Source organism: Myxine glutinosa, chromosome 8, assembly GCF_964187855.1.
Source record: "Myxine glutinosa chromosome 8, kmMyxGlut1.1, whole genome shotgun sequence".
Lineage (NCBI taxonomy): Eukaryota > Metazoa > Chordata > Myxini > Myxiniformes > Myxinidae > Myxine > Myxine glutinosa.
This window is the reverse complement of record NC_136268.1, coordinates 52,575,698-52,645,300: the sequence shown is the minus strand read 5'-3', so window position 1 is coordinate 52,645,300 and position 69,603 is coordinate 52,575,698. Positions and strand designations below refer to the sequence as shown.

Here is a 69,603-nt window from a genome sequence, read left to right as displayed (position 1 = left end):
AGGATTTTTGGACCAGTGGGCTGATGCCGTCTGGCCCAGTTGCAGAATCAGAGTCGAGGGTTGACAGAAACTTTTCCACCTTGTCAGGTGGAAAGGACACGGAGTCCAGGAGCAGCGGGGTACGACTGGGTATGGTGGGTACAGAGAGGGATGGGTTTGGGACACAAGATTTAGAGGCAAACACAGAGTTGAGGCATTCAGCTTTTTCACGTGCGGAGTCAGCTGTGTAGCCGTTTGAGGTAAGGGAGGGGATGGAGGGGGAACAAACACCAGAAACGGATTTGACCAGACGCCACCAGGATTTGGAAGAGGGAGACAGATAAGAGAGTTCGGTCTTGAGAACGGAGAGATATTGTTTCCTGGCTCTCCTGAGGGTGGACACACACTTGTTTCGGGCTTTGTGAAAGGAAATGAGATTTCCTTCCGTTGGATTTGCTTTCCAGGAGACGAAGGCAAGTTGTTTCTGGGCAACAGCCTCACCACAAGATTCCGTGTACCATGGACGGGAGGAAGGGTATGACAACTGAAGACGAGATGGGATAAATCTGTGCATGAGAGAGAGCAATTTACTTTGGAAGAATTCCCAGGATGAGTTGATGTCAGAGGTGGTAGAGATGGGAGACCAGTCCAGATGATTGATGGCTGCTTGAAGACCGTGCCAGTTGGCCTGAGTGAAATGCCAGACTCGTCGACGCTGAGCAGGCTCCCTGAGGATGGTCAGAGAGATGTCCACTTTAACAAGGACATGATCAGATGATCCGATCGGAGCAGAAGAAGAGCAGCAGACATTTTCAGGGAAGTTAGTCATAACCAAGTCCAGAAGAGAAGATGTTCCGTTGACTGAGATCCGGGTCGGGAAATTGACAGATTGTGTCAGTCCCAGTGAGTCGCAGAAGTCCTTTGCTGAAGAGCCATGGCTGGTGAGAGAGGTACCCACACCCAGCCAACTGGCATGGTGACAATTGAAATCACCACATATGAGGAAGAGAGAGTTGGGATGAGTAGATAGAAGTTGGTCCATATCATCAGACAGCGAGATGTAGATGGAGTCATCACTGTTTGGTGGACGGTACAACACACATATGAACAAGAGGTGGGAGCGAAGGGGAAGCCGTAGCCAGAGGTATTCCTGGGGGTGAGGTGGAGAGAGTGCAGTGCAGGGCGAGTGAGGAAGAGAGTTTTTGATAAAGATAGCAACCCCGCCTCCAGGACGAGGCTCAGGTCTATCATACCGGAGGAGGGAGTAGCCCGGGAGAGATACTATGGAATCAGAGACATCATAAAGGAGGAAAGTTTCTGTTAAGCAGATCACGTCTGGTTTGACAGAAGCAACCTGTATGGAGAGATCAGTTAAGTTTGAACGAAGGCCCCGGATGTTTGAGGTCCATACCGTTAATGAAGAGGAAGGGGGAGCATCAGATACAGAACAGGGGGGAGGAGGGGTAGGGTAAGATGTGGAAGAGGTGGAAGAGATAGGGAGAGCTGTTGAAGGTGTGTCAGAGATTTCAGAATAGCTCGGAGAAAGGGAAGGATGGGGCGGACAAAAGGTTTGATGGTGATTGGGTGAGCCACAATGAGGTGTTATTTGAGGAGGGGGAAGAGCGAGGCAGAAGGTTGGGGGAGATGGAGGTGAGAGTTTGAAGGGGGAAGAAGCGGGGAGGACGCTTTGAGGAGGGGAAGTGAGAGGGGGGAAATTGAGAAGCAATGAGGGTGGGGAGATTTGAAGGGGAGGGGTGAGGGGGGAGTTTGGGAGGGAAGGGACAAGGGGAGGGATTTGAAAGGGATGGGATATGGGGGAGATTTGGAGGGGAGGGGTGAGGCAGGAGTCTAGGAGGGGAGGGGCGAGGGGGCGTCTTGGCGGGGAGGGGTGAGGGGGTAGTTTAGGAGGGAGGGGGCAAGGGGGGAGATTTGAAAGGGATGGGTGATGGGGAAGATTTGGAAGGGAGGGGTGATGGGGAAGATTTGGAGGGGAGGGGTGAGATTGGATTTTTGAAAGTGTACGATTTATGGGAAACGAACATTTATTGCAAAATGAGTTTCTTGTGACCTTCGAGTTAAAAATACGTTTAAGGACGCTGGATGGAGGATGGAGTGCAGGAGAGTTTAGGGAATGTAGAAAAAAGGCACTATAGGAGATGGATATTTTTTTGGGGATGAATTGATTTGGTGAGCAAGTCGAAAGCAGCCTTTTAAAGAAGAAGAAGAAAAAGGTGTTATAAAATATGACGGAATACATAACTTGAGGGGAAAGTGTAAACATTGAAGGTTAATGAGTGAAAACTATCTGGGGAAATGGGGGAGAAACACGTGGTCGAAGAACGAACGAACGAATAAGAATGAATAAACGAATGAGAACAGAGAAGGAAATGTTTTCTTTTTTTTTTTTTCTTTTTTGAGTTGAGTTGAGATTTACACAAGGAAGTAGGCTATGGGTGAAAAAGCCTGGGAATACAGAGAGCGAAAGTTATTGGATCACAAACGACGGACCGCTGAGAGAAAAACAAAGCCTCAAGGTTGTACAGTGCACACTGTACAAGGCCTCAAGACACGACACGGCAAACAGACGATCAATTTATGAAAGATAAACACCGAGAAACAACCAAAGTTGCACACAATAACTTCACACACCGAAAGATAAATACAGTTTCGACAAAATACAATTGTGAACAGACTTAACTTCGAAAAACGTGGAGACCGTGTGGAGCTTCGAAAATCCCTCCCACCGTCTCCGAGATCTCGCGAGATCTCCTCGCGGTGGACAAACGAATAACGCGAGATCTCCTCCGAGATTGACTTAAATTAAGAACGCTTTGACTTAAATTAAGAACGTTTGACTTAAATTAAGAACCCTTTGACTTAAATTAAGAACGCTTTGACTTAAATTAAGAACCCTTTGACTTAAATTAAGAACGCTTTGACTTAAATTAAGAACCCTTCGACTTTAATGAAGAACCCTTTTACTTAAATTTAGAACCCTTTGACTTAAATTAAGAACCCTTTGACTTAAATTAAGAACCCTTTGACTTAAATTAAGAACCCTTTGACTAAAATTAAGAACCCTTTGACTAAAATTAAGAACCCTTTGACTTAAATTAAGAACCCTTTGACTTAAATTAAGAACCCTTTGACTTAAATTAAGAACCCTTTGACTTAAATTAAGAACCCTTTGACTTAAATTAAGAACCCTTTCACTTAAATTAAGAACCCTTTCACTTAAATTAAGAACCCTTTCACTTAAATTAAGAACCCTTTGACTAAAATTTAGAACCATTTGACTTAAATTAAGAACCCTTTGACTTAAATTAAGAACCCTTTGACTTAAATTAAGAACCCTTTGACTTAAATTAAGAACGCTTTGACTTAAATTAAGAACGCTTTGACTTAAATTAAGAACCCTTTGACTTAAATTAAGAACCCTTTGACTTAAATTAAGAACGCTTTGACTTAAATTAAGAACCCTTTGACTAAAATTAAGAACCCTTTCACTTAAATTAAGAACCCTTTGACTAAAATGAAGAACCCTTTGACTAAAATTAAGAACCCTTTCACTTAAATTAAGAACCCTTTCACTTAAATTAAGAACCCTTTCACTTAAATTAAGAACCCTTTGACTAAAATTTAGAACCCTTTGACTTAAATTAAGAACCCTTTGACTTAAATTAAGAACCCTTTGACTTAAATTAAGAACCCTTTGACTTAAATTAAGAACGCTTTGACTTAAATTAAGAACGCTTTGACTAAAATTTAGAACCCTTTGACTTAAATTAAGAACGCTTTGACTTAAATTAAGAACGCTTTGACTTAAATTAAGAACCCTTTGACTTAAATTAAGAACCCTTTGACTTAAATTAAGAACCCTTTGACTTAAATTAAGAACCCTTTGACTTAAATTAAGAACCCTTTGACTTAAATTAAGAACCCTTTGACTAAAATTAAGAACCCTTTGACTTAAATTAAGAACCCTTTGACTTAAATTAAGAACCCTTTGACTAAAATGAAGAACCCTTTGACTTAAATTAAGAACCCTTTGACTTAAATTAAGAACCCTTTGACTTAAATTAAGAACCCTTTGACTTAAATTAAGAACCCTTTGACTTAAATTAAGAACCCTTTCACTTAAATTAAGAACCCTTTCACTTAAATTAAGAACCCTTTCACTTAAATTAAGAACCCTTTGACTAAAATTTAGAACCCTTTGACTTAAATTAAGAACCCTTTGACTTAAATTAAGAACCCTTTGACTTAAATTAAGAACCCTTTGACTTAAATTAAGAACGCTTTGACTTAAATTAAGAATGCTTTGACTTAAATTAAGAATGCTTTGACTTAAATTAAGAACCCTTTGACTTAAATTAAGAACCCTTTGACTTAAATTAAGAACGCTTTGACTTAAATTAAGAACCCTTTGACTAAAATTAAGAACCCTTTCACTTAAATTAAGAACCCTTTGACTAAAATTAAGAACCCTTTCACTTAAATTAAGAACCCTTTGACTAAAATGAAGAACCCTTTGACTAAAATTAAGAACCCTTTCACTTAAATTAAGAACCCTTTCACTTAAATTAAGAACACTTTGACTAAAATTTAGAACCCTTTGACTTAAATTAATAACCCTTTGACTTAAATTAAGAACCCTTTGACTTAAATTAAGAACCCTTTGACTTAAATTAAGAACGCTTTGACTTAAATTAAGAACGCTTTGACTAAAATTTAGAACGCGTTGACTTAAATTAAGAACGCTTTGACTTAAATTAAGAACCCTTTGACTTAAATTAAGAACCCTTTGACTTAAATTAAGAACCCTTTGACTTAAATTAAGAACCCTTTGACTTAAATTAAGAACCCTTTGACTTAAATTAAGAACGCTTTGACTTAAATTAAGAACGCTTTGACTTAAATTAAGAACCCTTTGACTTAAATTAAGAACGCTTTGACTTAAATTAAGAACCCTTTGACTTAAATTAAGAACGCTTTGACTTAAATTAAGAACCCTTCGACTTAAATGAAGAACCCTTTTACTTAAATTTAGAACCCTTTGACTTAAATTAAGAACCCTTTGACTTAAATTAAGAACCCTTTGACTTAAATTAAGAACCCTTTGACTAAAATTAAGAACCCTTTGACTTAAATTAAGAACCCTTTGACTAAAATGAAGAACCCTTTGACTAAAATGAAGAACCCTTTGACTAAAATGAAGAACCCTTTGACTAAAATTAAGAACCCTTTGACTTAAATTAAGAACCCTTTCACTTAAATTAAGAACCCTTTGACTTAAATTAAGAACCCTTTGACTAAAATGAAGAACCCTTTGACTAAAATGAAGAACCCTTTGACTAAAATGAAGAACCCTTTGACTTAAATTAAGAACCCTTTGACTTAAATTAAGAACCCTTTGACTTAAATTAAGAACCCTTTGACTTAAATTAAGAACCCTTTGACTTAAATTAAGAACCCTTTGACTTAAATTAAGAACCCTTTGACTTAAATTAAGAACCCTTTGACTTAAATTAAGAACCCTTTGACTTAAATTAAGAACCCTTTGACTTAAATTAAGAACCCTTTGACTTAAATTAAGAACCCTTTGACTTAAATTAAGAACCCTTTGACTTAAATTAAGAACCCTTTGACTTAAATTAAGAACCCTTTGACTTAAATTAAGAACCCTTTGACTTAAATTAAGAACCCTTTGACTTAAATTAAGAACCCTTTGACTTAAATTAAGAACCCTTTGACTTAAATTAAGAACCCTTTGACTTAAATTAAGAACGCTTTGACTTAAATTAAGAACCCTTTGACTTAAATTAAGAACCCTTTGACTTAAATTAAGAACCCTTTGACTTAAATTAAGAACCCTTTGACTTAAATTAAGAACCCTTTGACTTAAATTAAGAACCCTTTGACTTAAATTAAGAACCCTTTGACTTAAATTCAGAACCCTTTGACTTAAATTAAGAACCCTTTGACTTAAATTAAGAACCCTTTGACTTAAATTAAGAACCCTTTGACTTAAATTAAGAACGCTTTGACTTAAATTAAGAACGCTTTGACTTAAATTAAGAACGCTTTGACTTAAATTAAGAACCCTTTGACTTAAATTAAGAACCCTTTGACTTAAATTAAGAACCCTTTGACTTAAATTAAGAACCCTTTGACTTAAATTAAGAACCCTTTGACTTAAATTAAGAACGCTTTGACTTAAATTAAGAACGCTTTGACTTAAATTAAGAACCCTTTGACTTAAATTAAGAACGCTTTGACTTAAATTAAGAACCCTTTGACTTAAATTAAGAACGCTTTGACTTAAATTAAGAACCCTTTGACTTAAATGAAGAACCCTTTTACTTAAATTAAGAACCCTTTGACTTAAATTAAGAACCCTTTGACTAAAATTAAGAACCCTTTGACTTAAATTAAGAACCCTTTGACTTAAATTAAGAACCCTTTGACTTAAATTAAGAACGCTTTGACTTAAATTAAGAACGCTTTGACTTAAATTAAGAACGCTTTGACTTAAATTAAGAACCCTTTGACTTAAATTAAGAACCCTTTGACTTAAATTAAGAACCCTTTGACTTAAATTAAGAACCCTTTGACTTAAATTAAGAACCCTTTGACTTAAATTAAGAACCCTTTGACTTAAATTAAGAACCCTTTGACTTAAATTAAGAACGCTTTGACTTAAATTAAGAACGCTTTGACTTAAATTAAGAACCCTTTGACTTAAATTAAGAACGCTTTGACTTAAATTAAGAACCCTTTGACTTAAATTAAGAACGCTTTGACTTAAATTAAGAACGCTTTGACTTAAATTAAGAACCCTTTGACTTAAATTAAGAACCCTTTGACTTAAATTAAGAACGCTTTGACTTAAATTAAGAACCCTTTGACTAAAACTAAGAACCCTTTAACTTAAATTAAGAACCCTTTGACTAAAATTAAGAACCCTTTCACTTAATTTAAGAACCCTTTAACTAAAATGAAGAACCCTTTGACTAAAATTAAGAACCCTTTGACTAAAATTAAGAACCCTTTCACTTAAATTAAGAACCCTTTGACTAAAATTTAGAACCCTTTGACTTAAATTAAGAACCCTTTGACTTAAATTAAGAACCCTTTGACTTAAATTAAGAACCCTTTGACTTAAATTAAGAACCCTTTGACTTAAATTAAGAACCCTTTGACTTAAATGTAGAACCCTTTGACTTAAATGTAGAACTCTTTGACTTAAATGTAGAACTCTTTGACTTAAATGTAGAACTCTTTGACTTAAATGTAGAACTCTTTGACTTAAATGTAGAACCCTTTGACTTAAATGTAGAACTCTTTGACTTAAATGTAGAACCATTTGACTTCAATGTAGAACCATTTGACTTAAATTAAGAACTCTTTGACTTTAATGAAGAACCCCTCGACTTAAATGAAGAACCCTTTGACTTAAATTAAGAACCCTTTCACTTAAATTAAGAACCCTTTCACTTAAATTAAGCACCCTTTGACTAAAATGAAGAACCCTTTGACTAAAATGAAGAACCCTTTCACTTAAATTAAGAACCCTTTGACTAAAATGAAGAACCCTTTGACTTAAATGAAGAACCCTTTCACTTAAATTAAGAACCCTTTGACTAAAATGAAGAACCCTTTGACTAAAATGAAGAACCCCTTGACTTAAATTAAGAACCCTTTCACTTAAATTAAGAACCCTTTGACTAAAATGAAGAACCCTTTGACTAAAATGAAGAACCCTTTCACTTAAATTAAGAACCCTTTGACTAAAATGAAGAACCCTTTGACTAAAATGAAGAACCCTTTGACTTAAATTAAGAACCCTTTGACTTAAATTAAGAATGCTTTGACTTAAATTAAGAACGCTTTGACTTAAATTAAGAACGCTTTGACTTAAATTAAGAACCCTTTGACTTAAATTAAGAACGCTTTGACTTAAATGAAGAACCCTTTGACTTAAATTAAGAACCCTTTGACTTAAATTAAGAACGCTTTGACTTAAATTAAGAACCCTTTGACTAAAATTAAGAACCCTTTCACTTAAATTAAGAACCCTTTGACTAAAATTAAGAACCCTTTCACTTAAATTAAGAACCCTTTGACTTAAATTAAGAACCCTTTGACTTAAATTAAGAACCCTTTGACTTAAATTAAGAACCCTTTGACTTAAATTAAGAACCCTTTGACTTAAATTAAGAACCCCTCGACTTAAATTAAGAACGCTTTGACTTAAATTAAGAACGCTTTGAGTGTTACTGTGACCATGTCGTTGATTCGTACTATCTGATGATTATGGCTAAAAATGTTGGCTGACGGCTTAGAGACAGCTTGAGCGATAAATTGGCCAAAATGGATTAATGCAATTGAGGCAATTGGTTATTGAAGTGATATGCGAAGAAAGGCATATCCAAGAGCCTTGTTGTTTGTCCAAAAAAGGAAAAACCCAGAATAGGTTTATACTAATTTCAAATCGGTTATTTCTGCATCTTATTACCTTCGCCACCAAAGGTGGAAGTTATGTTTTCACCAAGTCTGTCTGTCTGTTTGTTTGTGAACAGGATATCTCAAAAAGTTATGGACTGATTCGGACGAAATTTGGTGGACATGTTGGGTGTGTGACAAGGACGAATCAATTCGATTTTGGTGAAGATCCGCTTCTGGATACGAGCATTAAAAAAAAAAATTATAAGTGATCCTTTACCATTATGGAGAGATGAGGGCAAAACGATATGTAGCATGATATTTCAAAAAGTTGTGGAAGGATTATGACTAAACTTGGTGGATGAGTTGATGAGGCGACAAGAACAAGCAGATTCGATTTTGCTACATGTCCGAATGCAGATCTGGCCTGTTAGTGGGATACAAAGCATAAACTGTTTAGCCTGGCGGAGGGTATGCGCACTACCGAGTGCCGTTCCAGTTACATATATGAGCTCTGCCAGGAGCCGAGATCTTTGGATTTAAAAATATATATATTGCTCATGGTGTATGCATTTTATATTCCAGCTCTGCTAAGATCGACATGCAACCCATTGAGTCTCATTGTAAAACCTCTTCAAACTACCTGACTGCCTTTGTAGGTATTTTTTTTTCAAGCTTGCTCTGTGCTTATTTCGTTTTGTGCTGTTTTATTTAATTCAACAATAAGGTAACCTGATAACTAACCAAGTTGAAATGCTCAACCTTTAAATTACTTTAGGCATGTCACGTTTTCCCAGGATTATGGGATACCTTCAAGGTGTGGCTGGGAGGTTTTTACAGACCCTATAATAACGCCTCTGACCTCACTCTCATAATCCCAGTCATGTCGGAAAATCCAACAGGGGCAACTTACTGTATCATTAACAGCCTGCCGCTTGAGACCAACGTGATGACTTTTGGACGAAATTGCAGTATGATGCTACTGGACAGGTCTGGGCAATTTCCTTGTTTAATCCCAAAGCGTTTCATCTGAAAAATAGAAAAAGAGGCTTTTTCATATGAATGCATTTTTCATTGGTTAGATCTCATCAATTTACGATGACCTTTTCAAATAAAACGACTTATTTATATTGTTGGGTACAATGACTTCATTGTACTATTGACTGTCTCTCCTCATTTGTCTTTGCCTAGCATCCTTTACCTTGCATCGCAAATGATCTACTTGCTAAAGTGTTGCTTTAAGTCATATAAATTGCTCTTTTGGCAATGTTGGCAGCCCTCTGTTCCATTTAGACTTCCAGACCACGTATAACGACGTTTACCTGTGCGACAGAAACCCGCGACTAATGTATGTGTGTGTGTGTGTGTGTGTATATATGTATGTATATATATATATATATATATATATATATATATATATATATATATATATTGTTGCGGAGATGAGGACTGTATATTTTTTGATTGTGTGCTGTATTATTATTATTATTGTTTATTCTGCGCCCCCCTACCTCCGGAGCTGTGTAAAGGTGAAAGGGCATCCCATAATTAGTCCACAAGCATACACGTCAGCCAAATAATAGAATACCCCTGTTGATAGTTATCTCTTATTCTGTGTTTTAGAGTAAGGCTGTGTCTCCCATTAATTGAAGTACTCCATTGCACCAGTGAAAGAGAATAGATCCCCTTTCCTTCCCATCCCCAAAATCTCCATTTCCTATCACATCCCCTTTCGTCATTGCTGAGCCCTCGATTCCCAATCACCTCCCCTCCAATAACCGCTATTGACCACGAGGCTCGAGTCGGGGAAGAAAGGCGTGTCTCCACCTCGTCATAGAGGGGAAGAGGGGAGTGCCCGCCCGTCGTCATCCAGGGCGGAGCCCGAGGGTCGCGCGACCAACCAGGGCCGAGGTGAGCACCCCGATGGGCGTGTCCAAAACGCCGGCGGCTGAATCGCTGGAGGCGCTATAAAAGGCGCGAACGGAAGTGAGTGGTGAGTTGGTCTGAGTTGGTTGAGAGTCGGTCGTCAAGTGGAGAGTGGTGAAGAGTCAGTCAGTAGAGGTGGTGGTCAAGTGGTTGCGTTGGTTGCGGTGAGGAGTCGGTGGTAAAGAGTGAGGGACCAAGAAAGAGTTGAGGGTGTGGACCAACGAGTCAGACAAGTCCTGGGAACGCAGCGGAGGCCGCCGCAGCAAGAACACCCAACAGCCAAAGGGGGCCTGAACGGCGGTTTGGAGCAGGACCGTAAAGGAACGGCGGCTGCTAAACGCGCCGGTTGAGCTGCAGGACCCCCTTGGACCTTTCCTCTCCCTCCAGCCATCCACCTCCTGCCTTTCCACCCTTCTTGTGTACGTGAGTTTGTTTTGTTTGTTCTGTCCCTGGGTATTTAATTAAGTCTGTAGGTAAGCTAAAATTTGCACTGTGTCACCTGCGTCTTATGTGTTGTAAATAAACCTTGATTGCTCCTTTTTGCTTGTGTAAATAATAAATCCAATTACTCTTCTGTCCGTCTATTCGTTTTATTCCTTTTCCTCTTTGCATTCGTCGTTTTAGTCTTTTCCCCTCATTGAGCAGCTGCGGTGCGATCCGGCCAAAGTACTGGGTGAATCGGGTGAGTAAGGGATCCTGTAACGGTCGCGGCAATACCACCGCTCAGTAAATAACATCTTAATCCGCGATCTGTAACAATTGGTGTCTGGGAGTGAGATTCGGGGCCCGAACCAAATTTTTTTTTAACACATCTAGAAAAAATTTGGTCAAAAATTTGGAGCGGCCGAAATTTGTTTTGGTTTACAAAACCTGAACTTTGAAATCGCGCCATGGCTGGTCAAGGCGACGGGATGCCGGTGGGAGAGATGGAGGGGTTAGGAGTAACCCAGGATCAGATGGAGGGGAGCAATGAGGAGGCGGTTGAGGGAGTATCAGACGCACAAGATGGCGTCCTCGCGCACGTGGGTGTAGCGGCACCAAATTGCGCTGCGCCCGTGGTCGCGGCAGCCGAGCCAGAGATGCCAGAGTACATGCGAGTCTTTATGATTCAAATGATGGCAAAAATGGATGCCCAAAATGATAAGTCCACCCGAGAGCGAAGAGAAATGGGTGAGCGGTTGGGAAACCAAATTGTGGGAATGAGGGCTGATAGTGAGCGATTGGAGGGCCAAATGGGGGTAATGAGGGACGAAGCGAGGGGTACCGGTGAGAAGTTAGACAATAATTTTGAGGGGTTAGACAACGGGATAAAAGAGGTAAAGAATGGGTTAATGGGGTTAGAAAATAGGATGGAGGACAAATTGCGGGAGATAGGGGAGCAATCCGCCCGAGAAATCAAACGAATGGGGAACCAGATAGAGGAGGTGCAAATCGGGTTAGAAAGTAAACTGGATGCTCAGAGGGATGAATTGGGACAGATGAGGGTGGCATCTACAAAAGAGATGGAGGAGATGAAAGAGGGGATACGACGAGGTGTGAGTGAGGAGGTTTCGGGGCTACGCGAGGAGGTAAAGCGAGGTGAGAAGCGTATGGAGAAAGAAGTGAGAAATAATACGGCGAAGTTACAAGGGGGAATAGAAGATCTGACGGAGGAGGTGGAACAGCTGACAGAGGGACAGACGGAGTTAGTGGAGCAGGTTCAAAAGAACACTGCGGTACTAGGAGGGTTAAAGGCGACACAAAAAGAAATTAAAAACGAATTAATAGCGACGCAGAGGCAATGTCAGATGGTACGGGAAGAACTGACAATGAGAGTGGACGAGGTGACAGAGATAATGGAGACAAAGGACCGGCAGGTGAGGATGCACATAGAGACGGTCACGGTAGCCTTAGAGGACGAACTTGAGGAGACGCACCGAGAAATAAAAGAGGTTAAACAAAAATTAGAGGAAGTGGAAGAAGAGGTGAGTGAAATTAAGAAGGGACGAACAGAAACTAAAAGAGAAATCCAGGAGGAGGTGATGGAATATGTGCAAGGTCGGTGCTCAACTCATGATGTGATGCTCACTAACCAAATAAAGAGTTTGCAGGTGGCAAAGGAGGTGCGACGACGAGGTACGGAGGTGAGTGAAAATGTATATGATGTGAGGAAAGCTTCAGTCGGCTTGGGGATTGGTTTGGATCCGGGTGTTCGTGAGAGGCCGTTGGTGAAGTGTGCGACAGGTCTGGTGTGCGAAAAAAGAGGTGTGCGAGAATGTCCGACCATGGGGTGTGTGAGGAAAAAGTGCACGCCGAGGAGTGAGTGTGCCGTCAAGAGTGAGTTGGTCGAAGCGCGTGTGCGAGGGGGTACATGGAAGCGCGGTGTGGTAAGTGTTACGGAAGAAGTAACGAAAGAGTGTGCGCAAGAGGATGCGCGAGAAAGGTGTGTAACGGACAGGTGCATGGGGAAAGAGTGCACTGTCAAGAGTGAAGGAGAATGCACGCCTGTGGTGAGAGTTACAGAGGATGTAACGAAAGAGTGTGCGCGAGAGGATGCGCGAGAAAGGTGTGTAACGGACGGGTGCATGAGGAAAGAGTGTGCTGTCGAGAGTAAGGGTGAGTGCGCTGTCAAGAATGGAGGTGAGAGTAGTGAGAGTGACACGGAGCGTGAGTTGGTTGTGGCAGGTGAGCGAGGATGTACACCTGGAATGGTAGAGCGTGAGTGGGAATGCACGCTGGAATTGGTAGTGAGGCACGTGGTTGGGTGTGCGGGTGAGAGCACACCTGTGATTGTCACAAAGGAGGTGACCGAGAAAGGGGCGCGAAGAGGTGTGTTGGTGAGGTGTGCGAGCGACGAATGTGTGCCAAGGTGTTCGGTGGTCAGGTGTGTGACCAAGTCGGTGAGCGGAATGAGTGTACCGAGGTGTGTAAGAAGAGGTACGACGAGGAGCATGGAAACGGCTGCATGTATGAGCAAGAAAGGGGTAGCGTATGCTTGTAAGCATCCAGGTGAGGCGTCGACGGTAACCGGGTTAGAGGTTAGAACGACTTATAGCCGAATCGGGCCCTCGGTGCGCGTCGGGCAGCTTCGCGTGCCGCGAGGACCAGCGGGGATCCGAACCACGGCGGTTTCGAAAGAACCGCTGTACGCGATCCACGCTGTGCCTCGCTTGGAACGGCCGCGTCCGGGCTCCACTAGGCGGAGCGGGCAGCCCGATAGGAAGGGTCGTCATGGCGACCACTTTCTATTGAGACGTGCCGGCAGGTCGAGATCGGGACATTGGATGGCTCCACGCTGAGGTGGTGCGTGGGATCTCGGCCCGGGTAAGCCCCCGCCCCTGCCCCGAATGCGGGACGCATCCAGCCGCTGGCACAAAAGAACCCGCGTTCATGGCTCGGCTGTACGAAGCCGAGCTTTAGAAGGGAATTGGCGCACCGAGAGGATGTAATAAGTAGACGGGTGATGAGGTTAGTGTTTTGGACCCGAAATTAGAAAAAGGCGAAATTTGATGATTGGTACGGTGATTGGCAGAATTTTTGATTGGTTGGATTTAGGTGTGCGAAATTGATAGTGAGAGACCCCCGATGTGGTGGGATGGCAAATCCACCATCCCTCACAGACAGGTGGGGCAAAGGAGCACTAGATTATGGGGTTGATGGCAGTGAAAACTAGCCCGGGTGGGTTAGGTTATATTGTAGGGATCTAGCGAAGATGACAGTAGGTAACGTTAAGATTAGTTAGTGACTGATACCTGTAGTGGGGACGCAGGTAGTTTAGTGTGGATGATAATGACGTGGGAGCGCAATAGTTTAAAGGGACGACTGGGAAGCGCAAGTTTCAGAGGGGAGTAGTTAGCTGAGATGATGCCGTGTGTTTGAGAATTGAACAGGTGTGATTGCACAGGTGTGCAACTGAACAGGTGTATGGAGCAGTGTATGAGGGAGTAGTGGTGATTGCGTGTTGTGTTGACCAAATGGTCCAGGAAGAGGAGGAGGGTGCAGGTGGCACCAGGTAGGATTGCACAGGTGTGCAACGACAGGTGAATGAAGGACAGGTGTATGGAATAAATGGTATGGAGTATAGGAATGGATGGTCGTGGAGTGAGTATGGTGGAAATTGTGGAGTGGAGTGGATGGTGCGAAGGTGTGAATGGGGGAAGAGTGGACCCCCATCACGGATACCCGGGGCGGGTAGAGTAAGTGTTAGGTAGAGGGTACAGGTAAATTGTGGTTGGATATTGGCATCTGTGGTGCGGGTGAAAGAATGGTCTTTGGATGGGTGTATTAGTGTTGTGGAAATGGCTGGGCATGTAGCCTGTTAGTGTGTGTAGTTGGTTTGGGCGCTCCACCACTGTGAGGATGTCGGCCAGGTGAGGCCGCAGGTGGGCTCTGGGAGCCGGTAGTAGTTGTTGTGGATGGGGCCCGAGGATCCGGAGGACGGACCCGGGTAGCCCAGTGCCAGAGGGCACCGAGTGGGGTGACAGAGCCAGGAGAGGGCCTTCCCCAGTTAGTTAGGTTAGGGTGAGGAGCTAGGTAAGCTCGGGTGGCAACTGCAGTGGTGGAGGTGTGCAGGTGGGTAGACCTGCTGGGAGAGCTACACGTCGCAGCCCAGAAATTGTGCGAGGGCACCGGGAGATGAATCGGGGGAGTGAGACCCCAAATTGAGGAGCACCACAGTTTGGTCAATGGGAATTGGTTTTTAGAACCCATAGTGTAAGTTGGCCAATGGATTGGCAGGGAAAGACCCCGGGTAGTGTAAAGTGTGTTAATGTCATTTAGAAAGTAGTTAGGATGAAGTCTCCTCGCACCATCTGCATCCACTCACCTGAGGTGACAGGTACTCCACACCATGCCATGTTTAATTATTTTTGATGCAAATGTTTTGGATTGTGAGACACATCATGACGTGGGTGTGACATTGTGCTTTGATGTTCCATCTCTGCCTCCTTATGAGGATTGATGATGAATTTGGTGATGGCAAATTTTGAAGTAGAGGGATTGTGGAGACGAATTTGGTATAGGGGAAATATGGGGAAGATGTGACAGTAGTGACGAATTTGTAAATGTGTAGATTTTTGTACATATGGGGTAAGGGCAAGGGTAGGGTAGGTGACAGGGGGGTGACGTACGGTAGGGACGAGCTTTCTCACTTCGCCCTCCGTACGCATTTCGCCTTGCATTGCCTTATTGATGTGTACCCTTGTGACCTTACCCCTCGCTCAATTGTCTTTCCCCTTTTGTCTCCCACATGACCTGTGCGCCATTGGGTGCCGAGGGGAGCGTGCGTGGGTCGGCCATTGTGCGCCCGAAATTCCCAGAACCAGCTGTCTGCATCGATGCACCACATTATGGACCACATGTCTGTGGCCGAGCACCACCTATGGACCCCATGGGTTGGGGCATGGCCCCTCTGCTGGCACCGGCCATGAGGGCCCGAAATCTTGCTGGCGGACCTTGGCCACAGGGCACCGATGCCCCACAGGTGAACCACACGTAGTCGGCCCCTGTGGGCCATAAATAAAATAAAAACGGACACGTTAGGTGCATTCTTTTATTGCAAATAGGCCGCCAGCAAGGGAAGATGACAACACCAGGAAAATAATAATAACCAGCAGAGGGAGCCGAAGAGCAAGAGACCACCTGCAGGGTTAGGGGTTGTTGTTTTTATTTTGATGAACTATGGTGACTGCACCGATTGGTGCTTGGGTGTGTATTGGTGCGTTTTTAGGTGCTTTCATGGTGCGTCGATGCAGAGCAGACTGTCTCCCCCCCAGAAAGAACAATCACAGGTCCTGGGTTAGTTTTGTAAATAAAAATAGCGTCATTGTAAATAATGCTTCCCACCGTCAGTGTATAGTTTGAAGACCATTCCGCAATTCGGTTAACTGTGGGCGTAAGTCTGTTAGGCAGGGTGCAATGGAGCAGCGGGACACATTTATTTATGTTTTAAAACTGTCGCACTCAGGGTCAGGTTAAAAGTAGAGGGAACTACACCTACGTGTCACACTAAAAATAAAAGTTGTAGGCCCGGGACGTGCCTAAGAGGAGGAGGGTGCAGTGTTGCGGAGATGAGGACTGTATATTTTTTGATTGTGTGCTGTATTATTATTATTATTGTTTATTCTGCGCCCCCCTACCTCCGGAGCTGTGTAAAGGTGAAAGGGCATCCCATAATTAGTCCACAAGCATACACGTCAGCCAAATAATAGAATACCCCTGTTGATAGTTATCTCTTATTCTGTGTTTTAGAGTAAGGCTGTGTCTCCCATTAATTGAAGTACTCCATTGCACCAGTGAAAGAGAATAGATCCCCTTTCCTTCCCATCCCCAAAATCTCCATTTCCTATCACATCCCCTTTCGTCATTGCTGAGCCCTCGATTCCCAATCACCTCCCCTCCAATAACCGCTATTGACCACGAGGCTCGAGTCGGGGAAGAAAGGCGTGTCTCCACCTCGTCATAGAGGGGAAGAGGGGCGTGCCCGCCCGTCGTCATCCAGGGCAGAGCCCGAGGGTCGCGCGACCAACCAGGGCCGAGGTGAGCACCCCGATGGGCGTGTCCAAAACGCCGGCGGCTGAATCGCTGGAGGCGCTATAAAAGGCGCGAACGGAAGTGAGTGGTGAGTTGGTCTGAGTTGGTTGAGAGTCGGTCGTCAAGTGGAGAGTGGTGAAGAGTCAGTCAGTAGAGGTGGTGGTCAAGTGGTTGCGTTGGTTGCGGTGAGGAGTCGGTGGTAAAGAGTGAGGGACCAAGAAAGAGTTGAGGGTGTGGACCAACGAGTCAGACAAGTCCTGGGAACGCAGCGGAGGCCGCCGCAGCAAGAACACCCAACAGCCAAAGGGGGCCTGAACGGCGGTTTGGAGCAGGACCGTAAAGGAACGGCGGCTGCTAAACGCGCCGGTTGAGCTGCAGGACCCCCTTGGACCTTTCCTCTCCCTCCAGCCATCCACCTCCTGCCTTTCCACCCTTCTTGTGTACGTGAGTTTGTTTTGTTTGTTCTGTCCCTGGGTATTTAATTAAGTCTGTAGGTAAGCTAAAATTTGCACTGTGTCACCTGCGTCTTATGTGTTGTAAATAAACCTTGATTGCTCCTTTTTGCTTGTGTAAATAATAAATCCAATTACTCTTCTGTCCGTCTATTCGTTTTATTCCTTTTCCTCTTTGCATTCGTCGTTTTAGTCTTTTCCCCTCATTGAGCAGCTGCGGTGCGATCCGGCCAAAGTACTGGGTGAATCGGGTGAGTCAGGGATCCTGTAACGGTCGCGGCAATACCACCGCTCGGTAAATAACATCTTAATCCGCGATCTGTAACAATATATACACACATATACTGGGACAACTGAAAAGATTGATGTAGTGGGCAAGAATGGGCTTTAAAGCAAGAAAGTTGAGTGTGGTAGTGAGACGAGGAGTGGTGGATAACATGCACAGGTTTGAGCTGAGAGGGGAGGTGGTTCCATCATTGGTGGAGGCCCCTGTGAAGAGTTTGGGAAGATGATATATAGTGGAGTTGAATGATGTGGGAAGGGTGGAGGAGGTGAGGAACAAGCTTCTGAGAGGTTTGAAGCGGAGTGATGGATGTGGTTTGCCAGGCAAGTTGAAGGTATGGTGTTTGAAGTTTGGATTGATGCCACGAGTATTGTGGCCATTGATGATGTATGATATTGCGATTGGGCATGTATAGAGGATGGAGGTTGTGGTGAGCGGGTTTGTGAGGAGGTGGTTGGGAGTGCCACGCTGTTTGACGAACATTGCCTTTTTATGGTCAGGGTGGAAAACTCCAGTTTCCCTTGACATCATTAACCGAGGAGTTTAAGGTGGTGAGGGTGCGGAAGTTCATGATGTTGCGGGATTCGAGTGATTCAGTGTTTTTATACCTTTTATTATTTTTTTGGAATACAGAATCGAGGCTCGTGTAAGAGCTAACACATTGAACATGAAAACATGCACAGACACATAAAACATACAATAAAGGGAGCGGGAGACAAGAGGGGGAGGATAGTGAAGCACAACAACAGTAGAGAACAAGGACATCGGTAGATCTGTGTAAGGGGGAGGGCTGGGGAGGAGGGAGGGGTACACGGTATAAAGCAAATGAACACTACTAGGAATTTCAGGAAAGAAGTTGGGGATTGAAAGAGTCGGATTTGGGGTGTTTTAACAGGGGTCGAAAAAATCAAGGTTTTGGATGGGGGAAGACAAGAGATGTTTTAAAGACCTGGAGGGAGGAGTGGGATTGAAGAGAGTGGGAGTTTGTTCCAGAGGTGGGAGAAAAGAGGAGTGAAGGTGAGCAGAGAGTCTTGATTTTGGCAGTTTCACCAGAAGAGGGTTGCTGGCACATCTTGTGTGACCTGCAGGAATATTTGGGGGACAGAGCACAGACAGAGCAGGGGGAGCAAGGCCAGAGAGGAGTCGGTAGAAGACAGAAAGACCACCTACCTGCCGAGTGAGAGAGAGGCCCTCAGAATCAGCTTCATCGCGGCTAAGAAGAGGTTAGCTCAACTGGATGGAGAACAAATCATTATACTGTGAATGACCAGAGACAGTACATCAATGGCTTTATGGCAGCACTGAGTCAATCGGACAAGTGTAGGTTCTGCAAGGTAGAAACAAAGTATGAGCCATCTCTTATAAGGATGTGAAAAACTCATGTCAGAGCAGCTGTACACCCAAAGGCACAATAAAGTATGTCGAGTATCCCACTGGCACATCTGCAAAAGTCTCAATATCCCAAGTTCCACAAAACTCGTGGAAACATGAACCAAAAGCAATCACTGAAAACAATAAAGTAATGCTCATGTATGACCTAATGATCCTGTCAAGCGTGAACATGGATAAGAAAGCATTGCCATCGGATATAGTACTGAGGTACAAAAAAAGAAAAGAAGGCATTGCTAATTGAGGTGTCAGTACCCAGCGATTTGGGCCAAAACAATGCAGAAATCAAGAAAATGACCAAATACCAAACCCTCAAACAAAGGGGAAATACCCCTGGCACTCACCTGGTAGAATACACAGTATACTGCACTGACTAAAGGTATTTTAAACCTATTTTGATGGTTGCTAGAAGACAGGACAGCATGTGGAATCATACTAACACAATCATAAGATTTGAAACAAAAAGAATACCTATTTTGGGGGCAACCCCCCCCCCCCCCCCCCCCCATCTCCATCTCCTCCTCCAACCCTGTATACCTTCTGATACCCCAATTTTTCTCATGCCTTGAACAAACATTGGTACATTATGGGCGAGGAAGGTTGTGGTGAAGTTTCATCGAAATTGTGCATGTAGGTTCTGAGAAGAAAGCAAATACCTATTTTGGGGGCAACCCCACCCCCCAGTAGACACCCAAAGGGGGGAGGATTTTTTTAATGCCGTGAACAAACTTTGGTGCAGCACGGGTGGTGAAGGTTGTGGTAAAGTTTCATCGAAATCGTGTGTGTAGTTTCTGAGAAGAAATTTGGCCACAATCCCTTCAGTGGTTTCGGAGCAGAAGTTGCAAGTGTTTACGGATGGACGGACGGACTGACAGACGGACGGAGTGACGACGCGCCATCGTATAAGCTCCCCTGAACTTCGTTCCAGGTGAGCAAAAAATGAAGTGAAAAGATCCTGGAAGCTGAAGAATGCCAGAATTGTACCAGTGATTATTGGAGCAATGGGAATGATAAAAAGATCCCTACAGAAAACATTAAAACCATCCCTTTAAGTCCTTAGTGCTTCCAGTCTTGCTCTACCGATGCGAGACTTGGACCCTTACCAAGGGCCAGAGAATGAGACTTAATGCCTTTGGAAAAAGCCTCTTCGGAGAATCCTTGGCAACGCTTGTCGGACTTCGTGTCAAACGAGCGGTTGCTGAGAGAGACTCAGATGAGATTTGTTTCCTGTATGGTCCGTGAGCATCAGCTGCGGCTGTATGGACATGTGGCTCCTTTTCCGGAAGCTGATCCAGCTCACCAGATACTCTCAGCAAGGGAGCCTTGTGAGTGAAGGAGGCCAACGGGCTGACCGCGTGCCTCGTGGTCGCAGCAGGTTGATCAGCATCTCAAGGAGATAGGGATGGGCCAGGTATCAGCCTGGGGGATGGCCAGACGGAGGCCCCTGGAGTACCGTCGGAAAGTGGATGCGGCGACGCGCTGCTCCGGCGCATGCTCCCATACCTGACCTGACCTCCAGTTGGAAACTGTCTGAGGCTCGGTCACGATCCTCAAAAGAGCCCTCGGAACAAAACTTTGAGAATAAGAAAACTTCACAAACTGGTCCATGAATCATGATCCCTTATTGAAATGGAGGTGGACACGTAAAGACCTGGGGGGACTCCATTCCACCTTCTGAAACCTGCATATTGAGATAACAACCAATGACACACAACAACTCATCCATTTATAGTAAATTTCCAGTTTTGCCTTGTCTGCAACCATTCATACCAGTGACCTGTTTGATTGAAAAACTGATCGATTCCTTTGATGCTTCCTGACGTCCAAGTGCATATTTTGAGTGCAGGAGCTAAGTAGTCGTGATCATGGCGGCTGAGGTGGGCGTTAGTGGAGGTGACAGGGTTGCGAAGGCTAATTAGCCTCACCAGGAAAATGCATCACCCGGGTACTTAATGACACTTGCTGCCACATTTATACTAGGCTGTGACTCAACTCAGCGACTCAAGCTCATGGCATTTACCATTTGATACTTGACAATTGAAAATCAAAACACAAATGAGTACAAATTTAATGAGTTTTGTAGTTGTTGTTTAAATACATTTATTTCGAAATATAACCGCCACAAGAAATGCCATTTTGATACATCTAAAAATATATTTATTCCTAATTTTTCATGACAACTTTCCAGGAAAGTGTATGCGAAATATACTTGGAAGGAAAGCTGCTTGGACAATAATGTTGGGAAGATGATGTCAAGCTGGTCTATCTTCCTCCAAAACCTCTTTACCCTTTAGTTGACCCTTTGAAGAGGATGGGGTGACAGATAAGTTACAAAAAGGTCTTTAGAAAAAGAATTAACTTTTTGTTTAAGGACATTGTAAAGCTCTAGAGATCGAATTTATGCTTGAGTACGTATACGACAAAAACTACACGGATCCTGTTTGAATAAATGTGTTGTTTTGCTTTCACTCCAGTAAGTTTCACTTTTACATTAAATTTCACATTGACGGTCATCGGTAATGAGTAGATTCCCCCCTCAGCCTATCCCTCTCCGGATTGAGTTGGCACATCTTCCTCTGAGTTTATATCCATTAAATAATCCTTGATGGCTGTGTTCCATCAAGGCACCCACAGGTATGAGCTTGGAACTTTTAAGTGTCAGGTAGGATAACGATACTAAAATTTCGTTTTCTGGCTTCACAGTTGCTTTGCAAACCACACAAAGACCTCTGCTTTGTCAAACGTTACTTTCTTCAACCAACAAGTTATACAAGCAGATAATAATTGTTTGACACTCAGATAGGCTGCTAGAAGATCTCTGCCATATGTGCTTTATCTGGTTTCTGCAGATTGGAAATGCTTTGAGAAAAGGAGAGTGGTTGCCAGACGTCATCTCCATTCTGCTGCAAAAACCCTCCTACTTTTAAATATATTTTTAATGGATATCGCCCCAAACAAGGCATACAGCCACTCTAGGTAAGGGGCTAAAAGAAAGATAGAAAAATATGAGGATAAAGCAAAACAAAGTATAAATAAATAAAAAATAATAAGAAAACATCCAAACCATAGCAGAGGTCGGGTAAAATGCGATCAAAAATGTAGGAAGTATGAATTGACATTCATCTTAAAGGAAATTTATTAGAAATTTTTATAAATCATTATGTGGAGCGGGACCTCACTATCTCTCCGATTTGCTCACTCTCTATGAACCTCGGCGACGGCTTCGTTCAAGCGACGACTCTATGACCTTAGAGCCGCCGCGCACCGGCACCAAGTCGTTTGGCGAGAAATCCTTTTCCTTTGCTGCACCTCTGCTCTGGAATGACTTGCCTTCCTCTGTTCGACATGTTGACTCTCTTCCTCCCTTTAAAACCTCCCTCAAAACCTATCTGTTTCACAAGTCTTTCAAAGTCTAAGTCCTGTTTTCCCTTTGGTTTGAGGTGGGACAGAGATCGAGAGTATGTCTGTGTACATGTGTGGGGGAGGGAGGGGAGGAGGAGGGGGAGTACACATCTGTGGGTTTTGAATGGGGATGGAGAGGAATAGGGCAAGAGTGAAGGTGTGTCTGTGTGTGTGTATGTTTGTGTGTGTGTGTGTGCGTTCGCATGATAATGTAAAGCGCCATGAGGGTAGTTTACTCTGCTTGATGGGGCTATATAAGACTCCTTTATTATTATTATTATTATTATTATTATTAAAGCAGAGTAAATCGTAGGATAATGGGAAGCATGTTACAGGTAGTGAATTCCAGAGCGAGACAGCACGTAAGAAAAAACTATCTGCATAGCCTTTCGTTCTGCATCTTGGATCGGCTATAGTGTATGGGTGCGTAGAGATGGCAAACCGAGTCTTACGTCCAAACACTCGTACGGGAGGAACCAAGTTATAAAGTCCACCAGAACATTTGCTATGAAAATATCTGTAGAACAAACCAAGAGTGGCAATCGAGCTACGGTGAGAGAGTGGTTGAATATTTGAACCTATCTCCACGCCAACCAGGTTGACCATGCGTTTCTGGGGCCTATCAAGTAAAGATAAGTGGCAAGCTGGTGCTCCAGCCAAAATGTGGCAACAGTACTCTATGAGGGGACTATCGTCTTATACAGGTACAAAATGGCCTCAGGAGGTAAATACCTCTGCGCTCGATAAAGACAACCAACTCGCCTGGAAGCAATCTTATCAATAGCAATACCAATATCTTAGCAATACCAGAAATGTACTTATCCCAACTGGAGATTAGAAGACATGTCCAAACCAAGAAGCCGAAGCTCCGATTATTTTGTTAAGGTTGAAGACACCATGTGCACAGAAGGGAAAGACCTGTTTCTAGAGCAAGACATGGACAGCAGTTTAGTTTTCTTTGCATTGAAGGTTACCAGCCAGTCGTGCTCCCACTTCAACACATTCTCCAAATCATTGTCCAGAGAAACTCCAACCTCAATACGAGCGACATTGAGTGAATCAGCAGACGTACAGTAGAGTGAGGAATCATCAGCATACATGGCTAGCTGAGGCAGAACATTACCACGAAGATCATTGATATAAACAAGAAGCAATGTGGGACCAAGGACAGAACCCTGTGGAATACCAGAATTGATGGAGCAGGTATGAGAAGATTGACCCTCAAGTACCTTTATCTTGCGATTTGTAAGGAAAGCTGAGATGATTGAATGCATCACTCCAGATACACCATGTGACTGAAGCTTGTGGAGCAGACCCCTGTGCCAAACTTTATCAAAGGCTTTTGAGATATCCAAAGCAACTAATCGAGCTTCACCCTTGAGTTCTAATGCCCTGTTGAAATGATCCGTAATTAAGGATAGCAGATGACCAGTAGAGGGAGAATAGCGAAAGCCATGCTGGCAGTCAGTGAGAAGTTCATCGTCCTCCAGAGATGGCTGAGAAGTTGTTCATTGATGAAGCATTCAAATACCTTACTTATTACAGGAAGCAGGCTTATGGGGGTGATAGTTACTTCTTGGTTCAGAATGCTCACTGGCACCCTTAAAACAGGGCGACTCCCACATCCAATGCATCAACCAAGAGACATAGTGGTCTTTCAGCCTTGGGATGTACAAGAAGTGAGGCCTCAGCCAACCTTACTTTCACCTTCTCAAAGGAAGACGATTCTTTTTCATTGAGGGTGATAGGCTTATTTTTCTTATTCTTGTTACGTAGTCTATCCGTCAATGGCTGCGTTACACCTGCACAGTTAGGGATGAAACGCCTGTAAAAATTCACAAGGCCAAGAAACTCCCTCAACTTGCACAGTAATGTGGGTGTCGGAAAGGCCGTGGATGGTGATGGTGTTGACTTTCTCCTCCAGTGGGCAGATACCGTGTTCATCTTCAACATGGCCGAGGACAGTAAGTGATAGCACCCCAAACTGGCACTCACTGGGATCGATGACAATGCCATACTTAACAAGGCGCTCAAAAAGTAATTGTGGTTGTGCCTCGTGTTCTTCCTTGGTAGGGCTTGCCACTAGCAGATCGTCATGGTAAGCATAGACAAAAGGGAAACCATGGATTACATCATCAATCAAACTTTGAAACATCTGTGCAGCATTACATAAGCTGAATGGCATATGAACAAACTCATAAAGCCCAAAAGGTGTTGTGATGACTGTTTTGTGAGTGCCAGCCGGCTCTGCTGGTATCTGTTAATATGCTCTGACAAGGTCTATCATGGAGAAAAGACATGCACCATCGAGGGTGGATGAAAAATCCTACAAATGGGGAATTGGATAGTGATCAGGAATGGTGCACCTGTTCAGTGCACAGTAGTCACCACATGGCCGACAGTCTCTCGGTGAAGCCTTCGGTACCATATGTAAGGGTGAAGACCAGTCGCTGTCAGATTGTTGTATGATGCCGAGTTCAAGCATGTGACTGAACGCTGACCTGGCGATATTCAGACGATCGAGTGCAAGGTGACGTGGTCATGCTGCAACTGGAGATCCACGAGTTACTATGTGGTGAGTGGTCCAGTGCTTAATCTCACAATTCCTATATACTGGACAAGCAATCTCTGGGTATTCATGAAGGAGGGTGTCATAACGTGAAGAAGATGTAGTTTTCACGAATATGGGGCTGATGGAGAGTGGATGCGTGATGAACCTCGCAGATTAAGGCTGGTTGTGGTGTCAATAAGCTTGTGATGTTTGACATCTACTAGCAGGCCAAACTGGCGAAGAGAATCAGCTCCGATGATGGGTAGGCAACTCACCAACAACGAATACCCATTGAAATACTTGTTGCAGTCCAAGATCCAGCGTCAAAGATCTCTCCCCATATGTGGTGATGGGCGAGTGATTCACTACCAGCAGCTGGATGGATATAGGCTGGCCTTTGCTTTTGTGAGAAGGTGGTAAAAACCACTCACCTCAGCACCAGTAGCCACTAAAAACCTAGTAACTGTTGCCTTGTCGGTTATGTAGAATAGGCGACTAGATGTGTCACTGCCAGGCTGGCGGCTAGTCGCTGGGTGCTGGCATTGGTATTTCCCTGCTCTTTAGGGCAGGACTGGTATGAGCATGGGCTGATGTGTTTATGAACCTTTTCTTCATGCTTCCAATGATACCAGCACATCTGTTCGATGTGTGCGGGTACTTGAGCTAGGATGGTGACCGCTTTGATCGACCTCCAGATGGACCACGCCCAAATTCATGGCTTCTACTCTTCTCTCTTTCCACCTGTAGTTGTGTCGTGAGAGCTTGTATCTGTCTGGTCAAGTTCACAACCCGGGTAGCCAAGGTGCAGACTTGGTCTGGTTGAGGTGCAAGTTGCTGTTGAGGTTTTGAAACAGCTCCTATGTGCGTAGTGAAAGAGAAAGGAGCAGAGACTTCCATGATCTTTTTGGTGAGGTCCACCATTTGTTCGATATCGACAGCCTCTTTAGTTGAGACCAAGATCAATTGGATATTCGTGGGAAGTCTGAAGCAACAGGTGCTTTAAAATGGTATTCTCCAATGTATTGTCCCCAAGCAGATGTCTCATCCTTTGCAAAATCTGAAAGGGCTTTCTTTCACCAAGCTCTTCAGAATTGAGTCGTTGGTGTAGTCTCCTTTACACTGAATCTGAAGCAAGTCTGATAAGCTCAACCTTGCGTTTGGAATAACATCCCCAGGCTGGAGGGGAAATTAGGAGATTCCTCACTTATGCTCTTTCTGGATGGAGAGATCCAACAACATAGGCGAAGTGTGTATCTTGGGTGGTGACATGCCTGGTCAGAAACTGTGTTTCAACATGCATAAACCACAATGTAGGATCGCTGGGCCAGAATGGAAGGGGTTTTAAACTCACGGCCGCTACAGGTGACGGGGGTACCTCAGCAGAGGCACCTTGTTGGAGCTCATCATTGGACGGAGCTTTGACAGACATGATAACAAGTTATGATCACGTTGGGGGTGACCAATGTAGGAAATTGTGTTATTGAGTCCTACTCACCGCTAAAGGTTAATGACTTCATCCAGTCTGAGCGGTGTCTCATAACCTGCTTAAGTACAAAATTGCCACCGATAAAGAATACATTACAGGTACACTACATAAGTATGCAACAGTGCAACACGTTCCATTTTTAGCTCACTTGGACTTTAGGCCGGTGAGCTTATGCAATCGAGCAGTGTCCCTAGGCAATGGTGAGTGAGTGAGTGAGTGAGTCTGTAAACACTTCAGTCATTATTGCTTCTACCAAACACACAATTTTGATAAAACTTGCTCACAAGCTTCATATCTGATGCCCAACGAAGGTAAAATTGACCACATTAAAATTTGAACTCTAACGGTTTTAAAGCAGGCCTAAAATGCTACAAATTCCACTCCTAACCTACTGGGGGCGTTGCATAAGTAACAAACTTTTATGACGTTATTGATTGTTGCTCCTGATCCCGATGAGCTTCAAGACCCATGTCCCATTTTTAAGTCTTTGGTATGAACTTGACCAGAGACTTTTGTACACCGCTCCTTTCATATTCCATCTCCAGGAGCTGCATGACGTCATTGCCGAGCACTGAAGGGGGCCCGGCGATGACGCGCGCTGAAAGGAAGTACAGGGAGTCCTCTTTATACGCTCATTCGACCAACGCTTTTTCACATTAACGCTTTCAAAGAACATAGACCCATTTTCAGTGAACACTCCGTCATTTTCGCGTTAACGCCTTTTCTCTCCGTGGGGAGACAAGAGTAGAGAGAAGAGCCAAACAGAGAATGTAAAAATTGTACTCACTCACCCAGCGCTTCACATAAGAAGTTGTGGTGCATGTATACTGTACAGTACTGTACTGTATAAGGGCACCAACTCTTTCCATTCATTCGTTGAACAGCGTTTGTTTGTGTCTTTCTCCCTTTATTCCTTCACAAGATATCCATTTATACCAGAGCACCATGTGCTTGTTGAAAACCGAACTGCTTGTTCACTCGTGTGATCGCATTTGTTGAAAGGCTAAACTTATCATGACTGGAAAACGCCAGACAACTACAGCAGCTACCAGTGCCGGGTTAAGCCTCGGCTGGCCCTAAGGCACATTTTGAAATTTTAGAGAATGGCCTGAACAATTTAAATTAGATCTCGGGCTCATGGAAATGGACCCCAGACAAAAGATGACCTGATTCATGAACAAAATATTTAATACAAAAAAAGACAAATATTTAATGTGAAAAGAAACTACTTTCAAACTAGTTTAGTCTATACAATTTGCAGTGTATGAATATATGCATGACAAAACACGCACAGATTTGGCACTTTGCTTTACAGTTTACTAGACCTTAGATTGTAACCTTGCGCGCGTTTACAACTGCAAACTCTTCAATTACGGAACTGAAGTCCAGTTCTCGGAGCAAATCACTTTCAATGCACAAAAGGGCCATTTTTGTGACCCGAATTTTTGGCTGCCCCTAAGGCACATGCCTTGTCTGCCTAATGGTTAATCCGGCAATGGCAGCTACTCCAGCCAAAAAAATAACGAAAATCGATCACTTTACAGGTGAAGATGGATGTGGTGAAACATGGTGAGCTTGGGGAGCGCCTCGTGGATGTTGCCCATGCCCTTTGCTTACCACGATCCACTGTAAGAACAATTGTGTTAAGCGCCACCAAGATCAAGGCAAGTGCAGTGACTTTGTTGCCAGGAGCTGCTCTCCGCATCACCAAGACAAGGGACGCAAAAATGGTGAAGATGGAGAAACTTGATGGTGTGGATCTAAAATGAAGCTCAATGCAACATGCCACTGAGTCTGCTAATGATTCAGGAGAAGGCCAAGTCTTTGTGGAATGACCTGAAGGAGCACGAAAGCAATGAGAGTTACAGAACCTTCAAGGCAAGTCATGGGTGGTTCATGAGATTTAAGAAGCGGTCAAACCTCCACAACATTGGCCTTTCTGGGGAGGCAGCAAGCGCGGACACCATGGTGGCAGAACTGTTTCCAGAACAGCTCAAGAAAGTCATCGAGGAGGATGCTACTCAACCAAGCAGGTATTTAATATGGATGAAACAAGGCTGTTCTGAAAGCTGATTCCATCGCGGACCTACATCTCAAAAGAAGAGACTGCCGCTGCTGGTTTTAAAGCCACAAAAGATCACCTTACCATTCTCCTTGGGGGCAATGCTTACAGGAACTGCAAGATCAAACCTCCTCTTGTGTATCATTCTGAAAACCCAAGACCTCTGAGAGGGTACGTCAAGACCAGTCTTCCTGTCCTGTGGTGATCCAACGCAAAAGCCTAGGCGACGAAGGCCTTATTTCAAGATTGGATCTCAGCCAACTTCTCTCCATTCGTCAAGGAATATTGTGTGCGCCAAAACTTGGACAACAAGGCCTTGCTGCTGCTAGATAATGCCCCGGACCATCCCATAAACGTTGTGGATTGTGCGGACAATATTCGTGTCGTGTTCCTCCCACCCAACACCACGTCGTTGTTGCAACCAATGGACCAGGGTGTTATAGCAACGTTCAAAGCTTACTACCTGCGGCGCACAATGTGACAGCTGATAACTGAGACGGACGGAGTGGATAAACCAACCATCAGGGAGTTCTGGAAGGCCAATAACCTCAAAAACGCCATCGACAACATCGGTGCATCGTGGGATGAGATGGCAATGGCGACCATGAACAGTGTGTGTAAGAAGGTTTGGCCTGGGTGTGTGCACAGCTTCCAGGGGTTTGAAGATGTATCGGCTGTCCAGTCCCACATTGTGGAGTTGGCACAGGAGGTCGGCTTTGATGAGGTGGACCAGGCTTATGTGGATGATCTGCTCCAATCCCACGTCGAGGATTTGACTAAAGACAACCTGTTTGAGTTGGGTTGGAGCAGCAATGGGTCCACAACGAGGTAGAGGAAGATGAAGCTGCAACGCCACCACCGAAGTAGCTGACTATGAAGGGGATGGTGCAGTCCTTCAACCTCCTAGACCAAATTGTGGCCATCTATCAAACAGATGACCCAAATGTTGAGCGAAGCACAGCATACAGACAGGCGATGGAAAGTGCTATACATTGATACAAGGAGCTCTATAGGAGGAAACAAGAGAAAGCTGTTCAGACATGCCTGCTTTCTTTCATGAGGCCTTATTCGTCTGCCTACGAAGCTCCATCCACCAACCCCACAGAAGCTAGCACCACCACAAGAAGCCACCCAGATGTCATCAGATGAAGAGACAGATAGTCCTGCCTCTTAATCACAGTGTACCATACGGTACCTATTGTATCCTCTTCCATTCCCACCCAGACGTCTCCAGGCCTGACATGCAAATGCTGTCACTTTACTTCCTTTCGTGAATTTGTTTTATTTTAATTAATCTTTGGTGTTGTCTTATGTAGATTTATGAAGTTTCTTTATTATTTATTCTATTGTTTTTTATTCATGTTCTGTATTATTTACACATACTTTTGTTTATTTATGTTATCATGTCCTATTTTTTTTTAGCTAGGAACGCATACCTCCTATGTAACATTGTTCTTATGGGAAAAAATAAATTCGATTTACACATTTTCGCACAACACTCGACTTTGTGGGAACGCATCATGAGCGTTAAGCAAGGACTCACGGTACTCAGTTTTCACTCTGGTTTCTTGTTTTTTTTCTTTTGCGTTTGTCCACGCGATATCTCAGCCATCCTTTGAGCTAGGAAGCTGAAATTTTGGCACAATAGTGAGCAAGTGCTTTGGTAAAAATGGTATTTTTTTGTTTTTTGATTAATCAAGTAATTGATTAATTACTTAATTATTATCGATTTATTAAGTACTTATTTATTTCTTTTTTCATCTGGGCGATATCTCAGGCACCTTTTGAGCTAAGAAGATAGTATTTGGGCATGACAATGACCAAGTTATTTGGCTGTAAAGGCTATTTTAGATTTATTGCTCAATCAATCAATCAATTTACTATTTACTGATCAATCAATTAATTTTTTTCAATTAATAACATTTAATTTTCAAACAGTTACAGCATCGGATGAAACACTGGTGGTTTAGGTATGCTTTAGCCAATTGATTAAGAACGTAATTACTTTACAATTATCATTTATTTATTTAATTACGCAATTAATCAATCAAGTATTGTCCATCTCTCCCTCCCAATACAAATGTCGCACGCTGGAGGATATTGAAGTGTGGTGCTGCGCACACAACTTGCCTGCCAAAGAGGTAGGCCACAACGCGTTGTTAAAACCAAAAGTCTTTATTGCGAAAGCTCGAAACTGCAGCACTGAGCGGGCTCGAGCTTAGAGCCCACATATATGTGCCGAGGCCACGCCTAGTCCCCGGGCGTGGCCGATCGGTCGAAGGGCAGGGCATGTGCCATCGGTCCCCGCTTGGGCGCTCGCGCCACCCACTGGTGCACGGAATTATTACCCCTTGTGCCCGCCACACGCGCCCCCCCAGAATTCCCACGCACCTGAAGGGTGAGTTTGCGGGGAAGCCGGATGACCCGGCCGAAACGGCCCCTGGCGATGGGTGCAGGGCTGGGGGGTAGCGGGCCGGCGGGGCTGGGGGGTGCCGGGGGTCCGACCGTCGGGGGGCGGCCTCGACGCGGAGGCAGAGCTGCTGGCGGGGGGTGGTCTGGATCGAGGTGGGCTGGCTTGAGGCGGTCCACAGAAATGCGATCCGGGGCACCGCCGATGTCGACCGTGAAAAATTTGACCCTGGTCTCCAGCACGCGGAAGGGCCCGTCGTACGGGGGCCGTAGCGGTGCCCGGTGGGCGTCGTGCCGGATGAACACGTACTTGGCTGTGCGAAGCTCCGGGGCGACGTGGGAAGGCGGGCAACCGTGGTGTGCCGTTGACACCGGGGCGAACCTCCGGGCGGTCTCCTGAAAGGCGGAGCGCTGTTGCGCCGCGGACCAAGGAGCCATGGAGTCGGGGATAAATTCACCCGGTACCCGCAGTGGTTGCCCGAAGACCAGCTCCACCGAGGACGCGCGCAGGTCGTCCTTGGGCACCGTCCTGAGGCCCAGCAGGACCCAGGGGAGCCTGTCGACCCAGCCGCCGTCGCGGAGGCTGGCCCGGAGTGCGGCCTTCATGGAGCGATGAAAGTGCTCGCACAGGCCATTGGCCTGGGGGTGGTAGGCCGTGGTGTGGTGTAGCTTCACCCCGAGCCCTTGCGCCACCGCGGCCCAGAGCTCCAAGGTGAACTGGGGGCCGCGGTCGGACGAGGTGTCCGAGGGGGCACCGAACCGGGCAACGCAAGTGGCGATAAGGGCTTGCACCACCTCAGCCGCAGACGTCGCCGCCAATGGGACGGCCTCCGGCCACCGCGTGGTGCGGTCGACCGTGGTGAGGAGGTGGGTGAACCCTCGCGAGGAGGGCAGAGGTCCCACCAAGTCGACGTGCCCGTGGTCGAACCGCCGCTCGGGCACCGTAAACGGGGCCAATGGTGCCTGGGTGTGGCGATGGACCTTTGCGCGCTGGCACGCGAGGCACGTCCTGGCCCAGTCGCGGACGTCCTTCCTGAGGCCAAGCCAGACGAACTTCGCCCCGACGAGTTTCTGGGATGCCTTCGCGCCAGGGTGGGACAGGCCGTGGATGGCGTCAAACACTGGGCGCTGCCAGCCAGCAGGCACGATGGGGCGAGGCCGGCCGAGGGAGACGTCACATAGGAGGGCCGTGCCCGCGGCGTCAAACGGCACATCGGTGACGCAGAAGCCCGTGACTGCGGTCCGCAAGGCCTGGACGCCGGGGTCGGCGGTCTGGGCCTCCGCCCTCCGGGCATAGTCGACCCTGAGGTGGACCGCGTGCACGACGGACCGGGAAAGGCAATCCGCCACCGGGTTGTCCTTACCCGCCACGTGACGGATGTCCGTCGTGTATTAGGACACGGCAGAGAGGTGGCGCTGCTGCCGTGCCGACCATGGCTCGGCGACCTTGGCCATCGCGAACACAAGGGGCTTGTGGTCAACGAAGGCCGTGAACGGGCGGCCCTCCAGCAGGTGGCGGAAGTGTCGGACCGCCAGGTGGAGCCCGAGCAGCTCGCGGTCGAAGGTGCTGTACCGGCATTCGTGCGGGCGAAGCTGCCGGCGAAAAAACGCCAGCGGTTGCAAAGCACCACGCACCCATTGCTCGTGCACCACGCCCACCGCGTAGTCCGACGCGTCGGTGGTGAGGGCGATCGGTGCATCGGGCGCCGGGTGCGCCAGCATGGTGGCGTCGGCCAAAGCCAGCTTTGCGCCCGCGAACACCGTGGCCATCGGCTCCGACCATGCGATGCCACCTTTGCCCGGCTTGCCCCGAAGGGCCTCGTGCAAGGGGCGGAGGAGCCGGGCGACATGGGGCACGAAGCGGTGGTAAAAGTTTACCATGCCCAGAAACTCCTGGATCCCCTTGATCGTGCAGGGCCGCGGAAAATCCCTGACCGCCTCCACCTTGGCCGGTAAAGGGACGGCCCCGTGCTCGGTCATGCGGTGCCCCAAGAAGTCGATGGTGGCGACGCCGAAACGGCACTTGGCAGAGTTGATGATTAGGCCATGCTGGCCCAGGCGTTCGAGAAGCGTGCGGAGGTGGAACAGGTGCTCCTCCCGGGACGCGCTCGCGACTAGGATGTCGTCCCGGTACACAAACAGGAAAGGTAAGTCGCGCAAGATGCTATCCATAAGCCGCTGGAACGCCTGGGCCGCATTCTTCAACCCGAAGGGCATCCGTAGGAATTCAGAGGCCGAAAGGGGTGATGACGGCCGTCTTTGGGACGTTGTCCGGTTGGACGGGGACGTGATGGTAGCCCCGGATGAGGTCCACCTTAGAAAACACGGTCGTGTTGGCCAACCGGGCGGAAAAGTCCTGAATGTGTGGGACCGGATAGCGGTCGGGGGTGGTGGCATCATTGAGCCGGCGGTAGTCCCCGCACGGCCGCCATCCCCCGCCGGGCTTCGGCACAATGTGCAGCGGAGAAGCCCAAGCGCTGTTGGAGCGCCGTACGATCCCCAGCCGCTCCAGCGTGGCGAACTCCGCTTTCGCCACGGTGAGCTTCGTGGGCTCGAGCCGGCGTGTCCGGGCATAGACCGGCGGCCCGACCGTGGGGATGTGGTGCTCCACCCCGTGTTTAACGGCCACCGCTGAGGTGGGCCGCGTGAGGGCCGGGAAACTGGCGAGGAGGCTGGTAAAGTCGTCCGCTGCCGGAAGCGTGCAAACCAAACTCGCCGGGACAGAACCTTCCAGCAAGCCGCCTGGCAAGCCGCTCGGTGAGCCTCTCAACGAGCTGCTCAGCGAACAAGCGAGCGAGCTAAAGGTTTCGGCTTGGACGAGCCGTCTGCGCTTCACGTCGACCAACAACCCATTCGCACATAGGAAGTCCGCACCAAGCAATGCCATTGGCACGCTGGCGGTCACGAACGACCATTGAAAGCGCTGCCCTCCGAACCGCAGGGAGAGGCAGCGCTTCCCGAACGTGCGGATGGGTGTACCGTTGGCGGCAAGCAACGCGGGGCCCCGGCCCGCGGTACGCTTGTCGGACGTGGAGGCGGGGATGACGCTTACCTGCGCTCCTGTATCGCAGAGGAAACGGCGCCCGGACAAGGTGTCCGTGATGAATAGGAGGCTGCCGGAATGGCCGACGCTCAGGGCCGCTAACGAGCGCCGGCCCGGTCGTTTCCCGACTGGTCAAACGAGCATGGCGGGCAACACTTCTTAGCCTTGTGGCCGAACCTGGCGTGGAAATAGCACAAGGCTTGCGGCGGCGGGGGCGGCCACGGTGTTCTCGGCGGCGGTGGTGGTGGGCGGGTCACGGCAGCGGCCACAAGGGACGCTGTAGCCTCTGCCCCGGGATCAACGACGGCAGCACCGTAACTCGACCGCGTGTCGCAAGCCGCGAAGAACTTGTCGGCCTCTACGGCCAGGGCGCGGGGTTCCCTTATTTTGGAACCGGCCAGCGCGAGGCGTACCTGCTGGCGCAGGAAAAGCGCCCGGAATAAGAAATCCGGGGCTTGGTCACCCAGCAGCGACAGCATATGATCCATCCGCACAGATGGTCGTGTGTCGCCGAGTTCGGGAAGGTCCAGGAGGCGGTCGGCCTGTTCGATCTCCGTGAGGCCGAACGTGACGATGAGGATACGTTTGAGCGCCCTGTACTTGTGGTCGGCCGGCAGGTGCCGCAGGATGGACACGACTCGGGCGGCAGTGCCGGGCCCGAGGGCGGCGACCACGTGGTAGTAACGGGTCTCGTCCGCCGCTATGCCTCGAAGCTGAAATTGTGCTTTGGCCTGCACGAACCACACGTCGGCCTGTGCTTCCCAAAACTCTGGGAGTTTTACCGTGACGGCGTTGTTGGCCATGGCGCGTTAGGTGGTCAGCAACGGCTGAACCAATCGGGGTCACCAGTGAAGTGTGGTGCTGCGCACACAACTTGCTTGCCAAAGAGGTAGGCCACAACGCGTTGTTAAAACCAAAAGAGTCTTTATTGCGAAAGCTCGAAACTGCAGCACTGAGCAGGCTCGAGCTTAGAGCCCGCATATATGTGCCGAGGCCACGCCTCGCCCCCGGGCGTGGCCGATCGGTTGAAGGGCGGGGCATGTACCATCGGTCCCCGCCTGGACGCTCGCGCCACCCACTGGTGCGCGGAATTATTACATTACCCCTTGTGCCAGCCACAATGTTATTTATTTGCCATGGGGACTGTCTACTTTGAATGTACCTGTACTTGTTCCTTTTAGAGCAGTTCTTATTTCCTCAGCCACCAAAGATGGACAGAGGTTGTATTTTCACCTCTGTCTGGTTGTTTTTCTGTCTGTTTATCTGACTGTGAGCAGGATATCTCAAGAAGTTATAGACAGATTCGGACTAAACTTGGTGGACAGGTTGGGTGTGTGATAAGGACGAATCGATTTGATTTTGGTGAAGATCCGGATCCTGAAACGAAAATTTTTAATACTTTTTTTAGAAACACAGCACGTCAATATTTAAAAGTGACTTTTGTTCCACACCACCATGACCACCGAGTGAGCGAACGAGTATTCTCTTCGTTTGCATCCGACGCCATCTTGAGGCCTTGGCATCTCGACACCAAGGAATCCATATCCTTCTTCGGAAACAGCTGAACTGAAGACACGACAGGATTTTTCATCAATCGGACTTCATTTGAAGCATGGCATTGCGTTTTAACCGTGAGGTTTTTTTTTGTCTGGTTTATACACCATTTCAGAACGAGCACACGAAGAAAACATGCCCATAAACTGTTTCAGTCAAAGAGTAACTGAGAACAAAATGGAAGAGCACCAGAAGCAGCTCTTCTTTTGTATAACGACGATAGTGTGGCGGACACAAAAGCCCACTGGCGTGGTGACATCATTCCACGCACCAAGTGGGCGGTGGCCACGTCCGAGGGGTAGGCGTGGCCTCATGAGAGACACCGGGCGCCCAGCCCGGAGCGGTACAGTGTTACAGTGTAGTCTTGAATAAAGGCGTTTATATGTTACCGCTTGTCCGCTTCCTCCTTGCTCACAAGCAGCGCGCGTAACGCCGCGCTTTATTGGTGACCCTCGACGTTGGATCTGCCGGAGCGATCCTTCCACACGCGACGCCATCGCCATGGCCGCCTTCGTCAAACTTCCGGAATTTTGGGAGGCTCAGGCCGAAGTCTGGTTCGTCCAGGCCGAAGCCCAATTTCAGCTTCGGCACCTCACCGGCGATGACACGCGCTACTGCCACGTCGTCGCCTCCCTCGGGCCCGGCACGGCCGCTCGAGTTGTGTCCGTCCTTCGCCACCCACCGGACGGCCACAAGTACGAGGCACTCAAGCGGCTACTCCTAGCCACGTTCAGACTCACGGACGACGCACGGGCCGACCGCCTCCTGGATCTCCCCGAGCTCGGTGAGACGCGCCCGTCGGTCCGAATGGACCATATGCTGTCACTGTTGGGCGACGAAGCCCCCGGTTCGCTATTCCGGGCGCTTTTCCGTCGCCAACTTCCAGCGCAGGTTCGCCTCGCGTTGGCCGGGACCGGGCTAACGGAACCCCGAGCATTGGCGGCCGAGGCGGACAAGTACTTCGCCGCTTCGGACACGCGGGCGAGCGTTGGCGTGGCCGTCACGGCCTTCGACGCTGCTGTTCCACAGCATCATCTTCTACAGCACGCTGATGTTCCACAGCATCATCTTCTACAGCACGCTGATGTTCCACAGCATCATCTTCTACAGCACGCTGATGTTCCACAGCATCATCTTCTACAGCACGCTGTGGTTCAGCAGCATGCTGATACGCACCTCGTGAACGCCGCCACGCCCCGCCCACCGCCGCGGCGAAAACCGCCACCGCGGGGAAACCCGTCGACTCCACCGGCCTGGCGGAGCCAGCCGCGCTCCTCCAGCTCCACCACCTGGTGCTGGTTCCACGCCAAGTTCGGCCACGAAGCTCGGCGGTGTCATCCGCCGTGCTCCTTCAACGGGTCGGGAAACGCCCGGGCCGGCGCTCAATTGTGGCGATGAGCGCCGGCCGTTCGAGCAGCCTGCTGTTCATAACGGACACCTTCTCCGGGCGCCGTTACCTGTGCGACACGGGAGCACAGGTGAGTGTCATTCCCGCCGGCATGTCAGACAAGCACGCCGCGGGTGGGGGCCCCGCGCTGCTTGCCGCGAACGGGACGCCCATCCGTACGTACGGAAAACGCTGCCTCTCTCTGCGGTTTGGAGGGCAGGTTTTCCGATGGACGTTCGTCACCGCCGACGTGCCCATGGCACTGCTTGGCGCGGACTTCCTGTGCGCTAATGGGCTCCTGGTCGACGTCAAGCGCAGACGGCTTGTCCAGGCCGAGACGTTCAGCTCGCTCGCATGTGCGTTGCCCAGCTCAACGAGCGGCTTGCCAAGCGGCTTGCCGAACGATTCGGTTCCGGCCACGTTGGTCTGTACGCTTCCGGCAGCGGACGCATTCACCCGCCTCCTCGCCGGTTTCCCGGCCCTCACGCGGCCCACCTTCTCGGCGGGGGCCTTCAAGCACGGGGTGGCCCATCACATCCCCACCGTCGGGCCACCGGTCTACGCCCGGGCACGCCGCCTCGAGCCGACGAAGCTGGCGGTGGCAAAAGCGGAGTTCGCTACCCTGGAGCGACTCGGCATCGTTCGGCGCTCAGAGAGCGCTTGGGCGTCGCCGCTGCACATCGTGCCGAAGCCCAGCGGGGGATGGCGACCGTGCAGGGACTATCGCCGTCTCAATGACGCCACGACTCCCGACCGCTACCCCGTCCCCCACATTCAGGACTTTTCCGCCCGTTTGGCGGGCAGGTCCTTCTTCTCGAAGGTGGACCTCATACGCGGCTACCATCAGGTCCCCGTCAGGCCGGAGGACATCCCGAAGACGGCGGTCATCACGCCATTCGGACTCTTCGAGTTCCTGCGCATGCCCTTCGGTCTGAAGAATGCGGCTCAGGCGTTCCAGCGACTGATGGACAGCGTCCTGCGCGACTTGGATTTTGTCTACGTCTACCTGGACGATATCCTCGTCGCCAGCGCGTCCCGCGAAGAGCACCTACGCCACCTCCGCACGCTCTTCGAACGCCTGGGCCAGCATGGCCTGATTGTGAACCCCGCAAAGTGCCGGTTCGGCGCCGCCACAATCGATTTTCTGGGGCACCGTGTCACCAGGCACGGAGCCGTCCCCCTGCCGGCCAAGGTGGAGGCGGTGAAGGGGTTTCCGCGCCCCCGCACGATCAGAGGGCTGCAGGAGTTCCTGGGCATGGTGAACTTTTACCATCGGTTCCTGCCCCGTATCGCCCAGCTCCTGCGCCCCCTGCACGAAGCTCTCCGAGGTAAGCCGGGCAAAGGCGACGTTACCTGGACCGAGCAGATGCACACGGCGTTCACGGGCGCGAAGCTCGCCTTGGCTAACGCCACCATGCTCGCGCACCCGGCGCCCGATGCACCGATCGCCCTCACCACCGATGCCTCGGACTACGCGGTGGGCGCGGTGCACGAGCAATGGGTGCGTGGAGCTTGGCAACCGCTGGCGTTCTTTAGCCGGCAGCTTCGCCCGCCCGAACGCCGTTACAGTACCTTCGACCGCGAGTTGCTCGGACTTCACTTGGCGGTCAGGCACTTCCGCCATCTGCTCGAGGGCCGGGCGTTCACTGCCTTCGTCGACCACAAGCCGCTGATCTTCGCGATGGGCAAGGTCACCGAGCCGTGGTCGGCCCGGCAGCAGCGTCACCTCTCGGCCGTGTCCGAGTACACGACGGACATCCAGCACGTCGCGGGGAAGGACAACCCGGTGGCGGATTGCCTTTCCCGGGCCGTCGCCCACGCAGTCCACCTCGGCATCGACTATGCCCGGATGGCAGCGGACCAGGCCGCTGACCCCGACGTCCAGGCCTTGCGGACCGCCGTCACGGGCCTCCGCGTCACCGAGGTGCCGTTCGACGGCGCGGGCGCGGCCCTCTTGTGCGACGTCTCCCTCGGGCGTCCTCGCCCCATTGTGCCCGCGGGCTGGCAGCGCCAGGTGTTTGACGCCATCCACGGCCTGTCCCACCCGGGCGCGAGGGCCTCCCAAAGGCTGATCGCCGACAAGTTCGTCTGGCATGGCCTCCGGAAGGCCGTCCGCGGCTGGGCCAGGACATGCCTCGCGTGCCAGCGCGCCAAGGTGCACCGGCACACCCAGGCCCCGTTGGCCCCGTTCACGGTGCCGGAACGCCGGTTTGACCACGTCCACGTGGACCTGGTGGGACCTCTGCCCCCCTCGCGGGGTTTCACCCACGTCCTCACCATGGTGGACCGCACCACCCGGTGGCCGGAGGCCGTGCCCTTGGCGTCGACAACGGCGGCCGATGTCGCGCAGGCTTTCATCGCCACCTGGGTCGCCCGGTTCGGCGCCCCCTCAGACATCTCATCCGACCGCGGCCCCCAGTTCACCTCGGAGCTCTGGGGGGCGGTTGCGCAGGGGCTCGGGGTCCGGCTGCACCGAACCACGGCCTACCACCCCCAGGCTAACGGCCTGTGTGAGCGATTTCACCGCTCATTGAAGGCCGCGCTCCGGGCCACCCTCCGCGACGGCGGCTGGGTCGACAGGCTCCCCTGGGTCCTGCTGGGCCTCCGGACGGCGCCCAAGGAGGACCTGCGCGCATCCGCGGCGGAGTTGGTCTTCGGGCAACCGCTGCGGGTGCCGGGCGAGTTCCTCCCCGACTCCACGGCACCATGGTCCGCGGCACAGCAGCGCTCCGCTCTGCAAGAGACCGCCCAGAGGTTCGCCCCGGTGCCAACGGCATGCCACGGGCACCCACCGACGCACGTCGCCCCGGAGCTTCGCACGGCGGCGTACGTCTTCGTCCGCCACGATGCCCATCGGACACCACTGCGGCCCCCGTACGACGGGCCTTTCCGCGTGCTGGAGACCGGGGCGAAGCACTTCACCCTGGACATCGGCGGTACTCCTGACCGCGTTTCGGTAGACCGCCTCAAGCCGGCCCACCTCGATGTGGACCATCCACCGCCAGTGGCCCGACCCCCACGTCGGGGCCGCCCTCCTGCGGGCGGACCCCCGGCACCGCCCAGCCCCGCCGCCCCCCGGTCCTGCACCCATCCCAGGAGCAGCCAGGGGCATCCCACCTGGCATCCCTGCACCCCGGACGCCGCCGATCGCCAGGGGGCGCTTCGGCCGGGTCATTCGTCTGCCCCGCAAACTGGCCCTCCAGGTGCGCGGGAATTCTGGGGGGGCGCGTGTGGCGGACACAAAAGCCCACTGGCGTGGTGACATCATTCCACGCACCAAGTGGGCGGTGGCCACGTCCGAGGGGTAGGCGTGGCCTCATGAGAGACACCGGGCGCCCAGCCCGGAGCGGTACAGTGTTACAGTGTAGTCTTGAATAAAGGCGTTTATATGTTACCGCTTGTCCGCTTCCTCCTTGCTCACAAGCAGCGCGCGTAACGCCGCGCTTTAATAGTATACCAATTACCATACCATAATATAAACGTCAATTATTAATATGCGGCTGATTAACTTTGCTCAGTGAATAAAGCTCATGACGGTATAGTTCGCTCCAATGCCTTCGGCTCTTCATGGGGTTAGTGCAATTCATTAGGTTCTATTTTTACTTTATTAGCGCGTGTAAGTTGTAACGTGTACAAAATATCTTATTTATCTGGTGAATATATTATTGAAATTTGGCAGTTTGTAAACGTCTTTGTAATCTGAGGTAAAGCCAGAGGACAGTAAATAGATTATATTTATAGCGATTACTTTACAGTTACACCTTGAGGCTTGAACTTATTAGTGAATGGCACTATGAAACTGTTTTAATCCTTTCCTTCACTGGCGAGTACCACAGCCCACTTCTATTATGGCAAACCGTACTCAGTTTGAGGAATGGAAAGAGCAGTGTTTGCGGAAGGCAGACCTGAGCCGCAAGGGGGCTGTGGATGTCGGCCTTGTGTCGGTGTTGCAGGAACTCAATGGCAACTCGAATTTTTTCTGCACAAGCTCCTGTTCGGGACGCATACTTTTGATTGAAGCGGTGGGTTTAATGCTCGTTCTCCCACCTTACCTCCTTCCTTTCGTCGACTTCCATATTGAATGGCTATCTGCTCGTGTGGGTAAAGCTAAAGGCTTCGGGCTGAGATGCAAGTTGTGTTGGTTTCGAATCCCAATCAAAGTATGAACGTCTGTGGGATAGTAGCTCGCTTGCTAATGAGCTCTGTAAATGTACACACGTGCACACACGTACATGTACATGTACACGCAAACACACGCACTTGTACACACGCACATGTATACACAAACACACACACACGCACATGTATACACACACACACACACACGTTACACATGCGCACACACACACACACACACACACGTACATGTACACGCACATGTATACACACACACATGTACACGCACACACATGTACACGCACACACACGTACATGTACACATGTGCATACATGCACACACACACACGTACATGTACACACACCCACATGCACCGATGTATTTCACTACCCTCAGGGGGTGGAAGTCCTTCGGATTGGGACATAAGGCCATATTTTCCATCTGCATTACATTATGAACACGAAATATATCGGAGTATCTGTCAAAAAAGATCTAGGAGTTATGTGCTAACAGCCATACCATAACCAAATCCCAACGAGTAGATTGTAGAGGGATCTACAGGGTGAGTCACAAGTCTCAGGACACGCTTTTACCTGCTTGTTCAAGATGTTTATACCATCTACCAGGGTGAGCCATAAGCCCCAAGAGTAATAACATGCAGTATTACAATACCTCCTATAATATCGAGAACAATCCGTATTATGTCCACCGTTGTCACGGCACAAGATAATATTTCTCCACATGCGCCGACGCAAAATACCATGTGTTATGGTGGAAATGCTTCCTGAATGTGCCGTTTCAGTTCATCAACAGATGTCATGCAATGTTCTGCAACCTTAGCTTTGACGTACACCCACAGAGCATTGTCACAAGCGCTCAGGTCAGGACTGTGCGGTGGCCACAGAAGTGTTGGTGAAGACCTGCCAATCCAACGGTTGGGAAAAAATTAATTGAGGTAATTTCGTACCACACATGCATGATGCACAGGTGCCCCATCCTGCTGAAAATAAATCTCGTGGGATAGTCCACATCGTTCAACTTCAGCTTTGAGGTAATTCTCCAGAATGTGCAGATATGACTGCTGGTTGACTGACACATCAAAAAAAGTAAGGACCAATGAGGTGATGGGCAGATAACGCCGCACGAACTATAACATGTGGTGGAATGTGGATGGTCTTGCACTTCTTCAACATAATGTGGATTAGCATCACTCCAAAAGTAAACATTGCGTAGAGATGATACATGATGATGTATAATATAACTATACAATATAACCGTTGATCTTTTAGGAATTATATCGAAGTCCTGCAGCGGTCTGTCATGAGCTGTCGACCTGTTTTCATGATCTGCATCTGACAAGTCACAAATGACAGTTGGTTTATATGGTTTCATGTGAAGATCTTCTTTCATTGTGTGACGTGATGATGAATAGGAAACACCTCCGCAGCTCAATGGAATACTGCTCTCCCCTCTGGGCTGGTGCTCCTGCCTCGCACCTAGCTCGTCTTCATGCTGTTGTAACCAAAGCTTTCAGAATCATTGGAATCTCCCACGATGAAGCCGATTCTGAGGGCCTTTCTCTCTCTCACCGCAGGCAGGTTTGGTGGTCTTTCTGTCTTCCACCGACTCCTCTCCGGCCAAGCACACCCAACTCTGTCTCCCAAATATTCCTTCAGGACGCACAAGATCTGCCAGCAAACCTCTTCTGGTGAAACTGCCAAAATCTCGGCTCTCTGCTCACCTTCACTCTTTCATTCCTCTTTTCTCCCGCCTCTGGAACAAACTCCCACACTCCCTTCAATCCCACTCCTCCATCCAGGTCTTTAAAACAGCTGTTCACCACCATCTCTTATCTTCCCCCATCCAACACCTTGATCTTTTCTACCCCCATAAAAACACCCCAAATCCACATCTTTCAATCCCCAACTTCTTTCCTGAAATGCCTAGGAGTGTTCATTTTGCCTTTTCCATGTACCTCTCCCTCCTCCCCCAGCCCTCTCCCTTCCACAGATCTACTGACGTCCCTGTTCTCTTCTGTTGTTGTGCTTGTGTGCTTCCCTCTCTCCCCCCCCCCCCCCCTCTTGTCCCCCGCTCCCTTTGTTGTATGTTTTATGTGTCAGTGCACGTTTTCATGTTCAATGTGTTAGCTCTTACACGAGCCTCGATTCTGTATATATAAAAAAAAAACTCCAACTCTGCAGAACGTTTCCATAATGATTTTTTTCGGAGATCTGAGAACAGATGTTTTAATGTTTTGAGTTCCCAAATCACTCATTTTTGGTCGTCAGCTGCGCTTGCTGACGAGTACAGTTCCAGTCTGAAATTCCTTTTTTCCGAAAAATGAAGATTTCATTTTGACGTTGCTTGCTTTCAAAAACGCTCCTCAAAGTCTTCGTGCACCCGCTTCATCGTCTTGTTTGTGTTTCTCCTCTCGTGCAACACACCATTGCTACCAGCCTCTCTTCCACTGCAAATGTACTTGTGTCTGCCATCTTGGTTTAATGAATTATTTATATTATCTGAAAAAAAAAACAGTGTAAATACATTGCATAAACAACTCTTGTATAAGCAGCTAAAACCATGTCCTGGGACTTATGCCTCACACTGCAGATTGTAAGTTTAATGCTAAGAATATAAAGAATTGCGTTGGCATCTTAGAAGATAAAATTAACAATAACAAATCAGTACAAAAATAAAGGTAGTTGTTGGAGTGTGCATAAAGACCTGCCTATCTTTAACATTCACCAGATTACCTGCTTTGCGAAGACGAGGTGAGTTATCGCCGGCACCCTCAACAAACACCAAATTCCTGCCACCTCCTTCGAATGTCAGGCCTAGGCCTAGCCAGCCGGTTTGTGAAAGATATGGGGCCATTAAAGGTGAAGAACCACTCTCTCAATGGTGAAGAAAATATAAAATTATTGTATCCAGCTTTGGATCTTCACCAAAATCGAATGAATTTGTCCTTGTCACACACCCAACCTGTCCACCAAGTTTTGTAATAACCCGTCCATAACCATTTGAAATATCGTAGCATATATCATTTTGGTGCCATCTCCCAATGATGAAGAATCACTTTTTAAAAATTTTAAATCTCGTTTGCGGATCCGGATCCTTTCTTCACAAAAATCTAATCAATTCATCTGTCACACACCCAACCTGTCCACCAAATTTCGTCCGAATACATTCAGAACTTTTTGAGATATCCTGCTCACAGACAAAAAGCATGGTGTTGCCACTTTTGATAGAAGGGAAGAGAGACGGACGGATGAATAACACGAATGGTGGGAAAGGAAAAATAATCAAATTTAAAAAAACGAAATAAATACAGAAGAAATAAATAAAAATCTGTGGTTATTTTTACTCCTCTCGTTTATTTTTGCTTCTGTTTATTATTAGCTCACCTGGAACAAATGGCTCATCGTCAGTCCGTAAACACTTGCAACTTCTCCAAAACCGCTGAAGGGATTGTGACCAAACTTGGCACAAATGATATTTGCTGTGTTGTGACTAACGTTTATTCATGGCATTAAACAAAATCAGGGTCTATGGGAGTAAACCGGGGGTCAAAGTGGATCTAGGTTTGACCCCGCCCCCCCCCCCCCCTCCCCGCAACTCCCCAAAATAGGAATTTTCTTTTTGCTCTGAAACTGCACACACTATTTCGATGAAACCTGACCACAACCTTCATCCCCCATGATGTATCGAAGTTTGTTCACGGCAATAAGAAAATCGAAGTCTTAAGGGAGTCTGCAGGGGTCAAAGTGGGTCCAGGTTTGACCCCCAAACTAGGTATTTGCTTTCTTCTCTGAAACTACACACACAATTTCGATGAAACTTGACCGCAACCTTCATCACCCGTGATGTACAAATGTTTGTTCAAGCATTAGAAAAATTTGGGTCTGAGGAGGTATACATAGTTGGGGGAGGGGAGGGGATGCCCCCCAAAATAGGTATATTTTTGTTTGTTTGTTTAAAGTCTTACGATTATGTTAGTATGATTCTACATGCTGCCCTGTCTTCCAGCAAACATTGCAATTGGTTTAAAATACCTTTAGTCAGTGCAGTATGCTGTTTATTCTAACAGGTGAGCGCCAGGGGTATTGTCCCTCTGTTTCCCTATTCTGTTCCTTAAGTTCATTAGAGAGAGCTGCACTTGAACTGCCTCAAGAGCCACATGTGATTTGCGAGTTGCAGTTTATCCTCCACTGATAATGTCACGGTTTGTCATAACTTGCCAGTCCTACTAAATATACCTGGTGTCATATTTATCATTAACTTCATTAAAATAGACTGTGAAAGCTCTAATCACTACTGTAAAACAAAATAAATTACATTAATTTATGATACTCTCATTCTACAGCCTAACCCCTCAGGATTGCAACATTGAGCTTGTGAAATAGACTCAAGTAGAGATGTAGGAGCTGTTAACATTGGTCTTTAATTTAATTTTTTTTTTTCCAAAGGAACACACATTCATTTCATGTATAATCCATTGCAGGAAAGTGCAGCTGGAGTGCAGAAACAAGGTTGCACCTGGTTGTTTGTTTCTCACAGCCTTGTCTTGGCAAAGGATTTGGTACGTGTCCATGGCTATAGTTTTTATTGAGCATTGTTTTTTTTCTGCTGTTTATTTACTGGAGAATCTAAATCGAAGACTGAAAACAAAATTCAGATATTAATTTATTTATTGCTGATGGCTTGGGTTTTATCTTCAGGAAATGGCATTTTGGAGGATTATATAACATGCCAGCCCTTTTTGAGCAGTGATGTATTGGTTCCAGATACTCGTGCTTCACTCAGCTTTGCGTATCTGTGCTTAGGAAAAAGCCCTGGAGTCTGTCAGCAGAGACGTCACCCTTAAATTTGAGGCATTTGTGCTACACGTTCAATGCTGGCGCTTGGATGATGCAAGGCTCCTGGTAAGCCAGTACAAGTTTTGAACTGACTGTTTGATTGGCATCCCCCAAAATGCCAATGAAATATGTGCATAAGGCCAAATACCTGATGTAGGGGTGGGGTTGGAAAATGAATGAATGAATGATCGTTTTAAGGCCATTTCCCCCGCTAGAGCAGGGGTTAGCCTTGTGGGCCCCATGACAATCATGGTTCCCTGTTTGAGGCAATGTTTTTATGGCCGGATGCCCTTCCTGGCGCCAACCCTTGGTTGCCTCTTACGATGCGCAGGGATACGGTGCACCTATTCTAAACCGGGGTACACACCGGGATCATTCATCCCAGCAAGCTGGTACTCAATTTGCCGACCTCGGAAGGATTACAGGCCGAGTCAACCCCCCTGGTGTTAATTTATCGATCGACCGGAATTCGAACCTAGGATCCTAGGATCCCAAGCCGGCACCCTAACCGCGAAGCCAACACCAGGCGGAGACTACATTTTTCTAACAAACAACATAATTGTGAAATATTGCAATGAAATTATTCCCTTTTGTTGTACAAAGAGAATGACTTGTATCCTAGAGGCGTCGCTGTGATCTGTATTCCATCCCTAAAGCTGAAAATGAGATTGAAGTTGAGAAGGGAGTAGCGGTTGAGAAGAAATGCAGAAGAGGTGGTTCTCCAAGCTGTTGTGATAATAGCATTCAACCGTCACTTCACTGATGGTAGATGAACAACATGACTTGTCTATGTTAGAGTACTGTAATAGTCTTTTGGCAGTCAATATTTAGAAAAACATTTTATTCCAGAAATGGGTTGTTAGCAGTAAACAAAATAACGTTAATTTTAGTAATGCACACAATTATGAATTTGTTTTATATCCCCAGGGATCACACGTTATCACTTCCCTCCCACACATCCCCCGGCCCACACCCTCAAGTTGTAAAAATGCAATTCTCATTGGGTTCTGACTAATAGACCACCGTAAAGGCCTTAAAAAGGGCTGCTTAGCACCACATTCAAAAGGGCTGCCTAGCGCTGGATTGTTATGACTTTCCAGACATAACACCATATTACTACACCATCATCTTACTAAATCCGTCAACCTGATGCCTGATGTTTGGCATTCAGCCCGTTGACTAGAGACGTCATCCCGTTGACTAGAGATGTCAGATATTCAGATATATGGGTTATGTTGTTCAAAATGCTATCAGCGAAGTGACGGGGATTTTTTGCTAATGAGCCACATAACTGACGAAAGAAGCCAATGTGCGTTTTGTCAAGCCAACAGGAGGGGGTTTTGTTTTTAAAAGTTGTTAACTCCGCCACCAAAGGTGGACAGGAGTTATGCTTTCACCCCTGTCTGTCAGTCTTGTGACTGACAGACTAAATGCAATGGCACAAATGCATTTGGTGACTAATACATTGACAGCAGGATATCTCAAAAAGTTGTGGACGGATTCCTTTGAAATTAGGTGGAGAGGTTGGGTATGTGACGAGGACCAAATTATTAGAATTTGGTAAATATCCAGACCTGGATACTATAATTTTAAAGTGATTCTTCACCATTGAGCACAAAAATGATTGACTGTATGGCACGATATCTCAAAAAGTTAGACTTATTCGGATGAAACTTGGTGGACAGGTTGGGTGTGTGACAAGGAAGAATTTATTATATTTTGGTGAACGTCCGGATCTGGATCTGAGAGTTTTTCAATTTTTACGTTTTTGCCGTATTGAGAGATTGGGCTAAAACGATATATAGATGATACTTCAAAAATTTGTGGACGACTTCTGATAAAACTAAGTGGATGAGTTGATTAGGTGACAAGATGTGTTATTCAGGTCACTCAATTCAACCACCAATTATATTCTTGAGCTCAACATAGGCCAAAGGTGAACATAGACTGAATTTCTAAAATTGTCAATTTTCATCCGATTGACTTGAAATTTGAAGGCGATTTGCAAATCGGGTCATTGAATTCAACCACCGATTAATTTTGAGGTCGAAATAGGTCAAAAGTCATCTACTCATTTTAGGGATTTCGCAAGTATTATGACATATTTCTTGTTTGTGTGTTTGTCCACACAGAATGTGAGTTCTTACTAAATTACATGAGACCCTTAAGAACAACAACAACAACATGCATTTTAAGGCCATTTTCCCTACTGGAGCGGGGGTTAGCCTTGCGATCCCCATGACAATCTTCTCCATTTTGCCCTATTTTCTGCATCTCCCCTTGTTAACCCCCTTGCCCACATTTCTTCTTCCACCATCTTTAGCCAAGTCTTTCTCGGTCTTCCCCGTCCTCTACTTCCTTCTACATTCATTTCCATCACTCTTCTCAACCAGTCACTTTCATCCTTCCTCAACACATGACCAAACCATCTCAACCTGTTCCTCTTCACAACATCAATCACAGGCTCTATTCCCATCATCTTTCGCAATTCATCATTTGTCTTCCTCTCTCTCAACGATACTCTGCACATCCATCGAACCATTCGCATTTTCACTCTTTCCAACCTCCGTTGCTGCTCTACGTTCAATACCCATGTCTCGCTCCCATAAATCATAACACTTCTCACACATGCAGCATACACCTTTCCCTTCAACTTCAACGACACTCCCCTCCTCATCAGCATGCCACTCGGTTCCCAAAACGTCTTCCATGCACATCTCACTCTAGCAACCGTTGCCGAGTCAACGTTGTTGCAACCAGGTTGCCAAGCAACCGTTGCCCAGACCCTTAAGAACACAAAGACCATTTAGCCCCTTTACAACCTTAAGACCAAGAAGACCCCTAAGAACCCAAAGACCCAAAAGAGCCCAAGCCCAAAAAGAACCCGAAGAACTAAAAGAGCCCGAGGACCTAAAAGACCCTGAAGACCCAGAGGACCCCAAATACCCAAAAGTCCCCAAAGACCCAAAATACCCCGAGGACCCAAAGGACAAAACCACATGGTCTGCAAGAGATGGTCTGCAAACTCTGATTGCTCATTCTTTTTATTATTAGCTCACCTGGAACAAAGTTCAGGGGAGCTTATGCGATGGCACGTCATCAGTCCGTCCGTAAACACTTACAACTTCTTCTCCGAAATCGATGAAGGGATTGTGACCAAACTTGGCACAAATGATAACTGTTGTGTTGTGAAAGTCTGGGGGGTTATATGGGGGGCGGGTCAAAGTGGGTCCAGGTTTGACCCCACAAAATAGATATTTGCTTTCTTCTCAGAAACTACACATGCAATTCTGATGAAACTTGACCACAACCTTAATCACCTCTGTTGTACCAAAGTTTGTTCCTGGCATTTAAAAAATCGTGGTCTAAGGTGGTCTGCAGGGGTCAAAGTGGGTCCAGGTTTGACCCCCAAAATAGGTATTTGCTTTCTTCTCTGAAACTACACACACAATTTCGATTAAACTTCACCACAACCTTCACTACCCATTAGTACCAAAGTTTGTTCACAGCATTAAAAAGTTCTGCCCCTTTAGGGATTTATGGGGGGGGGGAGGGTTGCCCCCCAAAATAGGTATTTGCTTTCTTCTCAGAACCGAAACACACAATTTCGATGAAACTTCACCACAACCTTTATCATCCGTGATGTAACAATGTTTGTTCAAGGCATTGGAAAAATTGTGGTCTGAGGAGGTACACGGGGTGGTGGCGGGCCCAAAGTAGGTATTTTTTTGTTTGTTTGTTTAAAGTCTTATGATTATGTTAGTATGATTCTACGTGCTGCCTTGTCTTCCAGCAAGCATTGAAATTGGTTTCAAATACCTTTAGTCAGTGCAGTATACCGTTTATTCTACCAGGTGAGCGCCAGGGGTATTGCCCCTATGTTTATTATCACGTGCTCGTTTTATCAGCCATTGTCACGTGTTCCATTTATTTTCCAGATCTTCTTGGCAAACAGGACACAGTTTTTATTGTGAGCACTGATAAATTTTTTTGTGTGTGTGTGATGCCCTTGTGAATAATCATAGTGCTAGGTAATATTGTCTGTCACCAGCATGTTGAATGCATTTAGTGACTAATACATTGACAAATGTTCATAATTGTGCTCATTTGCATATCAATTTGGGCAATTATAACCTCTTGTAAATGACCACAACTGTGCTATTTATTGAGTGGTGGTTATTTATTTTCATCTTTGTCCTTTGCTGTTAGCACACAGTTGCTGTACAGTCTGGTTTCAGAAACTCAGGAATTGCAATGGGAAAGAAAGGAAAGGTGATCGTGGTAAGTTTTGTCACTTGGTCTAATTTGTATTTCTGTATTTGATTTCAAAAAAAAATCCTCATCACTATAGTATCACTGGAGTTATCATGGTTTGCTATATTTTTGAAACTTTAAAAAATGCATGCTAGTCAAAATATGCATACATTCTCAAATTAATAATATTCACCTGGGTATATAGATTATAGTAGATATGAGATCCTGTGCAGACTTTCACTCATGACTAATGAATGAATGAATGAATGAATGAATGAATGAAAAATCCCTGAGGATGGTGATTCCAAATTAAGTTTTGGCTAGGCTAAAGGACTCCCTTCAAAATTTAGCTTATTCAAATTCACATCAAGTTAAAGATACTTGTAATTCAGCATTTTATTTTAAATACAAAATGTATCGCTTTCATTTCTGTGCAAATCTACCTTTCTGTGATGTAATTTTTGAATGTATGATATAGTTTGCAGTATAATGTCTCTGATATTTATATGATGTCGTTTGCAATATTACTTCCGTAATGTACATTCGAGGTAAAAAATACAAAAATCAACGTGCATAATTTAGACATGAAATTGCTATGGTTAACACAATTAGATCAACATTTTTTTTTTCACTGGCCATCTGGTCCACCAAGACCAAAACCTCACTTGTCCTCAGAGATTTTCACTGGTCTGCATAGGTGACAGATTGCCATGAGACCAGCCATCAATATCCAACAGATTCATCATGAAAGCAAAACTGTATGATGTACTATACAAGAGAGCCGTTGGTCTGTCTGTGTCGCCATATTTCTCAGAGATGGCTGAACAGATATTTGTCAAACTTTCAGAGGTTCATCAGTGAGTGTCTGGGAGTGTTTTAGGCAAAAAAAAAAGAAATTAATTCGCCCAAAAATAAAATTCGTTTTTTTTGATTTTTTAAACATCGCTCTATAGTGCCTACGCCTTTTTGATTAATGACAGTTATATACAAGTACACATTCGCATAAATAAATCCAAAACAATTACCAGACATTTAAACACAAATTATCAAACAATTCCGGAAGCGGTCGGAGTTGGTGGTAAGGCTTCTTCTTCTTCTTCCTGACGTAGATGGCGCTACACGGTTACCATGGCGTCATCATACTTAACTCAGAAACGTGATGAACGGCACATTCACCAGTTTTGTCTGGGGGGTAACATATGCTATGTGGCCACGGCCTCATGCGGGGGTGTGGGGGACTGGGTAATAATAATAATAATAATACATTTATTTTATATAGCGCTTTTCAAGAAGCCCAAAGGCGCTTTGACAGAGTACAAAAAACAAGTGCAAAAAGACAAAAATCAATAGGTAAATAATCAAAGCAAAAGGAAGGAGAAGGAGAAGAGATAGTCAGGGGTTAAGTGCTGTGGGTTAAATGTTGAATGCAGTGTTGAACAGGTGGGTCTTGAGTGATGTTTTGAATGTGGTGAGTGAGGAGGAGTCTCTGATGGTGTGAGGTAGTGAGTTCCAGAGGGTGGGAGCAGCGATGGAGAAGGCCCTGTCCCCCCAGGATCTGAATTTGGTCCGGATGGGGGGGGGGGGGGGGTCAGGAGGTTGGTACCAGCAGAGCGGAGGTTGCGGGTGGGAGTGTGTCTGGAGAGGATGTCAGTCAGGTAGGATGGGGCCAGGTTATGGAGGGCTTTGTAGGTCAAGAGGAGGATTTTGTACTGGATTCTCTGGGGGATGGGGAGCCAGTGGAGCTTGTAAAGGACAGGGGTGAGGTGGTCACGGGTCCGGGAATGGGTGAGTAGACGGGCAGCGGAGTTCTGAATGTATTGGAGTTTATTGGTGATTATTGAGGGTGAACCATAGAGGAGGCTGTTGCAGTAGTCCAGACGGGAGGTGATGAAGGCGTGGATGGGGGTTTCTGCAGCCGTGGAGAGGGATGGACGGAGACGGGCGATGTTTTTCTGGTGAAAGAAGGCTGTCTTTGTGATCTGTTTAGTGTATTTGTCGAAGGAGAGGGTTTGGTCAAAGATGATGCCAAGATTCCGGATGTGAGGGGAGGTGGATACTGGGAAACCGTCGATGTTGAGGGCAAAGTTATGGTGGATTTGGTGAGCGATTTTGGGCCAATGATGATCATTTCAGATTTATCATAGTTAAGTTTGAGGAAGTTGATTTGAAGCCAGGATTTTATTTCAGTGATGCAGTTTGTCAGGATAGAGTGGGTGGCGGTGGAGATGGACTTGGTGGAGATGAAAAGCTGGATGTCATCGGCGAAGCAGTGGAATTGGAGACCATGACGGCGGATTAAGTGACCAATGGGGGACAGGTACAGGATGAAGAGGAGGGGGCCAATAACTGACCCTTGGGGGACACCTTGGGGGAGGGGAGCAGTGGGGGATTTGCAGTTTTTGATGGAGATGAACTGGCATCTGTCAGAGAGGTATGATTTGATCCAAGAGAGGGCAGTGCCGGTAATGTTAAAGGTGGTTTCAAGTCGGGTGAGGAGGATGGTGTGATTGATGGTGTCAAAGGCGGCGCTGAGGTCGAGGAGGATGAGAATGTTGAGGTTGCCAGCGTCAGAGGAGAGGAGAAGGTCATTGGTGATTTTGAGGAGAGCAGTTTCAGTACTGTGGTTGGAGCGGAATCCAGATTGGAATGTTTCATACAGGTTATTGGCAGAGAGGTGATGTTTGAATTGAGTGGCTACAGCGCGTTCCAAAACTTTTGGCAGATAGGGTAGGTTGGAGATGGGTCTGAAGTTATTTAGGGTGTCAGGGTTGAGTCCAGGTTTTTTCAGAATGGGGGTAACAGCAGCAATTTTGAGGGATGGTGGGACGATGCCTGTAGACAGGGAGGAGTTTATTGTTGCAGTGATAAGTGGAGAGAGAGCAGAAAGGGAGGCCTTGACAAAGCTGGAGGGGATGGGGTCAATAGTGCAGGTGGCAGTTTTCATTCCTATGAGGAGTTCAGAGAGGTCAGTAGGGGAGACTGGGGAGAACTGAGACAGGGGTTGGCAGGATAAGGGGGGCAGGTGGTTTGAGGGGGAGCGGGTGTGGTGGTGGTTAAGCTGTTGTAGATGTTGTCAATTTTGCATTGGAAGAATGAAAGGAAGGAGATGCAGTTGTCTACTGTGAATGATTGGGTGGTGGTGTTCAGGGGGCTGAGGAGTTTGTTTATTGTAGAGAAGAGTTCTTTTGGGTTTCCAGAGCCAGAGTGGATAATTTGAGAGTAGTAGGCGGAGCGGGCATCTTTGTAGTGTTGTAGGTGGTCCTTGTAGTTTTGGGAGTGAATTGTGAGACCTGTTTTATTGCGGAGTCTTTCAAGTTGGCGAGCACGAGTTTTCATCAGGCGGAGTTCAGGGGTAAACCAGGGAGCAGAATGGGTGAAAGAAACCGTTTTCGTTTTTATAGGCGCAAGCTGGTCAAGGCAGGAGGAGAGAGTGTGGTTGTAGTAGTCAGTGAGGTCAGAAGGGGTGTGGAGGTCAACGAAGGGAGAAGTGGACATTTTTTCAGAGAGGGTGGATGAGAATGAGGTAGGTGAAAGAGCGTTTAGCTTACGGAAGTTGATAGTGCGATAATGCCTTGGTGCTGGGGTGGGGATGTTGATGATCATAGTGATGGCCAAGTGGTCAGAGTCAGAGTGGATAGGGGCGTAAATTATCCATGTAAATGTGTACCGTGTAGTGCCACCTGGTGATGGTGGCAGAGGGTATTACAATTTCCTTTTTTACCTGGGCAACACTGAGGTTATGAAGCACTCTTTGCATGGGTAAATTTTTCTATGACTTTTCCTCCTTCTCCCCCCCCCCCCCCCCCCCCCCACCCTCCTCCCCCAAATTGGAGGGGCCTGTCAAAGCCCTCCCCTCCCCCCAAAAGATGCATATGTAGTACATCTCTCCCCTCACCCCTCCCACCGCTCATCCATCACCCTTCCCACTCTCCACACTCCCTTCCTCACCCCTCCCTCTCCTGCCCACCCCCTCCTCCTGGCAATGCCGGGTACTCCTGCTAGTGTTTTGATAAACAAAGTATTTATTATCTGTTAATTAACACAATAATTTTAAAATAAATATCCTCTTTTACTTTAACCTCAATATAATTGAAATTCTGAAAGGACAGTTTGGCAAATCCTAGCTACTTTCTTAACGATCCTCTTGAGGAAGTGTATTCAATTACCAAGCAGCTAGCTAGTGCTTGCCAAGCTAGCCGTTCCTTCACAATTTTGAATGGAGTGTTGCTCGAGTGCTTAAGCCACTTGGCAAAGGCTCCACAAGAAATTTGTTGACTCATCACACCCCCTCCCTCCCCAACCCCCCCGTTCCCCGCAACCCCCTCCTCCACCCCCATACTTGTCTACTCCAAGCTTCTTCAGCTCTTTCACATTGACACAGAAGACGAGGACTTTGTGAGCTTTACGTAAAATGACTTATCCGGACCTCAAATAGCTTTGAAATTAGATATATTTAGATGCTTCTGCGAACATCTTCCTCCTTCAACCTTCCGGAATATATGCCCTGCCAGGTTTGTTCTCTGTTCAATAAATTTGTCGTTCATTTTCAGAAGACAATTGCAACACTTAATTTTAACAAAACTCCAGTACGGTTGCAAATCACAACCAATCGATACAATGGCGTATTTTGATGGCGTATTTTGCCATGATCTTTCCTGGGAAAACCACATTTCAAATCTGGCCTCCAAAGCCAGTCGCCGACTGGGCATCCTCCGTCGTGCGAAGTCCTTCCTTGGCACACCTGAGCTCCTCACCACATACAAGGCTTTCATCCGCAGCTCTATGGAATACTGCTCTCCCCTCTGGTCTGGTGCTCCTGCCTCACACCTAGCTCGTCTTCACGCTGTTGAAACCAAAGCGTTCGGAATCATTGGAATCTCCTGCGATGAAGCTAACTCCAAGGGCCTTTCACTCAATCACCGCAGGCAGGTTGGTGGTCTTTCCGTCTTCTACCGACTCCTCTCTGGCCTTGCCCCCCCAGCTCTCTCTGGGCTCTGTCCCCCAAATATTCCTACAGGTCGCACAAGATCTGCCTGCAACCCTCTTATGGTTAAACTGCCAAAATCAAGACTTTCTGCTCACCTTCACTCCTTCATTCCTCTTTTCTCCCGCCTCTGGAACAAACTCCCTCACTCTCTTCAATCCCACTCCACCCTCCAGGTCTTTAAAACAGCTGTTCACCACCATCTCTTATCCTCCCCCATCCCTTGATCTTTTCTACCCCCGCTAATTTCGGTCCCCTTGTGTTTTACACCTCTTCCCCCCCCCCCCCCCTTCCCATGCCTCCTCCCCCCAAGCCCTCTCCCTCCCACACTTCTCCCTGCTCTCAAATGTTGTGGTTGTGTGCTACCCCTTCTCTCCCCATCTTGTCTTCCGCTCCCTCTTTTTGTATATTTTGTTTGTCTGGTTGATTTGTTTGTGAAATAAATGTTAGCTCTTTCACGAGCCTCGATTCAGTATACAAAAAATGGCCAACACAGAACTGACAGGAAGATTATGATACACGTCAAATTACAAAACCCAAGCCAGTGCTGCTAAAAAAGCATCAGTCCTGTAACTTTTTTTCTCAGACCTTGTACTTTACAACATCCTCTACAGAAGAAAAACCAGGTAAACACTGATCCCATATCTTTCCTTTGGTTTTACAGTGGTCAAAGTGGATTGGTTGGTCTCCCCGGGTTGTATGACATCCATGGCACGTAGGTTCCCGACGTAGTTATCTTGTTATAACTTGTATTTAGATAGCCCCATACATGGTTTACCCAGGAAACGTTTTGAGGGCTATAGAGAGATCTTCGTTTTCCTTCCTTCCAATGCCATTCCTATTCCCCGCTCGATGTTCTTCTTCCTCCCCATTTCAGTCCATCACCCATCCGTTCACAGCACTATGCTCGTTACCATGGCATATTTTAGACAGTATTTAATTTGGCTTCTCCTTTTTCCAGACACAGACAGCTCCAATTTGGTTCCTTTACCTATCCAGACACATTTAAGACGATAGAAACATCTATAACAAACCAAATTGTTATTGGACTGCGTAACAGCGTTGCACATGAATATAGCCTGTTGGGAGCACAACACTTCCGCCAGCAAGAGACGATTGACCGGAGAGAAAGGCAGTACTTTGGAGAGCGCACCAATGGCAGCCCACCACCAGATATCAGAGGTGAAAATACAAACTTTGATTCCCGAGGATCCACCTCTCCCAAATTCTGACCCCACCAGTCCTCCCTGCTCAAGCGAGATAAAAGACAGAATGCGAGAGCTCTTCACTGCCTTCTGACTGAACCAGAGATCTGCTGCCATAGAGAGAGAGGGGAGAAAACCTGCTTGCGACCTGGATCGGAAAAGGACTCGTCGCACTGAAATCCAGGAGGTGTTGCGTATGTATGCTGCATTTATGCGTATGTATGCTGGTGTATGCTGCATGTGTGAGAAGTGTTATGATTTATGGGAGTGAGACATGGGTAATGTACATAGAGCAGCAATGAAGGCTGGAAAGGGTGGAAATGTGAATGGTTCGGTGGATGTGTGGAGTATCGTTGAGAGAGGAAGACAAATGATGAATTGTGAATGTTGATGGGAATAGAGCCTGTGATGAGAAACAGGTTGAGATGGTTTGGTCATGTGTAGAGGAAGGATGAAAGTGACTGGTTGAGAAGAGTGATGGAAATGAATGTTGAAGGAAGTAGAGGACGGGGAAGACCGAGAAAGACTTGGCTAAAGGTGGTGGAAGAAGAAATGCGGGCAAGGGCGTTAACAAGGGGAGATGTAGAAAATAGGGCAAAATTGAGAAGATTGTCATGGGGCCCGCAAGGCTAACCCCCGCTCTAGCAGGGAAAATGGCCTTAAAATGCTTGTTGTTGTTGTTGTTGCTGCGTGAGGAGTGAGTCGGTGCAGAGCTCGAAGCGCCAGACAGGTTCCAAGGTGCGAGACAGCGTTGGCAGGCAGAGATCTCTGGGGAGGAGCGACACTCCATACTGACATGCACATCTGTCCTTGCTATCCCCTTTATAAGTAACACTTCTAATTTGTCTCCCTTGACACACATAGAGCCTGCTGACCACAGAGCTAAAAGAGAGTTACCAACAAAAGAGCAATCGACCACCTTGTCTGTCCCTTGGTCTGGGTGGGCATACTGATTTACACCTCTCACCTTTCCTCTCTGCCCACACTGCACCGCAATACCACACTGACCTAACCCAACTCCCCATCTCTCCCCCACCTTCCCGTACCAGGATTGGTACCCATCCTTCGACGTTGCCTGGTGAGAGGTCGAATCTAAGCCTTTAACTTGACTCTCCCCCTCCTCTTTTCTTCCTGTCTAATCTCCTCGGAGTGTTTCTGCTGGTCCAATGTCATACGTGTTGGATAAGTAAGATTGCAGAACGGTTTAAGTGTTAAGGGGGATAAGGTTTTTGGGTGATTCTTGACTGTTTGCTTGTGCCTTTGTGATCATTGTAAATGTGTTGCTCGATTGTCCTTTGTAAATAATAGTGTTCTTTGGTAAAATGCCATTTCGAACCTGTCCATTTTGTCTCTTTCCTATTGACTCAATTAAGGTGTACTAGTGATACAGGACATTTTACCCCCAAGCAATTGGCTCCATAACTTTAGCCGATACGTATTTGGCAGCTCTGCTCGACTGCACCTGACTGATTAAGTACTAAGGACAAATACATATGCATTGAGGGTATGAGCCCCCATTGATATTGCCAAGCCACCAGAAAGGTAACGTGTGCAGCAGCGAGGACCCTGCCAGGTTTGTTCTCTGTTCAATAAATTTGTCGTTCATTTTCAGAAGACTATATTGCAACACTTAATTTTAACAAAACTCCAGTACGGTTGCAAATCACAACCAATCGATACAATGGCCAACACAGAACTGACAGGAAGATTATAATGCACATCAAATTACAAAACCCAAGCCAGTGCTGCTATAAAAAACATCAGTCTTGGAACTTTTTAGACAGACCTTGTACTTTGCAACATCCTCTACAGAAGAAAAACCAGGTAAACACTAATCCGGTATCTTTCCTTTGATTTTACAGTGGTCAAAGTGGATTGGTGGAAGGTCCGGAGCGGAGAGGGGGAAGTATGAGAGATATTACATTTGCTTGTGAAAGTCTGCAATTGCAATTTTAACTTTTTCTTAACAGGCAATTCGAAGCACTCATGGTCTCGAGGTGCCATTATGCCGAAGTGGTGTGCTGTTGGTTTCCAATGAATACCTAGAGTTCCTTGCTCACACAGCTAATGAAAAAATGAAAGATAACTGGAGCAAGATAGAAAGGTATGTCAGCTGTCCTTAATTTTGTATTGCGAGGAGGGCTCTTGTGAGTGATGTTTAATTCTTCAGCAGTCATGTTTTTATTTTGTATTCCAATATTCATGTTATTCTGCTGAAAATCTGCCAAACCTGCTGCTGGAGCAGTGATTAGAGCCTAATGGTTCATGAAATTTCACATTGGACCATAAAAACCGAGAATAATTCTTTAAAAATAAGCTTTTAATACACTCCTTTCTTCTCTTATGTCCATATTTACCTCCGCAACCAAAGGTGCAGGGAGGTTGTATTTTCACCCCTGTTTGTTTGTTTGTTTGTCTGTCTGTCTGTGAACGGGACATCTCAAAAAGGTGTGGACGGATTCGCACAAAATTTGATGGAGAGGTTGGGTATGTGACACGGCCGAAATGATTATATTTTGGTGAGGATCCGGATCTGGATCCGAGAATTTCAAAAGTGATTCTTTACTACTGAGAGATAGGCCTAAACAGATATATGGCACGATATCTCAAAAAGTTATGGACAGATTGGGTGTGTGACAAGGACGAATCCATTTGATTTTGATGAAGATCCATATCCGGATACGAGAGTTTTTAAATATTTTAAGTGATTCTTCACCATTAAGTGATGGGGGAAAAAACGATAAATAACATATTTCAACTATAACAATGTGACTGTCGCCAATATGCCTCTGCATAGTGCCACAACGGGTAGATGCCATCACTCTGCATATGTATGGGTAATGGATCACGTTTGTGAAGTTTTGTGTTGATCGGATAAGGTTCGTTTTTCTATCCAAGATGGCTGCCAAACCACGTGACCTTTGACATCATTTTCAACTATATGCAACAGTGCTGTTAGATGACATTTGTAAAATTTCACATCGATAGGGCGAGCGGTTTTAGAGATATAATTATTTCATATTTTCCTTCAATCCAATATAGCTGCCAAACCATGTGACCTATGATGTCATAAATTTAATATTTCAATACAAATGGGTCATCGAATCATGTGCATGCAATTTCAGATTTTTAGGATAAGGAATTCGATTAAAACATTTTTGGCTGGCATACCACTTCACCTGTGATATCATTATCATGCTTTTGTTCCCCATTGGGAGTACTTGACAATGTGCCAAGTTTCTAATTTTTCCATTCAGTGGTTTCCGAGAAATAAATTTTTAATTATTTGCTTTTAATCCAAGATGGCTGCCATGCCACATGACCTATGATGCCACAATTATCATAAAAACATTCTGCATGGGTGTCAAATGTCAATCCTGCCGTAAAGTTTCGTCTCAATCGGACATATGGTTGCTGAGAAAAACTAGGTTTAGCCCGTATGGACAGACAGACGGACGGACAGACGGACAACCTGAAAACATAATGCCTTCGGCGACTTTGTCGGCGGAGGCCTAAAAAGTTGTGGACGACTTATGACAAAACTTGGTGGATGTGTCGGGTAAGTGACAAGTACAAGCCAATTCGATTTTGGTTAAGGTCTTTTTTTTTTTTTTTTTTTTTTTGTATACAATATCGAGGCTCGTGAAAGAGCGAACATTAATCACACAGAAAGACAAACCGACACATAAAACATATAACATAAGGAGCGGTAGACAAGATGGGGAGAGAGGGGGAAGGACACAAACACAACATTTGAGAGCAGGGACCGAGAGACATGGTGACATCGAGAGATCTGAGAGAGGGCGAGGGCTTTGGGGGGGGGGGCGTGGGAAGGGGGCAGTGGGAGAGGTATAAAACATATGGACACTGCCAGGACTGCCAGGAAAGAAGTTGGAATTTCAAACAAGGTGGATCTGGGGTGAATTAGCGGGGGTAGAAAAGATCAAGGTTTTGGATGGGGGAAGATAAGAGATGGTGGTGAACAGTTGTTTTAAAGACCTGGAGGGAGGAGTGGGATTGAAGGGAGTGAGGGAGTTTGTTCCAGAGGCGGGAGAAAAGAGGAATGAAAGAGTGAAGGTGAGCGGAGAGCCGAGATTTCGGCAGTTTAACCATCAGAGGGTTGCTGGCAGATCTTGTGCGACCTGTAGGAATATTTGGGGGACAGAGCACAGAGAGAGCTGGGGGTGCAAGGCCGGAGAGGAGTCGGTAGAAGACAGAAAGACCACCTACCTGCCTGCGGTGAGTGAGTGAAAGGCCCTCAGAGATAGCTTCATCGCGGGAGATTCCAATAATTCTGAAAGCTTTGGTTTCAACAGCGTGAAGCCGAGCTAGGTGTGAGGCAGGAGCACCGGCCCATAGGGGAGAACAGTATTCCATTGAGCTGCGGATGAAAGCCTTGTATGTGGTGAGGAGCTCAGGTGTGCCGAGGAAGGACTTCGCACGACGGAGGATGCCCAGTCGGCGACTGGCTTTGGAGGCCAGCTTGGAAATGTGGTTTTCCCAAGAAAGATCATGGCAGATAGTGAGACCCAAAATCTTGAGTGACAGAACTTCTTGGAGAGGATTGTTGAGAAAGTAGATGGGAGGGTTGTCCAGTCGATCTTTTCAGAGAGACATAGTAAGAGTGTGAGATTTGTCAGGATTGAAAGACATGTTCCACTTGTTTAACCAGTCTGTGATTTTGTCCAGGTCTTCAGAGAGTGAGGAGGCAGCAGACTGCCGATCTGAGGGAAGAGGAATGGAGCGGCAGAGAGTGGAGTCATCAGCAAAGAGATAGAGAGGATTTTCGAGAGAGTCAGAGAGATCATTGATGAAGACCAGAAAAAGCACGGGGCCCAGAACACTGCCTTGGGGAACTCCAGCCTGAACAGGAAGAGGAGATGAGAGAAACCCATTCAGGGCCACACGTTGACGACGACTAGAGAGGAAGTCCGCCAGCCATGCGTGGAGATTTCCATGGATACCAAAGGAGGAGAGTTTGGTGAGCAGAGCGGGGTGCCAGACCGTGTCGAAGGCACGTGATATGTCGAGGGAGACAGCTCTAATTTCCTGTTTGGCATTGAGGACCTCCATCCATTGTTGAGACAGCAGAAGCAGCATGTCCAGAGTAGAGTGACCTGGTCTGAAACCAAATTGATGATCAGAGATCAAGCCATTGGAGAAGAGGAAAGATTTCATATCAGAAGCAATGATGGATTCCATGACTTTGCTGATAATTGGGAGAAGGCTGATTGGTCTGTAGTTGCTAGGATCTGTTTTTGCACCTTTTTTGTGCAAAGCGGTGATGTTGGCTGATTTCCAAGCAGATGGCAGTTGACCTTGAGCAAAAGAGAGGGTGAAGAGAACAGAGAGAGGGTGAGATAGAGCAGCAGAGCAGGATTTTAGGACCCGTGGGCTGATGCCGTCAGGTCCAGTTGCAGAATCAGAGTCGAGGGTTGACAGAAACTTTTCCACCTTGTCAGGGGGAAAGGACACGGAGTCCAGGAGCAGCAGGGTATGACTGGGTATGGTGGGTACAGAGAGGGATGGGTTTGGGACACAAGATTTAGAGGCAAACACAGAGTTGAGGCATTCAGCTTTTTCACGTGCGGAGTCAGCTGTGTAGCCGTTTGAGGTAAGGGAGGGGATGGAGGGGGAACAAACACCAGAAACGGATTTGACCAGACGCCACCAGGATTTGGAAGAGGGAGACAGATAAGAGAGTTCGGTCTTGAGAACGGAGAGATATTGTTTCCTGGTCTACATGCAGATATGACCTATCAGTGGGAGACAAAACGTAAACTGTTCAACCTGGCAAAGGTATGCTCTCTACCTAATGCTGTTCTCTTCTTTGGACTGCGTCGGTGCTGCCGAATATTCTCACTGCAAAATTGTTCTGGGTGGTTTGTCATTGCAGTCATTCAGGGTAGTAATTTGGAATTTGGCCAAGTTGCTGGTAATTAAATAACTCGCATACATTTCATTGAAATGCACTGCGCAATCTTTGGCATCCACCAACAAGTGCAAGCAGACAAGTCCCCAGTTTAATGTCCATCCAAGCTACTGCATACTAATTTATGCAACGCTCTGCCTGTAAAACACCAACCTGATATTTTTATAGTCTGCTCGAGTACCAAACCCATACGCACACCTCAGAGGTAAGTTCACTCGATCTTCGCCATCTACTCCGATGCAGTACATGACTCAAACTTTTACATTATTTTCAAAATACTTGCAAAGATGCGATCTTAAGGGAAACGATAATATTGACAAATCGGTTATTGAAGTGAAAATCTGCATAGCGTGGTCAGGTTGTAAAATTTTCAAAAAGTTATTTCTGCAAAACGTTTGGTACGTCGGTTATTACTTGATCAATCGCTACAAATATTTACAGCAAAGTAGAGATGTTCATTTCAGCACATTTATTAGCATGTGTTTTCTACATACATTCTTTGTAGAGATACCATGCAACAGTACATACCAAATTTATTGTGATCTCAAAATCATTTTTTTCACCTTTTGGTTGATGCATGACGTAAATTTATTGAAAATTTCACTTGAAAATAGTCTGCTGAAGTTGCGGGTGATCCTCACTTATTCATTTATCTATTTGGGATTTGCACGACAGAACACCGTGCCGTATGGTAGGCCATCTGCAGTGTTCCTCTGAGAGTCACGCATTCATCATTTCTGTTTACAAGTGTCCTTATCGGAGCCAATGTTTCAATTGTTTGATACTACACTACCTGTATTTAAATCTGAAAGTGAATCTTCATTTTGGAACAGCTGACTGGAACTACAAAAATAATTATTGTCAATTGCCTGTGTTGTAGTTTATATATTATTGATATAATTCGACAGCTCGCACATCAAGTGGGTTTGTGCGCGTTTGAGTGTTTTCTGCAAATATTTGTGATTAGTAGTAATTCTAACATTCCCCACTGGGTGGTGCGATTGTTTAGGTGTTGTTGCCCGTTACAGCTGGGCAATAGACTGAGGGTGCATTGCCATAACGTTTTTCACATCAATCATCGTCATCAATATACAGGATAGTAGGATTGATATCCTATGGTAATTCCTGGTCCTCATTTCCATATTGGTTGGTGACAAGCCTGTCCAAGTGGAAAGCACCAGTCTTAGCAATGTGGAAAACACGACTTTATTCAAACCCCGTCATTAACATTCGTGTCGAATTGGGGAAACTTGGTCCCTGATCGGTAACCCCGTGCACCTCCCAACCTGATAAAATGATTTTGTGATTATTTTAAATGTCATTTGACTTTGATTGTTTCAACTTTGTCAACAATTGAAGACCATAGAATTATAACCAGGCTGTCACATTTTTATAGATATTGAGTTGGTGACATTTTTACATAAAAGATGGCTCTCTCCATTGTCTAAAACCACTACCTGGGTGATATCTGCATCATGGCCTGAAAAAGAACCGAGTAAATAGGTCAAAATACTGAATTACATTCAGGCTAAGTCCACCTATGTGACTTAGCCTGGTTGTAGTACTCGACATGAAGTGGGCACATGGCTCATGCCTGTCAGCCATTTTGCTGAAGTCAGCTTAGCTCATGTTTTTATGACCTGATACATTTCATAAAATATAAAGGTAAGCTTAAATAATATTTCCCAGCTCATACCTCATAAAAATGAGGTGTGGGCAAGGCACAGCTACAGTCAATTTGAGCCCTGGGTCAAGTTCAATCCATACAAAAGGAAAGCAAATGAAGCAGCCAACAATCCACAACAGAAATATCCTGATGGGCATGTTCCTCTTAAGCTAGAAAAATATAATGATCTTCAGAAACTAGTGAATAAGAATATCATACCTCTAGAACATCAGGATTTCTACCGAAATCTGCCACAAGTTGGACATGTGCATCGCAAAAATGCCAACTGATGAAAGGTGCTGTCTTTCCCTCTTGGTCCCCCTGTGCTGTCTTTCCCTCGCGGTCCCCCTGTGCTGTCTTTCCCTCGTGGTCCCCCTGTGCTGTCTTTCCCTCACGGTCCCCCCCTGTGCTGTGTTTCCCTCGTGGTCCCCCTGTGCTGTCTTTCCCTCGCGGTCCCCCTGTGCTGTCTTTCCCTCGCGGTCCCCCTGTGCTGTCTTTCCCTCGCGGTCCCCCTGTGCTGTCTTTCACGAGCCTCGATTCAGTATACAAAAAAAAAGTGACAGCGATGGTGACGATTACGAATACTGAATGAGGCCTTGTACTCCTGAACTACATGAATATAGACTAAACATTTAAACATGTTCATAATCTGAACATTTATAGTTTTCTGAACATTTAAAGTTGTCTGAACGTTTGTAGTTCTAAACATATATAGTTTTCTGAACATTTAAAGTTGTCTGAATGTTTGTAGTTCTGAACATTTCTCGTTTTCTGAACATTTATAGTTTTCTGAACGTTGGTCAAATAGTTACACTTTTATTGAATAAATCACTCATGATAAAATTACCGGTATATTTCTGTTCCTTGTGCTCTTTTAAACATTTACTAAGCAACGCCCACTTGTGTCAATATTACAAATGGGCCAAGTCCATTGTGACTTAGCTGGTTATAATATTAGCCATATTGGGATGTTGGAGTTTTGCCCTATTTTTACCCCATAGGAGTGATGAAAACATACATAACTATTTAATTGAACCTTTTGGCGATGCAGGAATGAAACAAATATGATCACTTAAACGTAAGTAAGCAATATAAACATAAAAATATTTTTCACGTTTTTCTCGAAATGACTAAACTGTGACTTAGCCTGGTTATAATTCTATGGTCTGCAATTGTAAATTAAATCACGACTTGTTTTTTTTATAAGGAAAACATGAAAAGTACAGTAGCTTAAAATACAACAATTCAAGGTAATAAGTTATACATTTCATTTTCCCCAGCATCCTGTCCCTTTCTGGCTGGTGTTGGCTTAGCGGTTAGGGTGCCGGCTTGGGATCCTCAGGATCCTGGGTTCGAATCCCGGTCGATCGCTGAATTAACGCCAGGGGGGTTCACTCAGCCTGTCATCCTTCGGAGGTCGGCAAATTGAGTACCAGCTTGCTGGGATGAATGATCCCGGGGTGTACCCCGGTTTAGAATACGTACACTGTATCCCTGCGCATCGTAAGAGGCGACCAAGGGTTGGCGTCAGGAAGGGCATCCGGCCATAAAAACATCGCCTCAAACAGGGAACCATGATTGTCATGGGGCCCGCAAGGCTAACCCCCGCTCTAGCAGGGAAAATGGCCTTAAAAAACGATCATTCATTCATCCTGTCCCTTTCTGTTTCCCCACGTTTCATTTCAAGGTACATAATAAGTATACAAGTGAATTTATTAAAATTTCCTTTCCCGTTCCACATTGAATGCTTTGGTTCTATGTGTAAACCATTTAAACATACGTTGAGATTACTGTCTCATGGACATTTTGTGTTCATGCAGGTAAACTACATATGAGCTGTAACAAAGCTGAATTTGACGATCCTTTTCTTTGGGGAGGTGGAGGGTTAGTTGGTTATTTGCAAGAGACGAGTCAAAGAACAGGTAGTGGGAATGATTGTGAATAATTGATTATTTCTTTAGCAGCTTTGGAAATGTGCAGTTGTCCTCGGTTTCCCTCAATATCTCAATATTCTAAGAGTTTATTTGCAAATTTTCTATAAAACGCACAATAAAACCTTTCTAACATGACCATTTGCATTCATTTAATTTTACTTTTGCTGCTTTGTATCAAATTAGGTTTTTAAGAAACGTGCAGGTGGCTCTGCACAGTGGCAATCCAGTCGCAATAAAAAAGCAAGAAATTGAAGTGGATCATCACGATTACGTTCGCCGGAGCAGACGGAAACATGAAGTATCTGGAAAAAGCTCACGAGGACAAGATATGGACATAGACGAAGTTGCACAGTTCTCTGTTGGCGAGGATATAATTCAGGACCTCAATGGCTTCTGGCCAGGCCTGTGTGGTGATGATGATTCTGTTTGCCATTCCATTTGAAATCCGAACTTCTGTTTACATTTTTCACTCATATTTTGGATCACCGCTGTGCGTAATTAGCGTGTCCCCTGCACAGTGGGACACGGTCTTGCAATCGTATGTGTCTGTGTGTGTGCCTGTCACCTTTTTACCATTTGAACTTTTGTCATTTAATTTTCAACACAAAGCTTTATTATGAGAATATGGAGAAGCCATATTAATAATTTGGTCAAAAGTCAATTTCACATAAAATTGTCAGTTTTCATCTGATTGACCTGAATCTTTAAGAACTTGCTTATTTGGTTACTGAATTGGTTCACCAATCAAAAGCTAGAAGCTAATTGTATTTTTGTTTTTTTTCGATCATTGGATTAAAAGGTCAAGGTTGCATAAAATCATCAGTTTTCATTCGATTGACTTGAAATTTGTCAATTGTTTGTTTCTTGGGTTTGTTGATCTGGAGAAAGCATTCGATGGGGTTCCACACAAAGTATTGACATGGGCAATGAGGAAGTTAGGAGTGGAGGAATGGTTGATCAGAGTAGTGATGGCAATGTACAAAAGAGCGCGCACAGCTGTAAGGATGAAGGACGGGAACAGTGGTGAGTTTGAGGTGAAGGTGGGAGTGTATCAGGGGTCGGTACTAAGTCCACTACTATTTGTAGCTGTGATGGAGTGCTGGCTCGGAACGTAAAGGAGGGTTTACCGTGGGAGTTGTTGTATGCAGATGATCTGGTGTTGATTGCAGAAAGTATGGATGGACTGAAGGAAAAGATGAACACATGGAAGGAATGTATGGAGACAAAAGGTCTGAAGGTGAATATCGGAAAGACAAAGGTGATGGCAAGTGGAAAAGCATGTGGTGAGGTGGAAAGAACTGGGAAGTGGCCATGTGCTGTGTGTAGGAAGGGTGTCGGAGTGAACTCCATTCAATGTACAATGTGCGCTGAGTGGGTTCATCAAAAATGTAGTGGTCTGAGAGGGTCATTAACCAGTGTGGCAGCTACATTCAAATGTAAGGTGTGCACAGAGGGAGCTGCAGATGGAGGAAATGTTGAGTTGGATCTGGAGATGGCGCGAAACTGGAAGGTGTGAAAACATTTTGCTACCTCGGAGACATGCTGAATAGAGAAGGTGGATCAGACTCGGCAACGGTTGCCAGAGTGAGATGTGCATGGAAGAAGTTTCGGGAACTGAGTGACATGCTGACGAGGAGGAGAGTGTCGCTGAAGCTGAAGGGAAAGGTGTATGCTGCATGTGTGAGAAGTGTTGTGATTTATGGGAGCGAGACATGGGTAATGAACGTAGAGCAGCAACGAAGGCTTGAAAGGGTGGAAATGCGAATGGTTCGATGGATGTGCGGAGTATCGTTGAGAGAGAGGAAGACAAATGATGAATTGCGAAAGATGATGGGAATAGAGCCTGTGATGGATGCTGTGAAGAGGAACAGGTTGAGATGGTTTGGTCATGTGTTGAGGAAGGATGAAAGTGACTGGTTGAGAAGAGTGATGGAAATGAATGTAGAAGGAAGTAGAGGACGGGGAAGACCGAGAAAGACTTGGCTAAAGATGGTGGAAGAAGAAATGCGAGCAAAGGGGTTAACAAGGGGAGATGCAGAAAATAGGGCAAGATGGAGAAGATCGTCATGGGGACCGCAAGGCTAACCCTCGCTCTAGCAGGGAAAATGGCCTTAAAATGCATGTTGTTTGTTGTTTTTGACTTGAAATTTGAACAAAATTTGCATATTGCATCATTGAATTGGTTAACCAAAAATCAGAACCATCAATAGTGCCGTTTTGGCATGTTGACGGTTTCCATAACAACATCCTTGTTCCGTTTGCGTGCAGCGCAAGATACGCAGCCGCCGGTTTATTTACACCTCCATGTTTATTTATTTATGGTGGACGGGGCATACACTACTATGCAGCAGTCCTTGGAGGCAATTTACAGGAACATGGTTGCTTGGTGAAAAGCGCTATAATATCGACGAAAACACTCGACTCCTGTGAATAAACTTGTGTGCAATAAAAAAAAACACCTTTAGAGGCCATTTTTTCCCCGCAAGCGGGGGTTGGCCTTTTTCGGGAACTGTGGTTGTTGTTGTTTTTCGGTCCCCTTTTTGAAGCAATGTTTTACGGCCGGATGCCCTTCCTGACGCCAACCCTTTTTGCCGCCTTTAACGACAAGCAGGGAATTACCAGTGAACTGGTACTCAATTTGCCGACCTCGGAAGGTCGGCAATGGAATGGAATGGAAGGAATGTGTGCAATGATGGATAAAAATCTGAGAGCACCAAGTTCCAACTAAATAGTACAAAACATGCGGTTCAAACAAATGGATCAATTTCATTTGTCCTTGTGCCAAACGTGTGTGTGTGTGTGTGTGTGTGTGTGTGTGTGTGTGTGTGTGTGTGTGTGTGTGTGTGTGTGTGTGTGTGTGTGTGTGTGTGTGTGTGCGCTATTACGAGCCTTAGCCCATGTATAAAAATTTAAAATCCTTTTCTGGGTAGAGGGGGCTGCCAGTGTCACCGAAGCAGTTTTTTGTGCTTGGAAATGCACCGAGTGGTTTGGCATTGCCTCCCTGGTAGAAAACGTTGGGGCAGGAATTTGAAGTTTGTCTCTGATGCCTGCACAGGTTAGTTCAAATCCCTTTTTTACCCATTTGGACCAAGTACTGTACCACATATGTGTGACAAGTACATTTTAGAACTATAACAGCACTCAGTAGAGAGCAAACCTCCGCCTGGTTGGCCATATCACTCAATGGTGAAGAATCACTTTAAAAATTCTACTAGCTGGATCCGGATCCGGATCTTCCCCAAAATTGAATCGATTCTTCCTTGTCACACACACAAACTGTCCAAAAAGTTTCGTCCAAATCCGTCCACAACTTTTTGAGATATCCTGCTGTGTATCGTTTTTGGCCCTGTCTCCCAATGGTGAAAAATCACTTTTAAAATTCTAGTATACGAACCTATTTACACCCATAAATCTATTTACGATTCGGATCCGAATCTGGATCTTCACCAAAATCGAATCATTTCGTCCTCGTCACATACGCTACATCTCTACCAAATTGAGTCCGAATCTGTCCACAACTTTTTTGAGATATTTTGTCCACAAACGGATAGACAGGGGTGAAAGCATAACCTCCATCCACCTTTGGTAGCAGAGGTAATAACACTTGAAAGAGAGTTTTAAATACAGTATACAAAATCCTCAAACTTGTAGTGTGTGTGAAGAATTTGATGGATTTTTATATTACCCAAAACCACCTTGCCTTCGCAGAAGCAACCCTTGTGCCATATTTGCCATGTTTCTGCTGCACTCTAAACTGACTTGATAGCCTTTCGGATA

General features: G+C 46.4%; 2 protein-coding genes across 3 annotated transcripts in view; one reads left to right on the top strand and one right to left on the bottom strand.

The window, feature by feature from the left end:
• Nucleotides 1-27,851, bottom strand: part of LOC137432065 (keratin, type I cytoskeletal 18-A-like) — a 68,408-nt gene extending 40,557 nt beyond the window's left edge. Inside the window, exons 1-5 of the mRNA XM_078783954.1 lie at nt 27,762-27,851; nt 24,322-24,541; nt 24,088-24,188; nt 23,361-23,561; nt 9,338-9,453 (exon numbers count right to left, since the gene is read on the bottom strand). Coding sequence (XP_078640080.1) covers nt 9,338-9,453; nt 23,361-23,561; nt 24,088-24,188; nt 24,322-24,541; nt 27,762-27,851 — 728 coding nt within the window. The remainder of the gene's footprint in view (nt 1-9,337; nt 9,454-23,360; nt 23,562-24,087; nt 24,189-24,321; nt 24,542-27,761) is intronic.
• Nucleotides 27,852-40,542: 12,691 nt separating this feature from the next.
• Nucleotides 40,543-68,290, top strand: LOC137432508 (tRNA wybutosine-synthesizing protein 3 homolog). 2 transcript variants are annotated; one of them, XM_068124512.2, is made up of 7 exons: nt 40,573-40,900; nt 42,590-42,703; nt 45,497-45,574; nt 45,819-45,917; nt 50,061-50,132; nt 58,265-58,398; nt 66,010-68,290. In XM_068124512.2, exons 1-7 carry the CDS (start codon nt 40,727-40,729, stop codon nt 66,266-66,268), a joined length of 930 nt encoding a protein of 309 aa, XP_067980613.2. In that variant the 5' UTR covers nt 40,573-40,726; the 3' UTR covers nt 66,269-68,290. The 2 variants fall into 2 exon arrangements, with proteins under 2 accessions (XP_067980615.2, XP_067980613.2); XM_068124514.2 differs by lacking the exon at nt 42,590-42,703 and having other exon boundaries at nt 40,543-40,900.
• Nucleotides 68,291-69,603: the final 1,313 nt, after the last annotated feature.

Bases quoted from the DNA above. Each gene is read 5' to 3' on its own strand.
- LOC137432508 (XM_068124512.2), top strand. From the start codon at position 40,727: ATGGCAAACCGTACTCAGTTTGAGGAATGGAAAGAGCAGTGTTTGCGG. The intron at 45,575-45,818 runs GTACGTGTCCAT...ATCTGTGCTTAG, and splicing joins TTGTCTTGGCAAAGGATTTG to GAAAAAGCCCTGGAGTCTGT. The intron at 50,133-58,264 runs GTAAGTTTTGTC...TTTTCTTAACAG, and splicing joins AGAAAGGAAAGGTGATCGTG to GCAATTCGAAGCACTCATGG.